General features: G+C 46.3%; 2 pseudogenes; one reads left to right on the forward strand and one right to left on the reverse strand.

The window, feature by feature from the left end:
• The first annotated feature begins 24,707 nt into the window (after nucleotides 1–24,707).
• LOC123431428 lies at nucleotides 24,708–25,385 on the forward strand (annotated as a pseudogene).
• A 22,093-nt stretch (nucleotides 25,386–47,478) lies between these two features.
• On the reverse strand, nucleotides 47,479–51,275 carry LOC123425212 (annotated as a pseudogene).
• Nucleotides 51,276–72,089: the final 20,814 nt, after the last annotated feature.

Here is a 72,089-nt window from a genome sequence, read left to right on the forward strand (position 1 = left end):
AACAGGAAATAGTGGAGCATGATGTGCAAAGCCACACTCAAGATGAAGTTGTTCCCAATACACATGTACAAGTCTCAGAGATGACAGCTGAGGACAAGCTCGAAACTATTTTTCCTTTTCCTCAGAAAGAAATTCCACTGGGTGTAGATTTGATCACGACGACGACCGACGGAAAGGTAAAATCAAACGACAATAAAAATCCTATTTGTAAGATTTATCTTGTGATCTGGTTAATTACGATAGCATTTTTTATCTCAATGTTATTTGGGAGATTTAACAGGTAAAATCAAGCAGCGACAGATCAGAAGATGAAGAGAAACAACAAGGAGTAACAGCTAATGAGGTGACCTTCCATAACCAACTTATCGTCATATAACTTGTCTAAACAAAATATACTACAAAAACTCACCATGTTTCATACCCTGGTATTACAAGAACAGGAAATACTAGAGCATGGTTTGCAAAGCGACCCTCAAGATGAGATTGCTTGTGATACAGATGTACAAGTCTCAAAGATGACAGCTGAGGACAAGCTCGAAACTATTTTTCCTCAGAAAGAAATACCACTAGATGCAGAGTTGATCACGACAATGACTGACGGACAGGTAAAATCAAACGACAATAAAAATCATAGGATCCAGTTAATTACGATAACATTTTTTATCTCAATGTTATGCAGAAAAAATGCCACTACTACTGCAGAACAACAAGAAGAAACAGAACAGGTGGAAACCAAAAATAGGGGGGAGGTTGTCAGTACAACAGAACTAATTGGTGTAACAGAACAGCAGCTTTCGGACCACACAAAAATAGTAGGAGATATCCCCCAGGCACGAATGACTATGAAGTTTTATTGTTACTTACTTCTTTTCTTCAACAAACACACCAACTTTATTTTATTTAAAAAAATGGTATCCAGTAATGAAAAACAATTCCTTCTAATTACTATTTAGTTTTATCAGATGTAATAAACAAAAAGCGGAATACCGATGTTGTTGTACACATACTGCAGTGACAACACTTACAAAAGAAAAATGAACTGCAGGTACTGCACGAGCAGGAGATGCATCAGGCAACGCCGGTCGAAGCCGGGTCACACGAAGTATGTGAGTTACACCAAGGCTACACAGAATTTGAAGTTGCTCCTGATGCGGAGATACATTGCTGTGAGATGGCAGTTGATGACAAGGTTGTGGAACCTGTTTTAAGTCAACAAGAAATAAGAGTGCAAACAGAGAGAAACGCAACAACGACCAACGGACAGGTAAAATAAATAGAAAAAGTTGCATAACTAGTATAAGATGTTGTAAATTAGAAATGAAGTTACATTGTTATTTACATTTAATAAATAAAAAGGCGCAGCTCATGTCAAGGTTAGTGTAGAGGTCAACGAAACCAGCCAAGAATTACAGTTCCTAGTAAATTTCTTTTAAAAGAAATATAATTAGTGCACAACGAAGAAATACAGTCCCTAATAATTTATTTTTAGTTTGAACAGCAGCTCGGAACAAATGATAGTACTGACGTCTTAGACGTAGGCGAACAATCAGAAGAGGTCAACAAGCATATCACTACAAAAACATTCGCACTTCGATATAGATGTATCTATCACTATTATTTAAAATTAACTCTTTCTTTGAACAGCCGCATAATAAAGAAGAGCAACAAACAACAGGATATCAGGACGCGACACCGGCGACAACAACCAAAGATGTGGTATTCCTCAAGCTGATTTAATAAAAATTAAATATCCATTGATATTTACAATTTTTTGGTTCACAAAAACAGGAAGAAGGAACGGTCGTCGCGGAACAGCAAGGCAACATTCCTTTCACGGGAGACAAACAATGAGATTTGGAAGAAACAGAAGAAGTAAGTTCACTGGAGAAAGATGAAGAAGTAAGATTACAAGGCGAAGCTCTTCTCAAAATTACTGAAGAGGTCAATAAAACGAACCAAACAACAGGACAACAGGACACGGCACCGGTGACAACATCACAAGAGGTGGTATTCCACAAGCTGATTATACATAATTAAATATTACAGTTTTACTTTGATTTAATCACACATGTAGTTGATAACACAGAAAGTGGATGAAGAAGAGCCCACGCATGTACAATCTTGAGAGTGTTCTCGACAAAAACGAGAATGCAGTCGAAAGTGCGCAGGACAAATCTTCAGGGCTTACAGAGATGACAGATGCACAAGTTGAGGCAGCTCATGACACAGCAAGATAGGAAAGTGACGAAAAAGACAAGGTAGAACAACTCTAAGAGGATTAAACAAAGTATCAACTTCTACGATGCCAATTAAACCTGTAATCCTGTCCTCTTCACGCAGCAGAGACATGGAGCCCATGAAAGAATTCATCGAAAAAATATTCAACGCTCTATGTCGCAGGGAATGGACGGACGAAGAAAAGTATGTTACTTCCACATAATAATTTATTTCAATGTTTTTTACCTATTAACTAATATATCCTTTATCTGTATCCCTCTATGTATATATATACATATACATGTATATATGTTGCAGAAATGGTGATTTCATAATAACCTGTGATGTGATTACCAACATCGGAAATGCTGCCAGAAGCTTCCAAGTTGGTAATGCGGTGCACATTACAATCATTGAGCCTGTGCTACTGATGCTACAAAATGAATTCAAGGGCTCATGGAGGAACATCCTAACGCTACACCACACTGTAAGTAAAAACCACGACACAATTTCATGTTTTAAGTAAAAAATGAATATCAACCTGTGCACATGTGTACTGACAAAATTCTTTATATGTACGCACTACAAAACAAACAGCATTCAATACACAAAGCTGATGACAAAGATCCCTTGAACTTTAGAGACTACGATGACAATAAAATTAAAGAAAAAGTTATACCCAGGAAGCTTAGGAGGTTTTTTGGTATCAAAGAGGGAGAGGATCTCGAAGATTATGATATGGTAAACCGAACAAACTATCATATCTGAGAATGACTACAAATGTTTACGTTTATGTTACAAATGTTTATGTTTCAATATTTTCCTTTTTGCAGTTTCTTTTGCCTACTGCTATAGGGGGGTTCGTAAATCAGGGGACTGTCGGCCACTTTGTGACCATATCAGTAAATATGAAAAAACAGCGCTTCGAGTTGCTTGACTCTATAAAGGATTTTAGCGAGGCAAAACAATTCTTCAGTGTTGTAGCAAGAAAATTCAAGAATATTTGGAGAGAAATAGGCTCAAAGATTCAACTTTCTCCAAGTAACAATGACCATTTCAAGGAGTTCGATGTGCATGTGCCACTTCAGGGACCAGACACGTAAACACTACTAACATCCTTGTTCTTTATGTTTAATATACTGCCTCCATCCCATAACAAGTGACTGACTTTATTACAAAGTTGAGCCACTTTCGAGTCACTTATTTTGGGATGGAGGATGGAGTAACAATTAATTCTTGCGGTCCTAAAAATAGCTCCTTGTTGAGAGAGTTTTACATCAAAATATATAAATTATTTTGATACCAAGGGGAGAGCAATAGTAACGAATAATTGTCGCAACTTGCAGGCCGGACTATGCGTTCTACATGTACATGAACGTCAAGCACTATTCCGAAGAAGGAACAACCATCTCACTGAGTGAAGAACAAGTCCCTGAGTTGAGGAAGAGAATTCTGTATCATTTATTGAGCGAGCACATCGGCAATGCAAACTTATTATTGCTAAACTGTACGAGAGGTTCGTCTTTAAAAAAAACTAATTCTGTTCTGAGATGTAGTTTTTACAAGCAAAGGATGACAATTCTTGTCTGTTTGTTTTTGTGAGATAGATATGCTGAAACATAAGGTTGTAATCGAAGACGAAGAAATGAAAGAAGTACAATGCGGCATGACTCAAGTAGAAATTCCTTAATTTCCCGAGGAAATTGATACGTGCGCTCGAGATACACAAGCCACTGAAGTGTTGGACAGTGAAGATGAATGCAAGGACGACAATCAACATTTGCAGTGGGAGCATGAACGCAAGGATCCTCCTATAAAATCAGATCATCCTCCCGACCCAAGCAAGGAGACTAGAAAGATGTCTGAACCTGAACAGAGGATAATTGAACAGCGCAAACGCGACGCTGCGATTTCTGTTCGTAGAGAAGCAAGCAAAGGTGAGAATAGAAAACTGGAGAAAAACCCAGCAGTAAGCAGCACATCATGCACACGCGAGTCTTTGGAGTTCTTACTTCCAAAAACGCTAGCCCCTGAAGAAGAAAAGGCACTATTTCTTGGGAGCCTGTCACTTGATGAAGTACACAGTTACAATGAACTTGTAGTTCGAGGAGGCATGGATTTTCAAGATTTCAAAACAGCGTTTACCATGGAAAAAGAGGATAATTTTAACAAGGAAGTGGATGTCTGCCCGTCAAAGTTGCAGTTGGATTCCCCATATATGTCGACACGTGAGTCATCTGAGATCACGCCGGCAAACATAATATCTATCAAGAGGCCGTTAAAGCGGTCAACCAGCCTCTACGGCGTAACATGCATCCCAACATTTGAGCATCAACACTTCATTCACATGGACAAAGCCAAAGGTCTTCATGACTATCTAATGAGCGATGAAGGCCAGAAGGAATGCAAAAAGTAAGTAGCCTATGTGACCTTAAAAAATAAAAACAAGCAAACCTATGTAAGGAGTGTGACTCTAATTTTTTGTGTAAACGTTTTTGCTATTGCAGTGAAAACTTGTATAAAAGCGCATTTCGTGAAGATTGTATTACTGGAGAAATCATGCTGGACCAGCTCCAGAAAGGAGGAAAGGGTCAAATGGAGAAGACCATGTGTAATGCATTATTCGAAGAATGGACAGAACAGCAACAGTACAATACAAGCGATAAAGCTATACTGACAGCAAAATTTGCTAATGTCCGTAGAACCCTGTTCCATGAAGGCACTTCAATTACACGAACGCTAGAAAAAATGTTTGGCTAAACGAACACTTCTTTTTTCTTGAAGCTCGTACTCGGCCTCGAATATAAAGATGGAGGACTAAAATAATTCAACGAGGATGATTCGCTACAGCAGTTTGAAGCAAGCGTGAAAGGAATAAACCTTCTAGACAAGAAGCTGGTAATACCACCTGACATAAGTTATTGTTCTCCTTAAGCTCGCATGTTCACATGACATTTTGATTCTCCTTGTGTGACTCAATGCAGATCATGATACCTCATAACACCGCTTCACACCACACGTTGTATGTCCTTAACAAGTATGAGAATAGACTTGACATTCTGGACTCACTAGATTACATGAGGTGTACTAACAAGACATGGAAGAACATCATAGAAGCTGTAAAGAACTAGTATGTGTGTCTTAAGACTTGTTATCTCTCTGTTGGTAACACGGTATCATTACTTTCCTTGGCATCGAGAGAAAAACGAAATCACAGTTTGAAAGGATGTATGTACTGCTGAGGAGGCATTACGGGGAAGCAGCACTAAAAGCCCATGATGAACCAAATTGGGGACAATTGGCAGCCAGGCCTAGAAGAGTTAGCACACCAAAACAAAGGGATAATCAATGTGGACAATTCATGACGCAATTTGCAAAATACTGGAACGACCAATCACTAGCGAAGGACGATGACGAACTCCATGTAAGTTAACAATATAATTTTTTTAATTACTTCGAGGATCAAAGTTTGCATCAAAAGTAGTAAGTATTCGGATATCATGACTGCGGTATAATAAGGTGGATGATGAATGGAAACCAGAGTTCTTATTCACAGCGATATTCGGTAAAACTAATCAAATAAAGTGGCACCAGCTGCCTGCAGCAATCCAAGAATTCGAGCCAATGAATTCAAATCTTTTTTCTCGCAAACAAGGTGAGGTGACTTTTCGGGAGTAGTGCACGCTGACAATCTATGACCAGACAATTTGGCATAAATTTTCTAGCATAGAAACAATGACCATTAATTTTTTGTTGCTCTGTCAGAGACGATGAGCAAGCATAAGGGCAAACAACAAAGGAGCGTGACGTATCCAAAGCATGAAGCACCACGCTTTGAGCTCACAGATGACGCAATCAAGCTCCTGCGACTAATCATGAGCGACAAATGGCAAAATGAATTCAAAAAGTGACCTATTTTACCCATCAATGCTGAATAATACCTTAAGATACTTTTCATATTCCGCTCCGCATCAATAATACTTTTTATTTTTTACACATCAAAAATATATATAAGCGGAGGCATGGACAATCAGAATCAATTTTAACTGGAACGCATCTGAAGGCAGCATTTGGACCAACACAAGGACTTCATAGAGCTCGCATTGAAAAGAGGATGCTGAATGAAATAGCATATATCTGGGAGAGCAGTCATCCTTCACAAGATAGTGATGAAGATAGACTAATATTAGGCCCGTGTTTTGCAGAGGTAAATTTTAAAAAAGCATGCACATCCTTCTAAATTTGCAAGTCTCTGGTCGATAACAATTTATTTTATTTTTGGTGCAGCATATACTGAAAATAGAAAATCACAGTCAAGGTGTTGCTAAGTTTAAAATGGAATTGATTAACCAGAAGGAACAATTGATTCCCCTGTACCTGAGCGAAAAACAGCAAAAGAAGTTCTTAACGACAAATATGGTAAAAAGCGTTCTTTACAAGACGCAATCAAAATATGTGTTTCATCAAATTCATTCATATAGTGTGTTGAGTAACAAAAAAAATCTTCTTTGTTCGCAGATATTCTTAATAATGGAGAAGAGTGGCCATTACGCCGTATATATGCTTGACAAATACACGAATAAAGTCCACGTCATTGATCCTGATGAAGTACCACGCAAAGAAATTGATGAAGCAAACAATCTGGACTTTTCCAGTTTGAGCGAGGCGGAAGCAATTAAGGCCATGGACGTTATTGATGCAAAAAAGAATAAAAGGATTAGAGATTCTAATCTCTTCCACATCCACAGATCGAAAGTTGTAAGTATCCTAAATACAAAAATATGCAATTCATAAAATTTCAACTTGTTGTTTTCTACAAACACCCCCCATAGGGTAAGGGTAATTGGCAAGTAAATATTTTGAAGGTACCTATGTTGTAAGTATCCTAACTAGAAAAAAAATTTAACTCTTGTTGCAGTTACCTAGGTTTAAAGTGGTTCACCAACTGGTACATGACAGAGAAATGGAAAGCAAGGGGAAGGGTAAGGGTAATTGGCAAGTAAATATTTTGGAAGACATGCCAATGGTTAACAAGGGTGAATCAGCGTATGTTGCTCTGAAGCTTGCATTCCTGTACAATGGCATAAAATTCGTCGAAGACATAGATGATTTTGATGTAAGTTTTCCCTCACACTGCTAAGACAAAACATAAAAAACTGGAAATTCTTTTACTTGCGCACTAGTACCAAGATACATATTATTTAATTATTCTTGGTGAATTTTCGTAGGATGATCTGGAAATATGGAAGGCGGAAACACTATACATGCTACTACTCAGTGAGGTAAATGAAGTGAAACGTGGTGCGATGGGTCAAGAGATTCTAAAGGTTTTACATATGGATGACGAGTAATGCTTGTGAAATGGCATGGTGAAACTGTCACCTTCTTTGCTTTCCAGTGTAAACTTGTTAACGTGTAACTGAAAGCATGTATATGAAGGCCACGTCCATCTGAATATGTATACGAAGACTCGTGAATCGTTAGTCTAGAAAATTCAGACACTTGGCTGTGTTGATGAAGATTCAGCGAGAATCTTCATCTGAAATATTCACACACATACCTAAAAAGACTGATGAAATCATGTGTCTAGAAAGTTCATACACATGTCTCTATCCACTCATAGACTGTACGTGTAGGAGATTATAGGCTGCATGACCAACACACCCATGGTTTACACAGGGAAGTCTACATAGGCATGACAATACAGTTTGTGCAGCCACGGGAGTGCAGCACGAAGAGGCACGGGAGGAAAGGCTCCACATCCACGGGATTGAAGCCTGTGCAGGCAGGGAGGCACGACAGTATGGCCTCGAGATCCACGACACTCCACGCCCTACGGGCACGGGATGACATCGTCTATAGCCACGGGAGTGAAGCCGGCAGAGGCACGTAGTTGAATCCTATAGAGGCATGGTACAACCACGGGAGTGCAGCACGAAGAGGCACGGGAGGAAAGGCTCCACAGCCACGGGATTGAAGCCCCAGGGAGGCACGACAGTATGGCCTCGAGATCCACGGCACTCCATGCCCTACGGGCACGGGATGACAGCGTCTATAGCCACGGGAGTGAAGCCGACAGAGGCACATAGTTGAATATTATAGAGGCACAGTACAACCACGGGAGTGCAGCACAGAGAGGCACGGGTGGACAGGCTCCACAGCCACGGGATTGAAGCCCCAGGGAGGCACGGCTGTATGGCCTCGAGATCCACGACACTCCAGCGTCTATAGCCACGGGAGTGAAGCCGGCAGAGGCACGTAGTTGAATCCTATAGAGGCACGGTACATCCACGGGAGTGCGACACGAAGAGGCACGGGAGGAAAGGCTCCACAGCCACGGGATTGAAGCCCCAGGGAGGCACGACAGTATGGCCTCGAGATCCACGGCACTCCAATGTCTATAGCCACGGGAGTGAAGCCGGTAGAGGCACGTAGTTGAATCCTATAGAGGCATGGTACAGCCAGGGGAGTGTAGCACGAAGAGGCACGGGAGTAAAGGGTCCACATCCACGGGATTGAAGCCCCAGGGAGGCACGGCAGTATGGCCTCGAGATCCACAGCACTCCAGCATCTATAGCCACGGGAGTGAAGCCGGCAGAGGCACGTAGTTGAATCCTATAGAGGCACGGTACAACCACGGGAGTGCAGAACGAAGAGGCACGGGAGTAAAGGCTCCACATCCACGGGATTGAAGCCCGAGGGAGGCACGACAGTATGGCCTCGAGATCCACGGCACTCCAGCATCTATAGCCACGAGAGTGAAGCCGGCAGAGGCATGTAGTTGAATCCTATAGAGGCACAGTACAGCCACGGGAGTGCAACACGAAGAGGCACGGGAGGAAAGGCTCCACATCCACGGGATTGAAGCCCCAGGGGGGCACGACAGTATGGCCTCGAGATCCACGGCACTCCAGGCCCTACAGGCACAGGATGACAGCGTCTATAGCCACGGGAGTGAAGCCGGTAGAGGCACGTAGTTGAATCCTATAGAGGCACGGTACAGCCACGGGAGTGCAGCACGAAGAGGCACGGGAGGAAAGGCTCCACAGCCACAGGATTGAAGCCCCAGGGAGGCACGACAGTATGGCCTCGAGATCCACGGCACTCCAGGCCCTACGGGCACGGGATGACAGCGTCTATAGCCACGGGAGTGAACCGGGTAGAGGCACTGGCATGCAAGCTCCAGAGCCACGGTATTCACACTGTAAAGGCACGTGATTGAAGCCACGTAGTGAATGTTCAACCGGAATATTTTGAAGTTTCCAGGCTGATTCTTGACGCAACCGGAATATTTCAAAGTTTCCACGGTATTCTAAAACCTCAGCATTCGTTTCGGTGGCCCCAAGTACAACTATCTCTACACTGTAAAAATAATATCCGACTAACCCGCTGTACAACACTCAGTTTTCCTCTGTCGCCCTCTGTTCGATTACAGTCGTGATGAAACAGTGAAACTCACTCTGCGATTCTCAAGTTATCTCTCCATTTCCGCAGTAATTGTTTTGCATTGTTTGTTCCATCTTGGAGATTTTTGATTCTTCGTGCTGCAAATCGATAGATCTACGCTATTATGATTAAAATTTTGCGGTTATGTCATACAGATCCGCTAGATCCTCGGGGGAAGGTTTCCGCTCCATCGATTTTCGACATCAACAAGCTACTTCGAGTAGGAGAAAGCTCTACAACCGACAGTGAGTACGACGTCGAAGACCTATGAGACAAATAAATTGCATTATTGTGGGCGCGGAGGTTAAAGGTGAAGGTTAGAGAAAACCTAGTAGCTCTGTGTCTAAAAACGGTGTGAGCGGAGGTTAAAGGGGAATGTGGATGAGGCGTTGTGCTGTATTCCTTACTGATAATCCTATGGTGAGAGTGGCTGTGGGGGCGTGGATGGCATTTATAGATTGTTGTTTGTTGAAGTTGCCAGAATTAGAAAGGAGATCCGAGCCTCTGGACGGAAAATTGTCGTATTATTAGATACAGTTGTGTGTAATACAGTGCAACTGGCTAATATTATACATAAGTAGCCGGGCATACTTTTTTGCATTGGCAACAAATTGAACACTAGTTTCCTGTTATAATTGATGCATGATCTAGCTAATATTATACATGACTTGCACATTGCTTTTCCAGCTCTTTGCATGTGAACATCTCTTTTACTCGAACATGCTTGTGTTGATAATTTCGTGTATACCAAAGTTGACATGAAACTTCTTGTACATTGTCTATATATTTTTTGCAGTAGAATTATGAGTTGCAGAACATGTAAGAATGTGAATTGTGCTGGAGTAGAAACTGGCGTTCAATGCACTACAGTAGCACTTCAGCTGCCGCTGTGTTATGAGACATGCGCTGTAAGTAGAAAAGATGTGCATAATCAACGAAATGATTGTGTTTTTCAAAGCATACCTTTTACCAAAATGGTGGACTACTGCATGAAGCATTTTTTAGTAGTCTCAAAAACCCTACTGATTGAAGAATTTTTTAACTGATTGAAGAATTCCTACTTGCTGATTGAAGCATTTTTTTTGCAGTATCTGCCATGCTACTGTAGGAAGCATGTTGTTTCGTTGGTGAACCAATGGAAGCAACGAGCACTGGAAGAGGAGGGCGAAATTAAGAACCCCGTGCTTCTGACAAATGAAGATCTCTCTTATGAAGTAAACATGACTGATGAAACTCTCAGGTCTAAAATTCATGGACCTGGCTAGAGAAAGTTAATGAGTGATTATGAGCTTCGACAACAAGATATCATCATCATGAAGTTAGATGGCGAAGGTCTCTGCATTCGAATTCATCTGAGGTTGAGTGAATGCCGAGGAGGTCTCAGAGCACAACTGAAACCATCAGTTGGTATGGTTTTCATCTACCCGTAGAACAACTACTGATTTGTGTTATCATTTTTCTTTTGGCAATGTACCCCTGTTTCAATTAATAGTAATGATGCTACCTCTTTGTTTAAATTATATATACACAAAACTATTCAGACAACTATTCAAAGGTACTTGACCTTTTAAATTAACTATTAACAACACTAACTGAATCCAAAGATTATGTCTCACTATAATTGCCACTATTACTTCAAGCAAACTCGCATAACAAGTTTTTATTTATTTAGCTCTGGATGAACTTAGTGCTTCGGAGAAAGAATATGTCAACAAGATAGACCATACACCAGGGTTAGAACTGTCTTACAGAAAAATGGGACACCTTGTTTACTACCTCTTCAACGCCCATGACTTGCCAACAATACCATTTGTCCACTGTGTGAACGTCACAAATATGAAGACTCGCAGGCTAGTAAGTATTTATTTATTTATTTTGACATACTTCTAATTTTAACTACTCCCTCCGTCTTAAAATAAGTGTCTCAACTTTGTACTAGCTCTAGTACAAAGTTGCATTAAGCTTGAGACAGTTATTTTGGGACGGAGGGAGTACTTATTAATTTGTTTTGTGTGCGTGCTAAAAATTTGGTCCTTCTCCATCATAACAATCTGCAGAGAATTCCGTCAGTTGAAAGACAATGAATGCCAGATTCGTGTACCTTCCACCAAGAGGCGCCGTAAGCCTTGTACAGAACTCTAATGAAATCGATGTTAAGACTACTTACTCGATAAGAGCTGACGGTACAATGGAAGTGACGGGCTTTTTGTTGGAAATATGCCCTAGAGGCAATAATAAAATGGTCATTATCATATTTCCTTGTTCATGATAATCGTCTATTGTTCATGCTATAATTGTATTAACAGGAAACAGTAATACATGTGTGAATAAATAGATCACAAAGTGTCCCTAGCAAGCCTCTAGTTGGCTAGCTCGTTAGTCAATAGATGATCATGGTTTCCTGATCATGGGCATTAGATGTCATTGATAACGGGATCACATCATTAGGAGAATGATGTGATGGACAAGACCCAATCCTAAGCATAGCAATAGATCGTATTGTTCGTATGCTAAAGCTTTTCTAATGTCAAGTATCTTTTCCTTCGACCGTGAGATCGTGCAACTCCCGGATACCGTAGGAGTGCTTTGGGTGTATCAAACGTCACAACGTAACTGGTTGACTATAAAGGTGCACTACGGGTACCTCCGAAAGTGTCTGTTGGGTTGGTATGAATCGAGATCGGGATTTGTCACTCCGTGTGACGGAGAGGTATCTCTGGGCCCACTCGGTAGAACATCATCATGAGCTCAATGTGACTAAGGAGTTAGTCACACGATGACGTGCTACGGAACAAGTAAAAAGACTTACCGGTAACGATATTGAACAAGGTATTGGTATACCAACGATCGAATCTCGGGCAAGTTCTATACCGACAGACAAAGGGAATCGTATACGGGATTGATTGAATCCTTGACACCGTGGTTCATCCGACGAGATCATCGTGGAGCAAGTGGGAGCCACCATGGGTATCCATACCCCACTGATGGTTATTGGCCAGAGAGGTGTCTCGGTCATGTCTGCCTGTCTCCCGAACCCGTAGGGTCTACACACTTAAGGTTCGATGACGCTAGGGTTATAGGGAATTGTTATACGAGGTTACCGAAAGTTGTTCGGAGTCCGGGATGAGATCCGGGACATCACGAGGAGCTCCGGAATGGTCCGAAGGTAAAGATTGATATATAGGACGGATGGTTTCGGATACCAGAAGTGTTTCGGGCATCACCGGTGACGTACCGGGACCATCGGAGGTGGCCCCGGGGGACCACCGAAGGGGGGCAACGACCCCGAGAGGTAAGATGGGCCAAATGGGGGTGGGAACCAACCCCTAGGTGGGATGGTGCGCCTCCCCACTCAGCCCAATGCGCAGGGGAGAGAAAAGGTGGGGGGGCAAACCCTAAGCGAGGTGGGCCTAAGGCCCACCAGGTGGTGCACCACCCTCTCCTCCCCCCTCTGGCCGCCGCACCTCCCATCTGGGGGGCTTCTGCACCACCTAGGGTGGGAACCCTAGGGGTGGGACCCCCTCTCCCCTTCCCCTATATATAGTGGGCACTTTTGGCCATTGGAGATTAGACTTTTGCCTCTCTCTCGGCGCAGCCCTGCCCTTCTTCTTCCTCCTCTCTGCTGGTGCTTGGCGAAGCCCTGCCGGGAGACCTGGTCTCTCCATCGACATCACGCCGTCGTGCTTCTGGAGTTCTTCCCCAACCTCTCCCTCCTCCTTGCTGGATCAAGGTGCGGGAGACGTCACCGGGCTGCACGTGTGTTGAACGCGGAGGTGCCGTAGTTCGGCACTAGATCGGAACCGCTGCGAGTACGACTCCATCAACCGCGTTCTAGCAACGCTTCCGCTTAGCGATCTTCAAAGGTATGAAGATGCTCTTACCCCTCTCTCGTTGCTGGTCTCTCCATAGGAAGATCTGAATATGCGTAGGAAAATTTTGAATTTATGCTACGTTACCCAACAGTGGCATCCGAGCCAGGTTTTCTATGCGTAGATTCTATGCACGAGTAGAACACAAAAGTTGTGGGCGATAATTTTTCAACTTGCTTGCCGCTACTAGTCTTATTCTTTTCCGGCGGTATTGTGGGATGAAGCGGCCCGGATCGACTTTACACGTACGCTTACGTGAGACTGGTTCCACCGACAGACATGCACACCGTGCATAAAGGTGGCTAGCGGGTGTCTGTCTCTCCTACTCTAGTCGGATTGGATTTGATGAAAAGGGTCCTTATGAAGGGTAAATAGCTTTGGCATATCATCGTTGTGGCTGTCACGTTGGTAAGAAGGCGTTCTTGCTAGAAACCCAAATCAGCCACGTAAAACTTGCAACAACAATTAGAGGACGTCTAACTTGTTTTTGCAGGGTTTGACATGTGATGTGATCTGGCCAAAGTTTTGATGTTGCATGTATTATGTATGAGATGATCATGTTATTGTAATAGGTTTCACGACTTGCATATCGATGAGTATGACAACTGGCAGGAGCCATAGGAGTTGTCTTAATTTATTGTATGAGATGTAACACCATGTGCTTACTACTTTTACTTCATTGCTAACGGTTAGCTATAGTAGTAGTGATAGTAGTAGTTGGCGTGACGACTTCGCGGAGACACGATGATGGAGATCATGGTGTCACGCCGGTGACGATGATGATCATGCGATGCCTGAAGATGGAGATCGAAAGAGCAAAGATGATAATGGCCATATCATGTCACTATATGATTGCATTGTGATGTTTATAATGTTTTACATCTTATTGCTTAGAACGACGGTAGCATAATAATATGATCCCTCTTAAAATTTCGAGAACGTATTCCCCTAAGTGTGCACCGTTACGAAGGTTCGTTGTCTCGAAGCACCACGTGATGATCGGGTGAGATAGATTCTAACGTTCGCATACAACGGGTGTAAGCCAGATTTACACACGTGAAACACCTAGGTTGACTCGACGAGCTTAGCATGTACAGACATGACCTCGAATACAAGAGACCGAAAGGTCGAACATGAGTCGTATGGTTGAATACGATCAACATGAAGTTGCTCACCATGGTGACTAGTCCGTCTCACGTGATGATCGGACACGGGTTAGTCAACATGGATCATATATCACTTAGATGACTAGAGGGATGTCGATTTAAGTGGGAGTTCATACTTAATTTGATTAAATGAACTTAATTGTCATGAACTTAGTCTAAAGTTGTCTTTATAAGTATTGTAGATGGCCAACGTCAACCTCAATTTCAACGCATTCCTAGAGAAAACAAGCTGAAAGATGATGGTAGCAACTATGCGGACTAGGTTCGCAACTTGAAGCTCATCCTTGAAGCAGCTAAAAAGGCTTATGTCCTTGATGCGCCGCTAGCTGACCCTCCCGCTCCCGCAGCAGCCCAGGACATTCTGAACGTCTGGCAAACACGGAGTGATGACTACTCTCTGGTTAGGTGTGGCATGTTATACAGTTTAGAAACGGGGCTCCAAAGGCGTTTTGAGCAACACGGGGCATATGAGATGTTCTAGGAGCTGAAGCTAGTTTTTCAATCTCATGCCCGTGTCGAGAGATATGAAGTCTCCGAAAAGTTCTTTAGCTGTAAGATAGAGGAGAACAGTTCTGTCAGTGAGCACATACTCAAAATGTCTGGGTTACACGGTCGTCTGACTTCACTTGGAGTCGAACTTCCGGATGATGCTATAATTGACAGAATCCTCGAGTCTCTCCCACCAAGCTACAAAGGCTTTGTGCTTAACTACAACATGCAAGGGATGGAGAAGACCATTCCCGAGTTGTACTCGATGCTCAAGTTTGCAGAAGTAGAAATCAAGAAAGAGCATCAAGTGTTGATGGTCAACAAGACCACTAGTTTCAAGAAAGACAAGGGTAAGAAGAACTTCAAGAGAGACGGCAAAGCTGTTGCCGCGCCCGGTAAGCCAGATGCCGGGAAGAAGAAAAAGAATGGACCCAAGCCTGAGACTGAGTGCTTCTATTGCAAGGGAAAGGGTCACTAGAAGTGGAACTGCCCCAAATACTTAGCGGACAAGAAGGCCGTCAATGTTAAAGGTATATATGATATACATGTTATTGATGTGTACCTTACCAGCGCTCGTAGTAGCTCCTGGGTATTTGATACCGGTGCTGTTGCTCACATTTGCAACTCAAAGCAGGAACTGCGGAATAAGCGGAGACTGGCCAAGGATGAGGTGACGATGCGCGTCGGGAATGGTTCAAAGGTCGATGTGATCGCCGTCGGCACGCTACCTCTACATCTACCGTCGGGATTAGTTTTAAACCTTATAATTGTTATTTAGTACCAGCTTTAAGCATGGACATTGTATGAGGGTCTTTCTTAATGCGAGACGGCTACTCATTTAAGTCAGAGAATAATGGTTGTTCTATTTATACCAGTGATATGTTTTATGGTCATGCTCCACTGGTGAATGGTTTATTCTTGATGAATCTCGATCGTGATGTTACACATATTCATAGTGTGAGTACCAAAAGATGTAAAGTTGATACTGATAATCCCACATTCTTGTGGCACTGCCGCCTTGGTCATATCGGTGTTAAGCGCATGAAGAAGCTCCATACTGATGGACTATTAGAGTCTCTTGATTTTGAATCATTTGCCACATGCGAACCGTGCCTCATGGGCAAGATGACTAAGACTCCATTCTCAGGACTAATGGAAAGAGCAACCGATTTATTGGAAATAATACATACTGATGTGTGTGGTCCAATGAACGTTGAAGCTTGCGGTGGCTATCGTTATGTTCTCACTCTCACCGATGATTTGAGTAGGTATGGGTATATCTACTTGATGAAGCACAAATCTGAGATGTTTGAAAAGTTCAAGGAATTTTAGAGTGAGGTTGAGAATCAACGTGACAGAAAAATTAAGTGTCTACGATCTGATCGTGGAGGAGAATATTTGAGTCACGAGTTTGGGACACACCTAAGGAAGTGTGGAATCGTTTCACAACTAACGCCGCCTGGCACACCGCAACGCAACAGAGTGTCTGAACGTCGTAATCGCACTTTATTAGATATGGTACGGTCTATGATGTCTCTTATCGACTTACCGCTATCATTTTGGGGATACGCATTAGAAATTGCAGCATTCACTTTAAATAGGGCACCGTCTAAATCCGTTGAGACGACACCGTATGAACTATGGTTTGGTAAGAAACATAAGTTGTCGTTTCTTAAAGTTTGGGGCTGCGATGCTTATGTGAACAAACTTCAACCAGAAAAGCTCGAACCCAAAGCGGAGAAATGTGTATTCATAGGATACCGTAAGGAAACTATTGGGTATACCTTCTATCTTAGATCCGAAGGTAAAACCTTTGTTGCCAAGAACGGATCCTTTCTAGAGAAAGAGTTTCTCTCGAAAGAAGTAAGTGGGAGGAAGGTAGAACTTGATGAGGTAATTACACCCCCTCTCGAACAGGATAGTAGCGCAATGTGGGAAGTTGTTCCTATGGCGCCTACACCAACTGAAGAGGAAGTTAATGATGATGATCATGAAGCTTCGGATCAAGTTTTTACTGAAGCGCGAAGGTCCACAAGGGCACGCTCCGCACCAGAGTGGTACGGCAACCCTGTGATGGAAGTCATGTTGTTAGACAATGGTGAACCTTCGAACTATGAAGAAGCGATGGCAGGCCCGAATTCCAACAAATGGCTTGAGGCTATGAAATCCGAGATAGGATCCATGTATGAGAACAAAGTATGGACTTTGGTGGACTTGCCCGATGACCGGCGAGCCATAGAAAATAAATGGATCTTCAAGAAGAAGACTGATGCAAACGGTAATGTAACCGTTTACAAAGCTCGACTTGTCGCAAACGGTTTTCGACAAATTCAAGGAGTTGACTACGAAGAGACTTTCTCTCCCGTAGCGAAGCTGAAATCAGTCCGAATCATGTTAGCAATTGCCACCTTTTATGATTATGAAATTTGGCAAATGGACGTCAAAACAGCGTTCCTTGACGGGAACCTTAAGTAAGAGTTGTATATGATGCAACCAGAAGGTTTTGTCGACCCTAAGGGTGCTAACAAAGTGTGCAAGCTCCAGCGCTCCATCTATGGGCTGGTGCAAGCATCTCAGAGTTGGAACATTCGCTTTAATGAGGTGATTAAAGCGTTTGGGTTCATACAGGTTTACCGAGAAGCCTGTCTGTACAAGAAAGTGAGTGGGAGCTCTGTAGCTTTCCTCATACTGTATGTGGATGACATATTATTGATGGGGAATAATATAGAGATGTTGGAGAGCATAAAGGCCTATTTGAACAAGAGTTTTTCAATGAAGGACCTTGGAGAAGCTGCATACATATTAGGCATCAAGATCTACAGAGATAGATCAAAACGCCTCATAGGTCTTTCGCAAAGTACATACCTTGACAAGATATTGAAGAAGTTCAATATGGAAAACTCAAAGAAAGGGTTCTTGCCAGTTTTGCAAGGTGTGAGATTGAGTAAGACTCAGTCGCCGACCACGGCAGCAGAGAGAGAGAAGATGAGTTCTGTCCCCTACGCATCAGCCGTGGGCTCTCTAATGTATGCCATGCTGTGTACCAGACCTGATATAAACCTTGCCATAAGCTTGGTAGGGAGGTACCAAAGTGATCCCGGTATGGAACACTGGACAGCGGTCAAGAATATCCTTAAGTACCTGAAAAGGACTAAGGAAATGTTTCTCGTTTATGGAGGTGACGAAGAGCTCGTCGTAAAGGGTTACGTCGACGCTAGCTTCGACACAGATCCGGATGACTCTAAGTCACAAACCGGATACGTATATGTGTTGAATGGTGGGGAAGTGAGCTGGTGCAGCAGCAAGCAAGAAGTCGTGGCAGCATCTACATGTGAAGCGGAGTACATGGCTGCTTCAGAAGCAGCTCATGAAGGAATTTGGATGAAGGAGCTCATCACCCACCTTGGAGTGGTTCCAAGTGCGTCGGGTCCAATAACACTCTTCTGTGATAACACTGGGGCCATTGCCATAGCCAAGGAGCCCAGGTTTCACCGGAAGACGAATCACATCAAACGCCGGTACAACTCCATCCAGGACCATGTCCACAGTGGAGTGATAGATATTTGTAAAGTACACACGGATCTGAATATTACAGACCCGTTGACTAAACCTCTTCCACGAGCAAAACATGATCAACACCATAATGCTATGGGTGTTGGATACATCACAATGTAACTAGATTATTGACTCTAGTGCAAGTGGGAGACTGTTGGAAATATGCCCTAGAGGCAATAATAAAATGGTCATTATCATATTTCCTTGTTCATGATAATCGTCTATTGTTCATGCTATAATTTTATTAACAGGAAACAGTAATACATGTGTGAATAAATAGATCACAAAGTGTCCCTAGCAAGCCTCTAGTTGGCTAGCTCGTTAGTCAATAGATGATCATGGTTTCCTGATCATGGGCATTAGATGTCATTGATAACGGGATCACATCATTAGGAGAATTATGTGATGGACAAGACCCAATCCTAAGCATAGCAATAGATCGTATTGTTCGTATGCTAAAGCTTTTCTAATGTCAAGTATCTTTTCCTTAGATCGTGAGATTGTGCAACTCCCGGATACTGTAGGAGTGCTTTGGGTGTATCAAACGTCACAACGTAATTGGGTGACTATAAAGGTGCACTACAGGTACCTCCGAAAGTGTCTGTTGGGTTGGTACGAATCGAGATCGGGATTTGTCACTCCGTGTGACGGAGAGGTATCTCCGGGCCCACTCGGTAGAACATCATCATGAGCTCAATGTGAGTAAGGAGTTAGTCACATGATGACGTGCTACAGAATGAGTAAAGAGACTTACCGGTAACGAGATTGAACAAGGTATTACTATACCGACAATTGAATCTCGGGCAAGTTCTATACCGACAGACAAAGGGAATCGTATACGGGATTGATTGAATCCTTGACATCGTGGTTCATCCGATGAGATCATCATGGAGCAAGTGGGAGCCACCATGGGTATCCAGACCCCGCTGATGGTTATTGGCCAGAGAGGTGTCTCGGGCATGTCTGCCTGTCTCCCGAACCCGTAGGGTCTACACACTTAAGGTGCGATGACGCTAGGGTTATAGGGAATTGTTATACGAGGTTACCTAAAGTTGTTCGGAGTCCCGCATGAGATCCTGGATGTTACGAGGAGCTCTGGAATGGTCCGGAGGTAAAGATTGATATATAGGACGGATGGTTTCGGATACCAGAAGTGTTTCGGGGATCACCGGTAACGTACCGGGACCACCGGGATCACCGGAGGTGGCCCCGGGGGACCACCGAAGGGGAGCAACGACCCCGGGAGGTAAGATGGGCCAAGTGGGGGTGGGAACCAGCCCCTAGGTGGGCTGGTGCGCCTCCCCACTCAGCCCAATGCGCAGGGGAGAGAAAAGGGGGGGCAAACCCTAAGCCAGGTGGGCCTAAGGCCCACGAGGTGGTGCGCCACCCCCTCCTCCCCCCTCTGGCCGCCGCACTTCCCATCTGGGGGGGGCTGCCGCACCACTTAGGGTGGGAACCCTAGGGGTGGCACCCCCTCTCCCCTTCCCCTATATATAGTGGGCACTTTTGGCCATTGGAGATTAGACTTTTGCCTCTCTCTCAGCGCAGCCCTGCCCTTCTTCCTCCTCCCCTCTGCCGGTGCTTGGCGAAGCCTTGCCGGGAGACCTCGTCTCTCCATCGACATCACGCTGTCATGCTGCTGGAGTTCTTCCCCAACCTCTCCCTCCTCCTTGCTGGATCAAGGTGCGGGAGACGTCACCGGGCTGCACGTGTGTTGAACGCGGAGGTGCTATAGTTTGGCACTAGATCGGAATCGCTGCGAGTACGACTCCATCAACCGCGTTCTAGCAACGCTTCCGCTTAGCGATCTTCAAAGGTATGAAGATGCTCTTACCCCTCTCTCGTTGCTGGTCTCTCCATAGGAAGATCTGAATATGCGTAGAATTTTTTTGAATTTATGCTACGTTACCCAACACTTTTCGGGGTTTGCAGAAGAGTCAAAGTTGAAGGTTGGCTCTATAGTGCTTATGACGATTGAAAAGCACTGGCCCAGAATGCGAGATATGAGCTTACTGCGCCTTACAATTAATGATCTCTCTTGAAATAGTGTTCTCGTAGTGTCTTACTGAGCACACTGCATGGTGTGTTTTGTTTTATAATTATATGACAGTAGGTGGTTGTATATACTAAATATATTATCATGTCCAGCTAGACAGTGGTCTGAATTGAGAGTTAAGAAAGATCTAATGTTTATTACCTTCATCACTTTAGTACATATAACTGTGGTGAATTACAAATGTTCATTTCGGTTGTTTCCTGTGCATTTGAGGGATGCTTCGACACCATCTCGTGGACTGTAGTATAAAAATTATGTGTAGAGTTTGATCTCGACAACTAATCTCATAAGTGTACACCAACTCATTGTGTTGAACGTTATTGCTTCTGCCAAGAGACAGAGTAGTGCTCATTGTTCTTCTGCTATGCATGTGTACACAGACTTATAATATTATAGTACACGGCCGTGTGTGGCTTTGCTACACATGGACCGTGCCTGAACTGCCAGCGCACTCACGACAACGGTGTGACATCGCAACGACCGGCAACACACAAGGGCACGCACGTGGCCCTTCCTATTGAACAAGCCTGTCCGAATGCCCCCGTTGAGTTTTGTAGAAGAAAGCCGAACAACCAGCACACCCACGAAAACGGTGTGTGACATCGCAACGATCGGCAACAAACAAGGGCACGCCTGTGGCCCTTCCCATTGAACAGGCGTGCCCCAATGCCCCCCGTTTAGTTTTGGTGACTAAAGACGAACAGGTAGCGCACTTAAGGCAACGGTTGTGACATCGCAACGATCGACAACACACAGGGTCACGCGCGTGGCAACACATGGGGGCCCGGTACGCACGTGGAAACACACAGGTTCACGCGCATGGCAACACATGGGGGCCCAGCATGCACGTGGCAACTCACAGTGGCACGCGCGTGGTAACACACTGCATGGATCTGCACGCAGTGAAGAGTGAAGACCTAACCGTCTGTCCAGATCCACATCGCACAGAGCGCGCTGTGAAAAGTGAAGACCTAGCCATCTGTCCGATCCACACCGCGAACCAACCAATTGGGACGTAGATGGATATCCAGCCCGGTGCTCCGAGCACCAAGATGGCGAGGCTCGGGCCACCGGCGACGCCCTGCTCTGGTCCGGACCGCATCAGCGACCTCCCGCACTGCATCCTCGGTGAGATCATCTCCGGTCTCTCCACTAAGGAGGGCATCCGCACTCAAATCCTCTCAACTCGGTGGCGCCCTCTTTGGCGCACCGCACCTCTCAATCTGGACTGTCGTGATATCCCTTTCTCTGGATTTTTTAGTGCCTTCGATAAAGCAGATCACGAGATCATTTGTAGTTTCGTGTCCACACCGGAGGAGCTCCACCGCATAACATACACTGGAACTGCTTTTAATGAATACACTATTGTTGAATTTGATGGGAACATTCCAGAGGCCATCTTCTCCCGCCATGAGAGCACAGTTCACAGCCTATGCATCCCGTCGTTGTACCTCCAGTGCAGACCCTCAACCGTCGACGCCTGGCTCGAGTCCCCCAGATCGAACAATCTCCAGGTGCTTGAGTTTTACTACATGTTACCACGACAGTTGGTACAAGGTGACTTAATACCAATCTCATCACCTTCGGTTTTCCCATCGCCACCGGCATTGAACCCCTAGATTTCCTCTTCTCTCCACACCATCACCTTTGCTCACTGCACGTTACCAGAAAATTATGTACGTTCGCTTAAACTACCATTGGTCAGGAGACTCTCGGTTGTGGATGTCGATATATCTAAAGTCTCATTACAAAGCATAATCGAGTGTAGCATTTGCCCTGCACTCGAATGCCCGATGCTTATTTGGACATTCCAGAGATATTGCATTAGAATAAAGTCATGTAACCTTATAACCATTGGCATCTATGCTTTTCGTGGCAAACTAGTTATAGAGGATGCCTGCTCACTACAGCGGTTGATTTGTGGTCATCGTAGGAGTAATTTGCACATAGATATCATCTCTGCATCTAGACTGGATGTCTTGGGCAAAATATATGATATTTTTGATGAATCCAGCATTGCATGAGACCGTATAGTTGTTCAGGTACTGACTTTGCACGATATTTTCAGTTGGATTCATTTGAATAAAGCAAGTTCCATGTAATCCAATCTTTACTCTATATTAATATTATGTTTTATTTTTCATGAAGTTTTTTCCGACAGTTTGCTCATCCATCTGTGAAGACGTTGCTTATCAATATGTGAAGACGTTGCTTATCAATATGGATTATAATGTCGGCACAGCCGTTGCCTTGGTGCAATGCTTCAGAAGCTTGGAAAACTTGTATATCGAGGTGATTATTCTCACGCACAATGAAAAAACATAACATGCATTGTGTACTACTCCATTCGTGTAAAAGTTCTTGTCTTAGGTCTGTAAGTCATGTACAAATATGTGTGTATTACCCACATCCGTGTCTAAAAAAATAGTAAGCTTTCATCGGAACATAGTTTATTATAATTAATGATTTATTTGTTGTTTCAACAGAATTTTTCATTGTAGACCTTCAGCATAATAAATCTTTGTTCCTATTTAGGGAGGAGTCTCTGACGATGAAAGCCTTACAAACGCTCGTTCTTTTGAGCACCATTACGATGTTCGTTTGAAGTCAGTGAAGCTTTTAGGCTATAAACAATGCTAGAAAAGCATTCAATTTGCAACATTTTTTATCCTCAACGCAAGGCAGTTGGAGACTATCAGGCTTAAGTTTCTTTCTCATGGAGACTTCACGGAAGGATTTTACAAACAGCAACTACAGGTTCTTCAGTGGGACAAAAAGGTTTCTAAACATGCTTGCCTTAGGTTGTCGCCAAGTTGCGACCACAAGCCCCTGGATCTAAGAGAAGCACGTGGTGAGCACCTGGATTCAACAGATCCATTCACTTGTAAGTGATGAAAAACAGCGTTGGGTCTAGATGTTGCATGTATCTTTTGCTCGGTTTATAAGGTGAAACGTTGCCTGTATCTTTTGTTGTCTGGGTACTGAAACGTTGCTTGTATCTTTTGCTCGGTCTGTAAGCTGGTTAACAACATTTTTATTGTGTTCAAACAATGCTTGTACTTTTTTTGCTCGAAACTGTAACCTTGTTAACAACATTGTTATTGTGTTGTTTACCCACGAAGAAGCTCGCAGCTTCCAAAACCAAACTACCTACTCTCCTTTTATCTTGGTGAAACAACATTTTACATTCTCCAGCTATGTGTAGTAAACAAAAACATTCTACTCTCTCCTGAGTTATCTCGCAGAGGATAACGACCAGTAGAGCTCTGTGAGGTAGATTGTGTACAATTTTGTTTTATATATGAAACAACCGTGGCCCAACTGTGGAGGTGCGTGTGCAAATTCGTGCTTCTGCCTAATAATAATTCTGTGTTCCTGTTTTCCGTCATGCACGTTGCTGCCTAAATCCAATGATTTCATATTTCCCTCGTCTGAAGGCATGCTTCTTGTTAGTGCACCAGCCGTATGTTCACCCGTGGATCTGCTCCTTACACACCCATGCATATTCAATTGAACCGTGCTTCCTATTTCCTTACACCTACACGCTCACTCGTGTGTTTATTGCATACATAGCCGTGCGTGTGACCCCTCACCTCCTCCCTCCCTACTTAAGGCTAGTAACATTTGGCCATGGACGTTAAGGCGAGTTGACGGAAGAATTTCCATGGAAACTTTACAATTAATAAATTCGCACAGATTAAAAAAGTCCCATCAGAATTCGAGCGGTTGCGTCACAAACCCACGATCTGCACGAACACATCTGAAGAGAAATCGTGCACTCATCGGTTATAACCATGCGACCCTATAAATTGAGGTCTTCTCGCATGGTGGCATGGAACCTCGTCCACATACAGTCAAGAACGCCGGTGTGCCCGCTGATCGATTTCCACAAAAACTCTTCTGCGGGCTATGGGGTTCATCAGAGAACTCAACGAGGTTCGGGCTCACGTCACCACCAAGCTGCACGTAATCCACACCAACGACTTGCGGAAGGTGGAGGCCATCATCGATCAGTACGAGCAGCACCTCCAAATACAACGCAACAAGATCGTCGGAGTTGATGTGGAGTACACCTACGAGGCAGCGCACAAGCAGAAGGCCGCCCTCATCCAGCTGTCCGTCGGCAAAACCCAGCCGGTGCTGCTATTCCAACTGAGCGCCACCCAACAGAGGTGCACGGTGTTCGACAACTTCCTTCTTGACCAAAGGTACACTTTTGCTGGCTTTTCCATCGATCAGGATATCGAGAAGCTGCATCGCGTGGGCCTGCATATCGCGCACTTTGTCGACATCCAGAAGGAATGGAGGGTGCCCGGAAGCACCAAGCATATGAACTCGCTTAGTGAAGTCTCCAACATGCTCATTGATGACTACTACATGAGCATGAAGTAGAAGCTTACAAACGAAGATCACAAGCGCTGGGCGTGCATGCCCTTGTCCATGAAGCATGTCCAGTACGCAGCAAAGGATGCTTACGCTGCATACGAGATATGGAGTTGCATCACCGTCACTCAGGATGGACTTCGCTATGCAATGCTGGAGAAGTCCAAGAAGCATGGCAGGACCTGGGGAGATGACGGCTGGTGAAGATTTGGATGGGTTGCTTTCTAGTTATATTAGATTGCTGATCACATTTGCTTTAGATTACATCAAGTAGGTTGTTTGCTTTTTCAAAACACAGATTTGCTTGTCGTTGTAGTTGCCGTTGTAATCATGCATTTGCTTATGGATTAAACAAGTTCATTTCAGTTTTATGGTACAACAAAGTATGAACAAGTTAAAACGTATTAAGAGTTAATATGTCATTTTCAGTTATAGTTTTTGCGAATTTTTCGGGCCACAACTTCATTGCCAAAAGATACTGCTCCCCACCTTCATTGCAAACATTTCCGCTGAATTGTACACCATTGGACAGTCGTGCCCGTGTAACGTCCTCATTTGGATGACACGTTCACACACAGAGTCATGGCTGTACAGCCAAAATAAGCACACCTTATCATTAAGAAAACACACAGGCCTTCATGGCAGTGGTCTTGCGTGTTTTTTTTGTGGAAGTTGGAGAGAAAATGGTATAATGTGGTCGACATATTTTCTCTGTGGTTGATTCGTAGTGTAGCGGAAGGCGGTTTGTCCAAGTAACGTAGTGGGTGTTGCAGTTTCTGTACGTGGAAACCGCCCAGTGGGAGTGGCAGTGGTACACTCCTCGGTTCCTCAACCGCGAGTTGTTTTTTCCATGGCCTAATTTAATTGCTGCCACACCTATCGAGTCAAATGGCAGTGCTATTCTGAATTTAAGTGCCGCAGTTGTAGCTTTTGTAGGTGGTAATCATGGCAGATAGACCAAGTTGTAGTCCAGAATGTACATGATGTGAAAGCAAAAACAGCCCTGTAATGAGATAACTTCATATATCATTGTTATTTTTGAGGCACCAATTGTGCTAACTCTAGAGGCACGGGAGTGCCTCCCTTTTTTCTTGGAGAAGCACGGTTGTGCTTCAGCCATAGGCACGATGTTTCCATCGGGAGATGCACGGCCTTGCGGGACACGGACCCGGCGAGAGGCACGTTTTTTCATTCACAGCCTCTATGTCAATCACGTGTAACCCATCTGTTCACCCTACAAATGTCACCGGTGACATGTTGCTTGTAGAGGCACGGCTCTGGTGTTACTGGAGAGACTCAATGTGAAAACAGTATATGAGTTTCAGAGGTGCACTATTAGAGGCACTCCGATTATTAGAGGCACGTCTATACGGGTAGAAAATGCACGTCACCTGAGCCATGGTCAAAATGTTTTCTGTCGCTCTGCATGTTCTCGCCTAACATCAATGAGAGGCACGGTTGTGCCTCCGCCAGAGGCACGGTTTTGTTATCGGGGGATGCACGGCCAAGCGGTACAGGCACCCGCCTAGATGCACGGTTTTTAGTCTAGCTAAGAAGCGATGCAAAAGTTGATCGATTTGTTTGTGCAACCATTGCAAGCGCCACCCTTCACACAGTTTTCCTGTAGATATCAGCAACTACAAGTGAGAGCAACTCCTTATCGGCCACGACTCCCTTGTTGATTGTGAAGAGCACAACCGAGTCTATTGTCAATTCAGCTGCATTTGTCAAAGCAGAAAACCCGGATATTGCCAACCTTCCATCTTTCTACAAGCACTACGTGCCAGGGAATTCGACGAAACTAGAAAGTTCAACAAGTCTGATGCTGCCCTTTAGAGGAAAATATCCAACCTTCATCCTTAGAGCACGGGCAACAGTAGCAGGTATTTTCTGTACAAAAATAAATCGTTGTAAGTTGTGAAATTGCATCAAGGGGAATGACATTTGGAGAAAGAACAAGTGACTAACCAAACGGTCTTTGTGAACATTGCTAAAATTTAGACAGTGCACGAAGGCAATCAGAGGGGTGTCTTTAGGACTTAAAACGAGGCTGGTCGCGTACACCATTTCAGTATATGAAAGTTTTATGCCTCGGGTGTAGAGAGTCTTGTCTAGGTAGTTTCTCTGGGATATACTCAGGTCTTCAAGAGCTGAAACAATAAAATCAACTATAAGTCAACGTGTCTGACTTTAGAAAAAAATGTCGACAGAACAATAAAAATAAATATTCAGTCCTACAATCTTCGTCGAGATTCAGATGGCATGTTCTTTTTATAGGCGAGTGTAACATACCAACAGAAGGATTGAGAACGGCTTTCTGACTCCCACGAGCTTCATTCAACTCCATTTCAATGTGAAAGAAGAAATCTTCGCCTTGCAAATCCAGTTTAATAATATCACCGTAACAAAGATCATAGTCGTGAATCATCTTTTCCCACCCAGGACCATGAAACTTGGACCTGTCAGCGCTATCAGCAAACTTAATATTGTATGACAACTCCTCGTCGGTGCCAAACACAAGGTTAGATCCATCAATTTCGAAACCCTCATCTAAAGCTTCATCTTGCCAAAATGAAATCAAAGAGAGGACCTGCTTCCGGTAATAGCAAGGAACATACTGCCAAATAAGAAGAAAAAATAAGTATGAATCATATAGCATAACAACCATGCAAAAAAGCTACTAACAAGAATGATTTTGTGTCACTATTTATATCTCTTATGTAAGAACAGTAGAGACAAAGCCACGAAACAAAATGTTCTTGTTATCGACACCGAAAGATTACCACGCACGACTCATAACAACGAGGCAAAGGGACAATCATGAATGAGTGGTCAACAGCTGATTCACCAGCATCACAATCGAGGTTCCAGCAAACATTGCAGTTCATCGCTGTATGCGAATACAAAACAATTTTTAAGACTGAGATGGAGAAGATTTATGGCAAATATGTGTAAATAAAACAATATATAAGACTGAGTTGCAACAGAATTGGAAAAAAAATTATATAGATATTTGACAACATGTGTATCCATTTATGACAAGACTATGCATTAGTGATATATAGTCAATTTAATCTGAAAAGAGGACATAGTTATGTACATCCTTTGATGTTAATGTTTATATGTAAAAAATTTACACATCTACCACTAGTTGCAGAGATTGGATATTTAAAACAGGTAACATATACAGGAATCCCACGTACGCTAGCTAATTCACACTGCAAAAAAGAGTGGAGATCTAAGTAAGACATACGAACCGTAGACAGAAACAGGGGAACGCGCTAAACTCAAAGAACCAGATCTGATGATAAAGCGGAAGAGCAAATAACTCTGTTTAGGAGATATAGAGAGGCTCGCATTGACGGAGTAATTATTGGAGCAAAGGTGGTGTTGGTGGTAAGTACATGCTTTCCGACGTTTGGTGGTGGAGTGGGACCATGTGAAAACTTCTTGCGAAGGCTCACCTACTGACATGTGGGCCAGCTTGCTGACGAATCCACATGTCGATCAGCTTCACAATGGCAGGGTGCGAAATGGCGTATGGGTCCTGAACCTGCTTCGATATTGTATTATGGAGTGGTTGTGCGGGTCCCACCACAATCACTTTCCCCATTAATTCGCCCCGAGCTTCCTGCTTCTATTCTTCTCTCCTCCTATCTCCTTGCCCTCAAAGATCCCAATCGAATCCTCGCGAAAAGGTGATTCCCTAACAAAAATCTTTCCATAACTTCGTTCCTTGTAGTATTCTCCTCCGATTCATCCAATTTTTTTTGTTAAATGTTCTTTTTTTGCTACAATTGTTACATCTTAGATTATTTACTTCTTAGAGAAACCCTAGCTCGCAAAGAGCGAAGTATAGGGGCACCCTCTCCTTCGAACCAACTAGCCGAAAGGCACGCCTCTGAGGCCTTCTGCAGCGCACACTTTTTTGGTGCGGAAAGCCATGCATTGTTATATCTTGTTTGGAAAATTTAGCTTATAATGTTAACAAAATGTGTTTTAGTGAAGTATCGAGTAGGATTTATTTTGGCAATTATCTTATAAATATAGGAATGCACAAAATCTTGCTTGGGTGAGTATCGAATAATTAGTGCGTATTGAATAGTCATTCTCTGAAGTGCAGGATGACACTGTTCATTTATGCTGAGGTTTCTGCTGAGTCGGCGGTGAAGCGTGAACGCGAATTTACTGATGAAAAAATGAACGACTGGGTGGAAGAGATTGATGCATTGAATGCGGCTTGTAGAGCCTTTTCAGACTACTATTTTTATAAGGACGTTGGGAAAAGAATAATCGACAAAAAGGAGCACGAGATCACCAAGCTGAAGAAGAGGGAAAAAGATTGTCGACGTGATCTTGCAATACAAGTTTCTCTCTATGCAACAAGGGAAGAACATGAACATTTTAACATTGACAACCATGGGCAGGTCATTGATTGGTTAGTAAAGCAACATTTTTCGCCACAGCCGAAGCAGGCTTCTCGTTGGGCATGGGTCAAAGAAAGAAATGATGTCATTTGCTGCAATCCTCGACCTAATGACAATTAGGCTATGTAATTTTTGTCATTTGGCACTACAATATCATGTATCCATCAGCTTGTTATCTAATCTTTATCATTTGAACTATGTAATCTTCATCATTTGAACTATGTAATCTTCATCATTTGAACTATGTAATCTTCATCATTTGGCACTACAATGTCATGTATCCATCAGCCTGTTATCTAATCTTTATCATTTGAACTCTGTAATCTGGATCATTTGAACTATGTAATCTTCATCATTCAATGTCATCTATCCATCAGGTTGTTATCTAATCTTTATCATTTGAACTATGTAATCTGGATCATTTGAACTATGTAATCCTCATCACTTGAACTATGTAATCTTCATCATTTGAACTATGTAATCTTTATCATTCGTAAGTGCAGTGGAGTGCAGCCCCTTTAGGCACGGTAGTGCAGTCCCTATAGGCACGGGAGCGCAGCCCCTATAGGCACTGGAGTGCAGCCTCTAACAGGCATGGCACTGCGGCCACTAAAAGGCACGGGAGCGCAGCCCCTATAAGCACGGGAGCGCAGCCCCTAGAGGCACGGGAGCCACAACCCCTATAAGCACTTGAGTGCAGCCCCTGTAGGCACGGCAGTGCAGCTGCTAAAAGGCACGAGAGTGCAGTCCCTGTAGGCACGGGAGTGCAACCCCTATAGGCACTAGAGTGCAGCCTCTAACAGGCACGACACTGCGACCACTAAAAGGCACGGGAGCGCAACCCCTATAAGCACGGGAGCGCAGCCCCTAGAGGCACGGGAGCCACAACCCCTATAAGCATTGGAGTGCAGGCCCTGTAGGCACGGCAGTGCAGCTGCTAAAAGGCACGGGAGTGCAGCCCCTGTAGGCACGGCACCTCGGCCACTAAAATGCACGGGAGTGCAGCCCCTATAGGCATGGGAGCGCAGCCCCTAGAGGCACGGGAGCCACAACCCCTATAAGCACTGGAGTGCAGGCCCTGTAGGCACGGCAGTGCAGCCGCTAAAAGGCACGGGAGTGCAGCCCCTGTAGGCACGGGAGCACAACCCCTATAGGCATTGGAGTGCAGCTTCTAACACGCATGACACTGCGACCACTAAAAGGCACGGGAGTGCAGCCCCTATAGGCACGGGAGCGCAGCCCCTAGACGCACAGGAGCGCAACCCCTATAAGCACTGGAGTGCAGCCCCTCGGGACTCTGAACCGTCAGTAGTGGGGTAGTGGGGTGCGTGGAGCGATGGAGTGGTAGTGAGGGTGTGTGGAGGGGTGGGGGTGGGGTTGCCACATTTAAGTAGGTTAACTGTAACTCTGTGTAAATGCGTGGAGATGCAGTTTCTGTTTCGTGTGACTGCTCGTGTACATGACCCTTTAAAAAATGCATCTATGCGCCGCCACCCTCGTCGCCGTGGTGTGAACGCCGCGTGTCACCCGTCTGGCTCGCCGACCAAAAGCAATTCCCGTTATTTAAGCCTATGTGTTTCCTCTCCGCCCCTCCACCCGAGCCCTTCCTTTCTTCTATATCTAAGATTTCGTTTCCTCTCCGGCCACCCCCCCGAGTGTCGTCATGGTCCGCCGTAAGATCACCACCTACGCCATGCTCACTCGTGAGCGTCGGATGCAGATTGAGGCGGATATCCAATCTAGGCGCGCTGCCCGGATCACTGCCAGCTTGCCCCCGGACTCGCCGGAGCATGAGGAGGATGAGAAGAATCAGACGAAACAGTCCAAGGAAGACGAGGAAGAAAGGAAACTACCAGAAGACAAGGAGGAGGCGCAGGAGTAGACGAAAGACGAGGAGGAGGAGCAGGAGCAGACGAAAGACGAGGAGGAGGAGCAGGAGCAGACGGAAGACGAGGAGGAGGAGCAGCCACAAGATGAGGAAGAGGACGAAATGGAGGAGTCACTCATAGTAGTCGAGATGATTGTGGAGCAAAATGCCATCATGGAGTCCATACAGGATGAGGCTGAAGTGGAGGCCAACCGGCGAGTTATACGGCAGATGCAGGCGGAGGAGGACGCTCTATTCGACGTACCTCACGCGGAAATGGCGGTAGACGAGACCGAACTAGAGGAGGAGCAGGATCAGACGGAAGACGAGGAGGAGGAGCAGACGGAAGATGATGAAGATAAGGAGGAGGAGCAGACAGAAGACAACGAGGAGGAGCAGGAGCAGACGGAAGATGTTGTTGATGAGGAGGAGCAGACAGAAGGCGAGGAGGAGGAGCAGACGGAAGACGATGAGGAGAAGGAGCAGACAGAAGACGACGACGAGGAGCAGACGGAAGACGAGGAAGGAGGGCACCTGCTAGATCTAATGGAGGAGGAGGAGCAGACATAAGGCAAGGAGGAGGAGCAGACGGAAGACGATGAGGGGAAGGAGCAGACAGAAGACGACGATGAGGAGGAGACGAAAGACGATGACGATGAGGATCTAATGGACGAAGATGAGGAGGACCAGATGGAAGACGATGAGGACTTGCAGCAGGCCATCATGGAGTCCATCTAGGATGAAGCCGAAGTGGAGGCCAACATGCAACTTATACGGCAGATGCAGGCGGACGAGGACACTTTATTCCAGGTACTTGACGCGGAAATGGCGGCAGACGAGTCCGAAGTGGAGGAGGAGCTAGTGCCGGAGGAGGTAGTTAACAACTCCGATGAGGAGTAGCTATGTAGTACCTTTTCTATGTTTGCATGCTTTTGTATGAATTATGGACGTAAGAATGTAAGCATCAACACGGCCGGTGCCTTGAAGTTAATATGGATAGTTTTTTTGCCACGAACTTTGGTGATGTAAAACAAAAACCACGGATGTGTACATGGTAGGTCCACGGCTGTGCATCCCTTCGCGTACTCGGCGCCGCCGGGATCGACAGCTTCCCAGAACTCCGCTCCCTCCATCGCGACCTCCATGTTCATGGCCCATAGTGCGTAGTCCTCTTGATCCAGCCGGGGGAACTGCGACACCCCCACTGTCGGTGATGGTTGCTGTGTATCCCTTGCAACGGCGCCAGAAATACTTGTGTCGACGGCACTATAAATCCTTCAGCTGTGGCTACGCCTTAATGGACTTCCTAGGCAAGTATGCAAAGGATTCCCCCCGTGGCCTTGGAGTCTTGTGTTGGTGTTCCCTCGAAGCGGAAAGGGTGATGTAGCACAGCGACGGTAAGTATTTCCCTCAGTTTGAGAACCAAGGTATCAATCCGGTGGAAGAGTATCTCAAGATCCTGCACAAACACAAAAATCTTGCACCCAACGCTATGAAGGGGTTGTCAATCCCTTATAGATTGTTTGCCAAGTGAGAACTGAAAGCAACAAAGTAACAAAGCAAAGTAAAAGCGGAGTTGTAAACGATGGATGTGAATAGACCCAGGGGCCGTAGTGTTTACTAGTGGCTTCTCTCATGAAAGCAAATAGACGGAGGGTGAACAAATTACTGTCGAGCAATTGATAGAACTGTGCAGAGTCGTGACGATATCTATGCAATGATTATTTCTATAGGCATCACGTCCGAAACAGGTAGACCGATACTTTCTGCATCTACTACTATTACTCCACACATCGACCGCTATCCAGCATGCATCTAGTGTATTAAGTCCAAAAGAACAGAGTAACACCTTAAGAAAGATGACATGATGTAGAGGGATAATCTCAAACCAATGATAAAAACCCCATCTTTTTACCCTTGATGGCAACTGCTTGATGTGTGCCTTGCTGCCCCTACTGTCACTGGGAAAGGTCACCACATGGCAGAACCCAAAACCAAGCACTTCTCCCATTTCAAGAATCATAGATCTAGTTGGCCAAACAAAACCCAAGACTCGGAGAGACTTACAAGGATATCAAATCATGCATATAAGAAATCAGCAAAGACTCAAATATGTATCATAGATAATCTGATCACAAGTCCACAATTCATCGGATCTCGACAAACACACCGCCAAAGAAGATTACATCGGATAGATCTCCATGAAGATCACGGAAAACTTTGTATTGAAGATCCAAGAGAGAGAAGGAGCCATCTAGCTACTAACTACGGACCCGTAGGTCTGAAGTGAACTACTCACGAGTCATTGGAGGGGCGATGATGGTGATGAAGAAGCCCTCCACCTCCAAAGTCCCCTTCGATAGGGCACCGGGAAGGGTCTCCAGATGAGATCTCGCGGAAACGGAAGCTTGCAACGGCGGAGAAGTATTTTCGAGGCTCCCCTGATTTTTTGCGGAATATTTGAGAATTTATAGGCCAAAGATCTAGGTCAGGGGGCGGCCAGGGAGGCCACAAGCCTGCCCACCGCCGCCTCCCCCCTAGTGGCGGAGTGGGGGCTTGTACGCTCCCTGGAGTCCTCCTGGCTTGGCCCAAAAGCCCCCTGGACTTCTTCCGTTCGGGAAAAAAATCATTTCGGGGTTTTTCTTCCGTTTGGACTCCGTTCCAAAATCAGATCTAAAAAGAGTCAAAAACACGGAAAAACAGGAATTGGCACTTGGCACTGAATTAATAACTTAGTCCCGAAAAGATATAAAAGGGTACATAAAACAACCATAGAAGACAAGATAACAGCGTGAAACCATCAAAAATTATAGATACATTTGAGACGTATCAGTCGGCATCGGTGCTCCCGCTCCCGCCACAATGATCTCCTTGCCCGGGTTCGACATGATCCTTCGATTGCTTTCCGAAGATCACGCCAATAAACCAAGCTCTAGATACCAATTGTTGACAGAGGTCCCAACGTCACACCGATCTGTCGTGTACTTTCCGATGGAACGACCAACTAGGCTGGAGACATAAGTAGCAATAGTTAACAAGCAGGCTAGCACCCTGGTGGATGGATCTTTCAAATCTAGCTAGCTAGCGGGTGTAAGACAATATACGCCGAGTTAGCCAACAGGCTCGTATCGAGCCTGGGTGATTTTATTGCTTTGATTTTGGTGATCTTACAATGTAGGCTACAACAATATATAAAGAAGCAATCTAGCCTATCATACAATACGACTCGATGATTGATTCCAGTCCGTACCGGACACAGACTCGTGGTTAATTCCAACATAATCTTCATCACTTGAACTATGTAATCTTCATCATTTGAACTATGTAATGTTTATCATTCATAACAAGTACACGAAGTACACAAAATAAAGATAACACAACAGCCACTGGAGTGCAGCGACTAACAGGCACGGGAGTGCAGCCCCTATAGGCCCGGGAGTGCAGCCTCTATAGGCACGGCAGTGCAGCCGCTAACAGGCAAGGGAGTGCAGCCCCTATAGGCACGGGAGTCCAGCCCCTACAGGCACGGAGCCACAACCCCTATAGGCACGGGAGGACAGCCTCTACAGCCACGGGAGTGCAGCCACTACCAGGCACGACAGTGCATCCCTTATAGGCACGGGAGTGCAACCGCTAACAGGAATGAGAGTGCAGCCCCTATAGGCACGGGAGGACAACCTCTACAGCCACAGGAGTGCAGCCGCTAATAGGCACGAGAGTGCATCCCTTATAGGCACGGGAGTCCTGCCCCTACAGGCACGGAGCCACAACCCCTATAGGCACGGGAGGACAGCCTCTACAGCCACGGAAGTGCAGCCACTAACATGCACATCAGTGCATCCCTTATAGGCACGGGAGTGCAAACGCTAATAGGCACGGGAGTGCAGCCCCTATAGGCACGGGAGGACAACCTCTACAGCCTCGGCAGTGCAGCCGCTAACAGGCACAGAAGTGCATCCCTTATAGGCACGGGAGTCCTGCCCCTACAGGCACGGAGCCACAACCCCTATAGGCACGGGAGGACAACCTCTACAGCCACGGGAGTGTAGCCACTAACAGGCACGGCAGTGCAGCCCTTATAGGCACTGGAATGCAGGCGCTAACAAGCACGGGAGTGCAGCCCCTATAGGCATGGGAGGATAGCTTGTACAGAAAGGGCAGTGTAGGCGCTAACAGGCACGGGAGCGCATCCCCTATAGGCACGGTAGTCCAGCCCCTACAGGCACGGAGCCACAACCCCTGTAGGCACGGGAGGACAGCCTGTACAGCCACATGTGTGCAGCCACTAACAGGCACGGGAGTGCATCCCTTATAGGCACGGGAGGGCACCTGTAGTGCCCCAAGTGTGTAATTGCCATATTTGGAAATCTTTTGCATGTGGGTCCACCTTGTCTTGGATATGATGATGTCATTTTGTGTCATGATTTTACGTGTATCCCTTACTACTTCCTTCCCTTGCATGCATGCATAACATATCATGTCATGCCCATGTCTTGTGTTGTTGCAATATGGTCATAGCATTTCATGTGGTGGTTGTGATCTTGTGGTTAGGTACCTTGTGATGCATGTGATCTTGTTGGGTGTGATGAGGTGCTGCTATGATAGTACTAAGTGTAGTGGGGCTTGTCATATTTTCAAAACCCCTCCTTTTACTTGCAAACTCTTTTCTCTCTTTATTCTCAAGTTCAAAATTCCACCTTTATATCCCTGTTTTTAAAATGTCCTTGTTTTGGCATATTTTGTGGTGGTTGTGAAGTGGTGTATCTTCTGTTTTAGATCCATATTTGAAAGGTGCAAATATTCCCAAAACAGATAATGTAAATGCTGTTTTGAAATATTTAGTTGCCCCAAATAATTCTTTTCTATTTTATATAAATGGGTCATAATTCCCTTATGACCAGGGGGTATTTTGTTTTATTTTAAACCCCCTCAGTTTTGCCCTGGTTTTAGTTCTTTCTCTAGTTTGTTTAAATTAGAACCCCCCCTCAGGGTTTCTTTCTCTCTACCTGGCGCCAACTTGGGCCACAAACCCTCCTCCCGTGGCCCAACTTCCTTCTCTCTCGCACCAGAAGCCCACCCCGCTCCTCCTTCTTCTTTCTCTAACGCCGTCGCCTGCCTGTCTGCTTTCCGTTGGAGCTATAGAGAGAGAGGACTCGGGAGGCATGACGGCGCCGTCCCGTCGAGGCCCCATAAGTACCTTGGCGTCCGTGCCCTTTCCCTAGGGTTCCACGCCTCCCTCTCCACGCCGCCACTATCTTCCCCATCTCTCTTCTCCCCTCCCGGTAAGTCTCTGCAAACTAGGATAGCAGAGAGAGAGAGAGATGACCACCGCCGTCGATCCCCTGCCTCCCGTCGTCTCCGGCACCGGCGGCCATGTCCAGGGGCACGGGAGATCGCCCCGCGCTCCATTCCCGCCATCGTTGAGGTCGAGGAGCGACCTCAACGACGGCCAGGACCTCGTCATCGCCTCGGACCAGGAGCTCTTCTTCCTCTTCTTCGGTCCGGCAACAGTAGTTCGTCTTCTTCCTCTTCATCGCCTCGTCGCTGTGGGGTCCTCTCCTTCCTTCCCCAAGGTGATGTGCCTTCCCCCTTCCTACTTTCCCCGTAGATAGGTCGGATCCGAGGTAGAGCTCGTCGTGTTCCTCTCTGGTGCTGTTCGTCAGAGCATAGCGAGGTAGTGTGTGTGAAGTAGCGTGGTGCGGCTTGCGTTCTGTCGATGTGTGGTAGTAGTAGGATCAGGAGCTCGTCTCCCTGGCATGTCGAAGCCGTTGCGGCAGCATGGCGTGTCTCCTTCCTCCCTGTCGCCATGGTCTTCGGCGAGCAAGGTAGATCAGGGCAGCGGCTCATGGATAAGTGCGTGCATCTTCTCTGTATGTGTGGTGTGTAGAGATGTAGCAGTAGCAGGGGAGCTCTCCCCTTCGTGTTGCATCGACGTGGTGGAGGGTCTCTTCCCGTAGCATAGCAGTAGCAGCCGTTCTGCTGCGGCCGTCTCCCTGTCGCCGGTGCACCTCTGCGTGCCAGGCAGAGCACCAGGTGCTTGGGCCAAGTTACTTGGGTTCAGTCCCCTGTTCTGTCAAGTATCATATCGTAGCGCAGTGGTAACAGCAGGTGTTTGTCTTCGAGAGGGTGTGGGTTCGAATCCCAGCTTTCCCTCCTTTTTAATTCCTATTTCTCGGCATAGTAGCATGCAATAGCTGCAATTGCTCTATAACCTGTTCTTTTCCCTTGTTGCTGTCGACCTAGAGGCTGCAGTAGAGTGGTGATGCTGTTGGGTGTGTTAGCAGGGGATCCAGGGTTCGAATCCTTCCCCTGTCCTTTTTATTTTTGTTGCAATTCAGATCTGTTTGCTATGTTTTGCTTGCAAAGTTGCTGCACATGCTTGGTCTCTTGTGGGTATTTTTATTCACTCACTTCAGCTTGTGTTCCTAATGTTTGGTGCTACCAATAGTAGAGTGCATGAGTAGATTAAACTTGGTAGAAATCTATGTGTAGGTTGCTTGCTTAGGTGTGTGTGTGTGCATACACATGGTGATGATCACATGTGTGAGTGTGTGTGGTGCTTCCCCTTGTAGAGAGGCATGTGTAGGGGTGCATGTTGCATTCTTGCTTGTGTTACTAGATCTGTGGCAGATTGTGTGTGTGTGTGTGTTGCACACATATGTAGTGGTGCTGGTGTATGTATGTATGTGTGTGTATGTATTATATGCAGATGTTAGTATTCTTTTGTTTTGCTAGTATGAGTAGGTGTGTGGGGTTGAGATGATGTGTGTGTAGGTAGTGCACACACATGTGGCACCTAGTAAGTTTATGTAAGTGTTGCTTCCATGTTACTTGCATGATAGTTTTCCCCCCTCATGTTGTTCTTGGGGTTTTAGAGCTTGTGATGAGATTGTGGTGTTGATATGTATGTGAGGAAAACGGCCCCAGTTGCAACTTGTGCACCTCCTCATGTTAAATATGAGAGAGGGCATGATGTGTGTGTGTGTGGGTGATATAGTGAGAGAATTTTATGTGTTGTTGATGTGCTTGACACCAACATGGGGTCCAAACCCTCATGTCCATATTGTCCTTGTGCACATGAGCATAGCTATGTGATAGTTGTTCTAGTGAGAGTTGCATGAATGCTGCACTATTCACTATGTTGGATTCTATGTAGTTTTTCCTTCCTAGTTTGAGCTCACTTGCTCCAAGCAAGTTCATATGTTTTATATATGGTTTTGGGGTAGAAAGATCCCAGGAATCCAATGATGAAATCATTTTTTCCATTGGAGCATTTTCTAAAGATTACATATTTGCATTTTCTTCTATGTTTAGAGCTTGGTCCCATGAGTTGTGATGTGCTCTTGTATTTATTTCTTGGTTGTGGTAGTAGAGGGTGACCCCCTCTACCACATGTTGGTTTCCATTAATGATTTGGAATCCATGTGTGCAAGTTGTGCCCATCCAAAGTAGGCATGTGGCTGAAATTCCAGATTAGTGAGAATCTGTTTATATTTTCTTCTCATGTTGATGAGGTTGTGCTGGTCATTGTGTTGTGATATAGCCTTAGATTTCAACTACGAAGTTGGACCTGATATGTTTGTCAAGCTCCCTGTAAAAGTTCATGTCATTTCGAGTCCTGTAGATATAGTTTTGGCTGCTGTCAAAATGCTTCAGAGCATAGACAGAAAGTGAGAATCTGGAATTTTCACTAAGTCCCTGAAAACTGATGTTTTTGGGCAAGTTTACAGCCTTGTAACTTTCTGTGTTTAATTCCTTTTTGTGTGATTCTTGATTGTTCTGGTAGTATTATTGGCTAGCTACAGCCACATATATTATTTGTCATAGTTGGGTGGCTGTAGGTGCTTTGCATGTAGCTCGCAAAGTGCTATGATGCAGTTTATGGCAGATTGTGTAGTTTTGTCATTTTGATGTTTGTGAGTACTTAGTTGATGTTGTGATGTTCTTCCTTGCTCAACCCCATCCATGATGGTTTGTTTTATGTCTTGGCAATATGGGAATACCAGATTTGTGCCATTTGAGTGTATGGTGATGATTTTGACACGTAGGGCTTCATATCTTGTTTCGTTGATTCCCGTTGATCCGTAGCTCCGTTTGTAATGTTCTTTATATGGATTTGTATCTTTTTCACGAGACACACCTGATCATGTCATTCTAATGCATGTCAAAATATATTAGAATGCAGTTCTGTGCAGGAACATGTTTTAGCTTCTTTTGCTTGTGCTAGTGATAGAAATAGTGATGCATGCTCATATTCATCTCATGCATCATGTGCTTGTTGCATCTTGAGGTTCTATTGTTCATTGGATGCTATTATTATGTTGGGTAGCACCGGGATCGGAGAACGAGTACGTGGATTCGGGAGAGTACGTGCAGGACGAACAAGAACCATTCCAAGCTGAGGATATCACAGACAAGATGATATGACCTTGATTCCATCTCTAGACTTGTTATGTTAGTTTGCGTTTCCATGTCATATTGCTCGCTGCCTACCACTGAATTAAATTGCCTCCTGATATGCCATGAAACCAAACACTATCCCTTCCTAGCAAAACTTGAATGGCTAAGTAGGCTTTGCTCAGCTACTAATGTTAGCGTTGCTAGATGCAGGTGCTTTGTCTCATGTGATAACATGAGCTTGATATCATTATCTTAAATCCTGTTATTTAATTAATGCACCTATATACTTGGTAAATAACGGAAGGCCTAGCCTTTTGCCGGGTGATTTTTTCCGTTATTGCCGCCTTAGTTACCGGCTACCGGTGTTTGATTCCATATTGATCGCTCCTAACACGTTCGGGGTTGTTATGGGGACCCCCTCGATAAATCTCGTAGTGTTAAGACTTGTCCGGCAGGACCCAACATTGGTGTTAATTTGCTAATCACATAATAATAATCTGTATAGGGAATGATCACCCCGAGGATCTTTAATCAACAACCCGGGCCAGTGCTCCTCATGAGTGTTTGTCCAATCTGGTCTGCGTGCAGGGCCACCACAAGGAAACTTGAGGTTTGATACCTGTAGCTAGTTCCATCCGGCGTGTCCTGAGACTGAGATACGTGGCTCTTATCAGGGTCGTCGACATGTCGGGAGGTCCTGCTGGTCTTGTCTTACCTTAGCGATATATCTTGCGTATAGGAATCCCGGTGAAGCTTTGGTTCCCCCAGAGTTGAGGTTTTCCTCTAAGAAATCCGACGAGATCACGAGATTCGTGAAAGAGGTTTCCTTTGCGGCCCGTGTACGTTTGTGATGGACTAGTTGGAGCACCCCTGCTGGGTTTAATCTTTCGAAAAGCTGTGCCCGCGATTATGTGGCAACTTGGAATATTTTGTTAACATTCGGTATTAGATAACTCAAACAAAAGTTAATAAAATTGCCAACCGTGTTCGTAACCGCGACTGTCCCCTCGAAGATCTCTCTTCGACCGGGAACACGGTGGGGTTATGATTGACGTAGGTAGGTGTTAAGGATCACTTAGTGATCAGGTATTCTCAACCGCTAGTATAGTCCACCTTCATAAATGCTATACGTAAGTTAGCCACCAAATCAAGCTTAGGATGCTGCAACCTTAAACACTTCACCTTATCCTATCTAATAACTTGACTAGTTCTGGCACCAAGGTCTTAGATTGCTGAGTTCCCGTGGCTCACGGATTCCTCCACAATACCATCAGGTTCAGGTACACCAGAGACAGATGATCCCGACGGCACGCAGCTAGCATGGCAGTGCGATGAGGAGACAGACCGCCTGTACGTGAACTATCCAGAAGATTGAGGCATGGTCGTGATCCTCGGCCAGTAGGCAGCTTAGCATAGTCATTTTCTCTTGTTTGTAGTCCGTAGCGGAACTACTTTGATTGTATGCATGATGTACTCTGATATATTTATAAGAAGACAATTAATCCCTGATTGTCTCTTTATTATTATTTTGTATGTGCTGTGTTCCCTGTTTGCGAGACGCTTAGATGCGCTCCTTTCCAATTCGGGGCCTCGATCCCCAGATCGGAAAGGACCGCATCTTGGTCCTTACAGCACATGTACAGCCACGGGAGTGCAGCCATCAAACGAAAACCACGGATGTACTCCAGATAGACGCACGGCTGGCTGCGAGGTAGGAGCACTTTAGATAAGTAAACTGGTCACATTAGATAAGTAAACTGGTCACATTAGATAACTTTGATCCACGAAGCACATTAGATAAGTAAACTGGTCACATTAGATAACTCATTAGTTCCTACGAACACACATGTGTTTCATGTTTGAAAAAAATAAACTAAAAATAAGAAAGAAATCAGGAACATTACAAACTTCAAAAGACCATGTTGATAAAAACATAGTTTACACACACTCCATTCAAACAAGGCTCAGAACATCTGTCATTACATTTAACAAGAAGAAAACAGGAGGTAGCTCGTAGTTCACTAATTTATAAACCTTACAAATAGATAGATAATTAGTCATAAAAGAGATAAAGTGTTGTCTTTCCTCAAACAGACCAACTTCCACCAGGTTTGGCAGCACCGGCATCGACAGAGAGGCACTGTCTCAGGAAGTGGCAGGTCGAATGATCTGAGTCTTTGTACGACCAAACCAATCAGGCTTGCAAGGCTTCAGCTCCACAACTTTGGTAGCCATCATAACTGCATAATTGTTGGAGGTTGCACCTTGCTTGAAATTTTTTCCATGCACAACATTCACAAAGAACAAGTTGTCAAACTTGACAACAACCTCATCTTTGATGTAATGGTCTGCTACCTTAAATGACCAATCGCCAAGATAGTCATGAAGTGCATAAGCAACACAGAATGATGCTGAGAACAAGCTGCGGCACACTGAGAATACAACAACATTGTCAACCAGACCGTATTCCAGGCCTAGCTGCTCCTTCGTTGAAAGGGCAATCTCTAAGACCTTTGGTGCTCGATCATACAACTACGAAAATGATAAAAAATAAAGAAATTATTAACTTGACAAATAGATAATGAAGAAGACAATTAAACAATCGTTTTTAAGCACACAAACAGTTAAACATATGAACAAAAAAAGTAGTAATTAATAGTATGTAAGTTTTAAACACATAAACAGTATTATTACAGAAAGCTATTAATAGTATGTAGTACCAAGAAAGCTATTACAAACTTGAGTGGCGAAAACGAAATAAAAAATCAACTTACAGCACGAGTGTCATCATCAACTTCATCACAATCCACCCTGGGCCTCTTGGCCTACGACAGACATATTAAGATTTAAATTATAATATGAAAACATAAGCATATTAGTACAGTAATTGTAAAGCAAATTTCCAACCTTAACCAGATCCCCTTCTTTCTTTGATGACGCAGAACCAAATGTGTCCATCTACAAGAATTGAGAACCTAAAATAAATCAGATATAGAAAAATAACAACGTCTATTTGATTGATAACTGTTCCAACAAATCAGATCTACAAAAAATATCATGAACTAAAGGGATGCTTTCTCTAATTGAAGGCGTAACAACTACACAGGAAAACAACACAGAGATAAAAAAGAAAAAAAACCATGAACAAATGGTTATTTCTGGGTTTCAGTCAGAAAAATGAAACTAGTGTACAACAAATGAATAACCACATGAAATTTATCGCACAGAGAATCATATTAATGATATAGAAACTGAAGATTTACACCACTGGCGCATGAAACCTTTCATAAAAAATGTGTAAAAAAATGACAATAAATACAAAGGAAGATGAAACCACCGCATACCTCAATGAAGTGACGGAACAAAACAACCCAATGAATAAAAAAAGGGATCAGACCCAGTCGAAATATCTTGCAGACCAAGTGAGTAATAAAAGAGTATGAGTGGAGACGCCGAGCAAAGAGATTGGGAATGGAGATGAGGAGAACATGAGGAAAGGAGAAACAGTTGGAATTACAAGGGACTCTGAACCGTTGGTAGTGTGGCAGTGGGGTGTGTGGAGCGGTGGAGTGGTAGTGGGGGTGTGTCTGTGTGGAGGGGGGGGGGTTCCCACATTTAAGTAGGTTAACAGTAACTCTCTTCAGTGACTTACTGCACGTGCCTTTGGGTGTATGACATGTGGGCCAATCACCTGTTGGGCCCACTTGTCATAGACCCAAAGTCAGGTGCACTAAGTCACTGAAGCTTAGTCCGTGTAAATGCGTGGAGAGGCAGTTTTTGTTTCGTGTGACTGTTCGTGTACACGGCCCTTTAAAAAATGCATCTATGCGCCGCCGCCCTCATCGCCATGGTGTGAACGCCGTGTGTCACCCGTCTGGCTCTCTGACTGAAAGCAAGTCCCGTTATTTTAGCCTGCCTGTTTCCTCTCCGCCCCTTCACCCGAGTTATTCCTTTCTTTTAGATCTAAGATTTCGTTTCCTCTCTAGCCCTCCCCCCGAGCGTCGTCATGGTCCGCCGTAAGATCACCACTGCTGAGCGACTTTCGATCAAAATCTAGGCGCGCCGCCTGGTTCGCTCGCGGCTTGCCTCCGAACTCGCCGGAGCACGAGGATGATGACAAGGGTCAGAATGAAGACGAGGAAGAAAGGCAACTACCAGAATACAAGGAGGAGGAGCAGGAGCAGACGGAAGACAAAGAGGAGGAGCAGGAGCACACACAAGACGAGGACGAGGAGCAGACAGAAGACGAGGAAGGAGGGCACCTGCCGGATCTAATGGAGGAAGATGAGATGGAGGAGCAGACGGAAGACGAGGAGGAGTAGCAGAAAGAAGACGAGGAAGAGGACGAAATGGAGGAGTCATGCACCGTAGTCGAGATGATTGTGGAGCAACATGCCATCATGGAGTCCATCCAGGATGAGGCTGAAGTGGAGGCGAACCGGCGAGTTATACGGCAAATGCAGGCGGAGGTGGACGCTCTATTCGACGTACCTGACGCGGAAATGGCGGCAGACGAGTCCGAAGTGGAGGTGGAACCGATGCCAGAGGAGGTAGTTAACAACTCCGATGAGGAGTAGCTACATAGTACTTTTTTTTGGTTTCCATGCTTTCGTATGAATTATGCGACGTAAAAATGTAAGCATCAGCTCGGTCGGTCGCTTGAAGTTAATATGAATCACTGACCCAATGTCTCCAATTTAGGTGCATATCCAATGATTAACTGCGGGCCTCTGCTAATGAAGTGCAGGAACATCTTGGATAATGAGTTCAAATTCCCCATAGCAGATGTCAATGCTTACTTCGGTGATGTAAAACAAAAACCACGGATGTGTACATGGTAGGTCCACCGCTGTGCATATGCTGGGCACAAAAACGGGAGCGTATAATTCAGGCCATGCATATGTTCAGGGTAGATCCACGGATTGATACACGCTAGGTCCACGGGTCTGCATGTGCTGGGCGTAAAAACGTAGGTTTGGTTTTTTTGACAGGAACAATGAAAAATACGGTGGTATACTAAAAAGATGCACGGGTAAGCACGCCGTAGGTCCACGGATGCTCCTCGGTACGATTACTTACGAACAAAGTGCACGGATGCATACGCGGTATGTCCACGTACTTTGGTCCACGTAGCACATTAGTATTATTTCTTGATTGTGTTCTCTGTAAATTTTTCATGACAAACAGTGAGCCTAACAAGATGCAATTGTGTGTATGTGGCAGGGCCACGGCTATGGATATGCTAGAGGCAAACACGGATGTTTGCATTTTTTGCAGGTAAATTTGGTGATGTAAAACGAAAATCACGGATGTACACCGCTAGACGCACGGGTGTTTGCGTTTCGGGTCCACGGATTTTCGTTTTAGGTGCGCGTACGTGGTAGGTCCATGAATGTGTAAACCACGGATCTACACTAGGAAGACACAAGTGTGTGTACGTGGTAGGTTCACGTCTGCGCATGTGCTAGACGTATGGGTGTGTATGTTTTAGGTCCACGTGTATTTTCGCGTTAGATCCACTTATTTTCGATGATGTAAAACAAAAACCACATATGTACGTACACCGGTAGACGCACGGGCGCGTACGTTTGTCGTCCGCAGATGTGTTCGTGGTAAATCCACTGGTGTGCACGTAGACAATCCACGGATCGTGAACTATAGATCCACGTATCCGTCTGATTTAGGTCCACGGATCTTCATATCGCATAGGTCCACGGATCTGCCATAAGGAAAGACGAAACTCTCGCCATCCTTGTCTGGTACGAGGCTAAAAAACATATAAACATATATAAACAAAATACGAATTAACATAACTTCATTTCGATTAAGATATAGTTCGATGAAAAACAAAATAAACGACATACATATATAAGGGCACACTATATATACCCTACAAACAAAAAAGACGAACCCTATACTAGTTTCGCCGCCACGCCAGTCACCGCCTTGCCACCTGTTCCGTTGCATCGGCTAATCCTCGTCACTGTCGGATGCAGGCGGCGCTTCCTCCTGTGCCGGAGGCTCCTGCTCATCATCGCTGTTGGATGCAGCCGCCTGATCCTATGGCGGTTGATCAGCCACCTCCAGCGGCAGGGGAGCCGCATGTTCTTGCGCTGCCGGAGGCGGTGGTCGCGGCCTCGACCCAATGGACGCGAAGTACATCCACCGACGCCCCTCGGGCATGACGCCCGGGATGAACCAGCGATCCCAGAGATCGCTGGTGAGCGCAAACCCCGGGTCCAACCTGAGATCGAGCGGCAGGATTCTGCGCCTCCGCATGATCTCGCGCCAACGCTCGTGGCCATCTGCCGGAACCTGTGGTACAGGCACCCGGCTCTCGCTAAGGTTCCACCGCTCTGGAGCACAACGCTTGGCCATGGAACTGAGAGGTTGTTCTCCCAGAGGTACCGTGTGTGGTCCTCGTTCACTATCCGGCGCCGGTTAGGGCTCTCCGGACCTCCGTCGCCGTCGCGGGCAGCGAGGTTTCGCTTCGGCATTGTTCCAAGTTTTTTTTGGCTAGGGGAGTTGGGTGAACGAGTGGAGAGGTCGACTGATCGAGTGGGGAAGAAGGTGGCGGTGGTTCCTATTTAATAGGACCCGTCAGAACAGCACAATCATTGCAGCTGTCGCTGCCCTGTGGGCCAGCGGGAGACGAGTCGTTCGAGCGTTGGGACCGGTCAAACTAGACTAGAAGTGATGGTGGAGTGGACAGGTTGCGTCGCAACCTCCCAACGGGCAGTGGTAGACTCCTCGGTTCCTCATCCGTGAGTGGGTTTTTCCATGGCCTCATTTAATTGCTGCTGCACCTATCGCGTCAAATGGCAGTGCTATTTTGAATTTAGGTGCCGCAGTTGTAGGTTTTGTAGGTGGTAATCATGGTAGGTAGATCAAGTTGGACTACCATGATGTGAAGGTTCATGATGTGAATACAAAAACAGCCCTGCAATGAGATAAGTGCCTAAAATCATTGTTATTTGGAGAAAAAGAAGTGCAGTGCATCCCAATGAGATAAACAGCCCTGCACTGTGAATGCAGTGCCTCTCATTGATCCTCTCGCGCATTACAGAAAAACGAAAAAAGAAATATGTTTTCTGCTCTCCCTTTTTTCGTCGCGAGGCACGGCTGTTTTTTCATCACGAGGCACGGCTGTGCTTCTTCCAGAAGCACGGAATTGCTATCGGGAGATGCACGGCCGTCCGGTAGAGGCACGATTTTTTCTTCACTAACTCTATGTATGTGGCACGTAACCCATCTATTGACCATACAATGTCACGTCTGACATGTCACTTCTACAGGCACGGCCGTGATTCTAGTGGAGAGGCACTCCATGCGAAAATAGTACACGAGTGGAGAGGCACTCCGATCGTTATACAAAAATGTTTCCCTCCGCGAGGCACGGCTATGCTTCTTCCAGAAGCACGGAATTGCTCTCGGGAAATGCACGGTCGTCCGGTAGAGGCACAATTTTTTCTTCACTGACTCTATGTATGTACACGAGTGGAGAGGCACTCCGATCGTTATACAAAAATGTTTCCCTCCGCGAGAGGCACGTCGATACGTGCAGAAAACGCATGCCCTTGACCCTTGTTCAAAATGTTTTCTATCACTCCGCCTGTTCAAAAACAATACCGGAACATAAAAATGTCAGAGGTGCAACGCCATCAGGACAAAAATAGTTATAATTTCACATGCACGGCCATCCTTTCAGACTTTAAATATCAGAGGCACTATCATAAGGCCACGAGAGGAACGTTTTACAAGCGCACAGCTGTGCCTCAAAACAGAGTTACAGAACTTACAACTCCACAAGAAAAAATAAATCCTGCTACAACGGATGAAACTGTTTTTTGAAGAAAACAAATCTTCTCTCCCCAAATATCAGCATCGCTATTCTCCTATTAAAAACAATACACGAAAGAAAACAAAAATTAGAATAATTCGTCGTGGGTACATTTCTTCAAGTATTAGGAAGCAACATTCTACGGTCCAAAATAGCGTACATTATATTATTTCTGTTCAGAACCTCCTTTTACCTTTCAATTCTTCACTCGTATTGTTCGCCGGTAGAAAACAGTCTCCATTCCGTTCTTTCTTTTCTCAATGTAGGATCTGCACATGTTGTTGCTTCAACCAAGTTTGGTTACTGACATTTTGTGTGCCTCGTCTGTGTGACACTAGATTCTACAGTGCTTACAGGACTTTGCTTTCTATGCTCTGTTGTGAGTGTGGTAGTTGGTGTTGTCAGTGGCGTTGTTCGCGTTGATGATGGTGTTAACAGTCTTGGCCCCGGGATAAGAGTGCATTCTCCTTCTCTGTTTGATATTCTCGATGCTGTCGTTGGTGTTGTCGGCCATTTCATTGATCTTGCCTTTTTCTCCTCCCGTGCTTTCATCTTCTCCTATTGAATCCTATTTCTTTCAATCACTTCTGGGTTAGTAGGACAACTAGATTTCGTATGCCCCTTTGAATTGCAACGGCTGCAACTGGGTCTACCTCTTTTTATGTTCTTCTCAGAGCCAGCTTTGATTCGGTCCCCTTTTTCCTTCCCTTCGAGCGAGCCAAAGGTGGATTTTTCAGACTTGCATCACATGGATTTTTGCCCGTGTCTGTTTCATCAGCAAGTGCAGTCATGACTTTATTTTCATTTCTTGCATACACTCAAGTAGCACATTGTATGCCTTGTCCTTTCTGCAAGCATGTGAACATATATCGGACAACTCTGCATACACGAGACCGAATCTCATAGTTTCATCTTCTTGTGCGGTCATCTTGTCACCTTGACTTGTAGCCAGTAGTCTCAAGCTATCTGACCAATTCTTGGTCCATCTGGGGATGATAAAGGATTTTGGAAGGTATTCAACCATGCATGTCTGGTCCATAACCTTAAGTACGTGGCAGCACTGAATGCCATCCCTAGTCATCTTCTTGCAGCTGCACGTGTATATTTCCTTATACTCATCCACATCTACCCTGAACTCAGACCTATCAAATTCCTCACCTGGGTACGGTTTCCTGTCTTTATCTTGCGATGAGATCCTTTTTAAAAGGTATTGCCTACCTTTTGCCAGGTCGTGACACTTGTAGTATGTACGGTTGCACAGCTCTAGCTGAAATTTCCTGAAAATTTCATTAGTGTATATTTCACTTGCTTCTGTTTCTATTGGGAAACCTGTCTCTCGTGAAGGTACCTTCTCTTCTGTCTGGTGCCTTTTCTTGTCAAGCGTAGCAAGGCAATTTTGCTGGATGATGTTGTACGCACCAACAAACATCTTTATGGTATCCTTGTGCTTCACATAATTTTTCCACATTGAGTTTGTGCTCCCACTACGTGTGGTCGTCGATGAGAATGGATAAAAGTAGTCCTTGAAGTAGGCTGGTACCCAGAATGTACGAAGGTCCCACAACGCATTTAGATGCCTATTTCCTTTTGCTTTATATTTTGAAATCGCTCTTTTCCACGAGCCTTCAAATTCATCTGCATTTAGTAAGTTTTTGATTATTAGATGTAACTCATCAGACATCCCTGGATGTTGCGCAAACACTGTTGCATTGTTCTTCTTCATGTTCTTCCGTATATGCCACAAACAGAACCTGTGCCTGGTATATGGAAGTGCTTGCTCTATCGCCGCCTTCATCGCCTTGTCCTGGTCTGTTATTATGAACTTTGGTTCCTTTCCTCCCATTGCCTCAACAAATGTACTTAGGAGCCATTTGAATGACCCTATCGTCTCATCCTTTAAGAGACCTATTCCAAAAAGGACGGACAACCCATGGTTGTCAACCCCGATTATTGGTGCAAACGGTAATCTGTATATGTTCGTAGAAAATGTCGTGTCAAAAGACACGAAATCTCCGTACATGCCATAATTCATCTTGCACAATGAGTCTGTCCAGAACAGGCTTTGAACCACATTGTTTCCATCGATTTCTTCGACATGATGAAACCCTGCCCTCTTCCTCTACATTTCCGCAAACAGATTCATCGTGTCCTCGATATATGTGTTTCTCTGGCCAGCTCTGTCCTGGCATGCAATGTTGCTTATGTCAATAGTGTCAAACATAATTTCCCACCTCATTCTACCCATGGAAGTGAAATCTGCATGATTTTTCTTTGCTCTAGCCTTGCCTTCTGCAGGACCTGGATAAAAAATTTCTCCTAGGGCCTCATGTTCTTATAGCACCTCATAAATTTCAGCATCCAATCACACGAGTGTAGCACATGGTTGTGTTCTAGGCGAACATTCCTTAAGTACCGTACTCCCCTCTCTGTATCTCTTTTTGCTATTATTTCAACAGGACAGCCTATCCTAATCAAGCAATTGCTCCTTCTGTGCTTCACAAGTCTCTCGGTCATTTTATTCACACCTTCCTTTGTGTAATGGAACACTTGCTTGTCAACCTCCATTTCGGGGCCTGCTCTTCTGATGGTTGATCGCTTCACCGAAAAAACAACCTTTCTGGCAAATGTGCACAAGAAAAAGAAGGCATCGTCCCTTGTTTTGAAATGCAACCCATCCTCTGGTTCACGTGCTTGCGTTACTTCCTCGATCGATGGGTATGCGCTTCCTTTGAACATGTCATCCATTTCTTTCTCTTCTTGCGTTGCCTTCCCGACATCGATGCTGTCTAACGTGTCTCCATTGGGGTCGTCATCGTTGTCACTTGAGATATCATCCCTTTCATGACCAGGAATTAGCTCGTTTCTAACAAAGTTGCTGCAGCTCGCTTGCTTGTCAGCTGCGGGGGCGCCACCACTGCTAGATGTCCACTCGATCACTACTTCTCGAACGTTGTTGCCTCCTTCTATTCTATCATCTTCAGGAATGCTGTTGTTATTTGATTCTCTGGTACCCGTAAACCCAACGACTTGCACTCCTTCCACCTCAACATTTTTGCTGTCGCAATAACTGTCCCTCTATACTACTTGCTCATGTGCAGGTTCTTTTCCCTTAAGGGTGGCTAAAGGAATCATGCAGTTATTGGACTCATCTGTCGTGCTCCCTGTGAAGTCCTGCACATGAAGGTTGCAAAAAAATTAGATATCAGAGGCACCTGAGACATTTATATCTTATTTTATCGTTTTAAAAGCTTTAAAACATATGTATAATAATGTGGCAGGATTTAACAGTAAGTTTTTGGTAGGAACATACGTGATGTAAACCAGAAGCACTAAATCCACGTGCATGTGCATGTAAAAGGCACAACCATGCTTTTCTTTGCACTATATGATCAAAAGAGGCACGGCCGTGCTTCTGCTTTCACTCTACAATCTAAAGCATGATTTACATACAGAGAACATGGTCGTGTCGTCACCTTTCTTTCCTCATGTCTGCACTCCTCAGCACATCTTGGCGACATCCTCCGTGCATTGGATATTTCGTTGACAATCTTGAAAGCCATCGGAGATCCTCTGGAAGGACCTCTGATGATGAACGCCAATGGGGATCCTTTGAAAGGACCTTGCCTCATCATCTTTAAATTGTCACCAGTATATCCAATCTGTTGAAGCCTTTGTTCCTGCCATGGATTGGCGTGACCCCTGTTATTTCCTCGCAAGCCTATGGCACACGAAAACACAGCTAAATTTTATTGATTAAATTCGAATAACAAAAGTCTTTGACATAATTCTTGCTTGATCAACGGTGCTATAACCTCTCCTTTATTCTCATGCCGCAGATTAGTAAAGATTCTTCCTCCAATTGATGAGATACTGCTTCTTTGGGCCACATCCAATGTTCCGACACCACGACCGTCAGGAAAAACCACTCCATCAGATCGACTGCTCTCCGCGACCTTTAAGCATTAACAAATAGGTGCATATGAAGTGTTATTTGTGTCTCATGATTTGTGAAACAAGAATACCGAGTTTTAAAAAAAATCACCATTACCTCGACTGACAGATTGGTATTGTCGTGGGTATAAGTCTGACAGTAGAAGTATGGGGTACGAAAGGATGGGCAGAGCCTTAGCTACGGCGAGGATGTATGAGTTCAGGCCCCTCTACGGTGGAGATAAAATACCTACGTCTCAGTGCTCTTGGGAGCTTTGTGTCGAGTGGATTATAGGATTACAGCAAGTGCCAACCCTTGCACCGATGGGGAAGGGTGGCTTATATAGAGTGCGCTGCCCTTCATAATGGCCCGGTGAACAGGGGTGGAATAGTGGCGAGTTAATGCTTATGTTACAGGTAACGTAAGCTTTAAATGCTAATAATGGTGAATGAAAACGTATGACCGTTGCCCTCCTGGGAGGTTACGATGTACAGAGTGGATTCCAGTCGGTACGTTAGATACGCTCCGAGTGGATCGTCGCCGACTGGATGATGGGGGCGTCCTTAGTTCAGTCGGAACTGTCTAAGGGCCTTGTCTTCTATGAAAGGTAGTCCTTGGGTAGGACCTATAGGGCGGACCTATGACCCTATCCTGGGACTATAACCCCATCATTAGTCCCCGAATGGATCGGGGTTGGAACGATGAAGTGATGTCTGGAGTATGGAACCGACTGGTATTGAGGTGACTTTAGCGTTGTTTGCCTGATCCATTTTATCCTTTTAACCAGTGATCCGAGTGAATATACCATTGAGACGAACCGTCAGGGACCGAGTGCTTCCGCGGAATCTTTCGACGTGACTGGTCAAACTGACAGCGCCGGATTTTCCGGGATCCTCAAATTTTGGTTGCCGCGTGCTCAGCGGGGATGACGACATCGCCATCGAGTAGGTTTTGCCTCCTCGATTACCGCGCCATTATCTTCTCCACTAATCTTGCAGCGGCCGGTTGGGGGGATAAGATCCTGGGTCCACCTGTAAGTGACCCAGTCGGAAGCCTATTTAAGCCTCCCCGGCGGGATTTCCTGTTGCGCTGCTCATTCTCCTCCCATTAATCTCGCTCCTCCCGCAGCTCTCTCCACACCTCAAGCCACCTCCTTCCCCTCCTCCTCTGCAGATCCATCGCCCTCGCCATGACGAAGGGGCAGACTAGCAAGCTCGAGGCACAGAAGAAGAAGAAAAAGAAGGGGGGAGCCTCCACTCAGCGGCGGCAGCGGGCGCTGCCGGCGGGCTAGATCCAGGGGGACTTCCTCCCCTCCTCGGTGACGGAGAACGACATCCTGGAGCTGGTGGAGCACGGCATGGTCGCCAACAAGTCCTGGAGGTTGCCGGAAGGCGAGACGGAGCCGGTGCCGAAGGAGGGGGAGCGCGTTCTGCTGCTCAGCCACGTGGCCAGAGGCTTCTCCTTGCCTCCCCATCCTTTCTTCTGAGGTATCATGAATTACTTCGGGGCGCAGCTGCATCACTTTCCTCCAAACGCAATAGCTCACCTTTCTGCATTCGTCACCCTCTGCGAGTGCTTCATTGGATGTCCTCCCCACTGGGGGCTCTTTAAGTATGTCTTCTCCGCTAGATCCCAAACTGTTAAAAAGCTTAGCCAGTCGGATAATAAGACACACATCCTCCAGCTCTGCGGGGGTTTAGGCTTCGAGAAGAAAACAAAGAGTAGCTATCCCTCCCTCCAGCTATCCAAGTCAGTTAGGAACTGGCAATCGTCCTGGTTCTATTGCCAGGACATTGCTTGTTCGAACGCTTCGAGTGGGTTGCCACCTTTCAGTTTAGACCGTCCGGGCCCTCCTAGGAAGCTTGCGCTCTCTAAGGGAGAAAGAACCCAGATCCAGCCTTTGGTCGACGCGCTGATAGCCGTCGTCCGGAGGGGAGTCACCGACATGGACCTGCTGGAGACTTTTCTGGGTCGGCGCATCCAGCCGCTGCAGGCCCGAGACCACGCCATGTGGCATTACGCGGGGCCTTCGGATTCCACTCGGTCTCATCCACAGGACGTGAGCGGGGATACTGTGAGCTTGTGGGTCCGCAGCATTACAGGCACGTGTGATAACCCCATGGGAGCCCGGCGTGTGAAGCCCTTCCGCGCCGAAAATCCTCCTCCGAATGAGGTGAGTTCATGTTGTCGAGTGCTTTTAACCTTCTCAGCTTTATTGCTTTTCTTGTCTCGCTGACTGACGTTGCCGACTGTGTTTTGTCCAGGAGTGGACGAACTGGCATTCGCAGTCTCGAACGGGAATCCAGCCGAGGAAGAGGAGGGTAGCCAGGAGGGCAGCGCGGATAGCGCCGAGTACGTCTCCGACAGTGGGAAGACGGAGGAGGAGACGGAAGAGGAGGAGGAGGAGAGTGGAGAGGAGAGCTCGCCACCCTCACCGCCAGAGCACCGTACCAAGTGCCGTCATGACCCCGCTGCTCCGCCGGCTCCTCCCGCGGCCCCGAGTGCTCCTCCAGCTTCTCCTATGGCTCAGAGTGCTCGGAGTGTGAAGAGAACGAGGGGTGCTTCTGCCGAGCCCGCGAACCAGCCGTCCAAGGTGGCTAAACCTAGTGGGCCTAAACCTCGGAAAGCCTTGCCCCGGATGAGGATCGTTGTTCCGGTCGCCTCAGCGTGAGTATCTTTACTCTTTCATCTTCCTTCAGTATCCGATTGAACTCCTCTTTTTGGGAACTCATGTTTATCCGTCGAGTGGATTTCACTCAACAGAGCTGCTACCTCTGCCACCTCTCTGCCGCGCCAGGACGATGATCCCATGGACACGGATAACGCCGCCACGTCCCAGCAAGGTACGTTGTCACGACTCCGAGAGCTATATTACTGTTTCGCGAGTGCTGTCTTTGATCTTGACCTTTTTTTGTAATTTTATTTTGTTCAGTCGGGCTTCCTTCGGAGGTGATCCATCTGGACGACGACGACCAAAGGAGGTCGGAGCCAGCTTTGGCGCCTGTCCTTGGGGTTATCCCATCTGCTGCCAATCCCACCATGAACGTGCCGCCTACTGAGACGGTGTCGCCGACTGAGACGGTGGCCCTCACGGCAGAACCGACTGGAGCAGAGCTCGGGATGCCCAGGGAGTCTTCTGCCACGCCGGGTCCGTCGGCTGTTCAATATGACGCCCGACGCCTCCCGGAAGACCAGGTAGGAGCCGCCAAGGACGCTATGGTGCAGGTGGAGCTGATGGTGGGCGACGCCAAGGGAGCGTATGACTCCATCGCGTCTTTGTACAAGAAGAGCTTGGAGCTTCGGGACGATATCCGAGTAAGTGCTCTAGTAAGTGTTTACATTCCTCTTGGTACCCACTGGGGGTTTCAGCGATATACTCGGATACAGTAGGATGATTTTGAAGTGGGTTCACTCCGAGTGAACCCAGTGGGTGTAGTCCCCGAGACTTCTGCCAAGTGCTTGCACCGACAGTTGTCTTTATATGTATTTTCCGTAATATGAACAGATCAGAGCTGATCTGCCCGAATGGTACCAGTGGGGGCACTCCGAGTGCACCCACTGGGTGTAGTCCCCGAGAGTAGTGTTGCTCGGGTCGAGTAATAGTAATCTCATAGTGTTGTTGGTTTGCTATGGAGCTCAATAGGGCCGACCTGTTCGAGCTTCATACCAGTGGGGTCACTCTCAGTGAACCCACTGGATGTAGTCCCCGAGACCGCTGTCGATTGCTTGCATCGGCAGGGGTCTGAAGAATTTTGAGCTTTGATTGTTTTGCCATATACGTGGAGACTTTTTTCCTTGTTGAATGTGGCTGATCCTCCCTTTGTGTCTCTTTGACAGAAGACTTGTGAAATGGGATCGGCTTATAATGCTCTGAAGGCTGAGAAGACCCAACTTGCTGCGGACTTGGGGGTAGCTGTGAATGACCTGGCTGGCATGAAGAAGGCTCTCCCTGAACGAGAGAAATCTTTGGAGGAGTCTCGGGAGACCAACAAGGCATTGCTAGCCGAAGTAGAAAAAATGAAGAGGGAGAGATCCGAATGGATGGGCCAGCTGAAGGTAATGAACACTCGGTGCATAGCGCAGGAGAGCTACGTCGGCGACTGGGCAAGGAAGATGGTCGCACTGCTTGGTGGTAAGTTGTTGCCGAGTGCTTCTTGACTTTGGAGTTCACTATGCGCTTATTTTCTGCTTGTCTTTTCTTTGCAGACTTCTGTTGGGACGTTGAGGCTGAAACAGCCGAAATTGAACGGTCGCTTGTTCCAAATGTTCCACTCGGCGCTGAAGCTAACCGGGACATGTTCCGAGTGCATTCTCGCCTTAACAGGGTGGACCCTTTCATTGGTCGCCTGAGAAGAGTTGTCAGCCGAATCGACAAGTAGCTGTGGCCTGAAGATGACTCCCGGAACGAGATAGAGGGGCTGATGACTCGACTGGAGGACGTCCCAAGCAGAGTGCAGGCATGGAAGAAGTCTGCCGCTCGGTGTGGTGCGGACGTGGCGCTGTGTATGGTCCGAGTGCACTGCAAGGAAGCCCGCGAAGACAAGATGAAGACGTTGCAGGTCGCCAACACCAAGAAGCTTCGATTCGAAGATTTCATGGAGACCTTCCTCGACACAACCACTCGGATTGCAGACGGAATCGACCTTGACACCTTTGTGGAGCCTGCCAGTCCCGGCGACGCTTGAAAAAACTTTATGGTGAACGCACATTTACCTCGGTATGCCGAGTGGAATCTGTATTAAACTTTGGCCACTGTTGTTGGCCGTTACATTCGTGGTTCGGTGTGTATAAACTTGATTCACACCGAGCCGACTGATCGTAGATCCAACTTGAATTCGAATCGGATCTTTTGCTCTTCTTTCGCTGATTTTTTTTACACGATTTTGGCTCGTGGTTTTTGTTTGGCGTCCCTTGGTGAAGCCAATGGAAAACATGCGGAGCATGTAGTTGTCAGTTGTCTTCACATCCACATGAGCCTCAATGAGGGTCTGCAAAGCCTCCGAGTGTATCTTGAGTGCCCACTCGGAGGAAGCTTTTTACTTAGGCGACCCTGGTTCGTAGCTAAGTCTCCGAGTGTGACTTTTGGTGCACACTCGGAGCGAGTTTTTACTTAGGCAACTCTGGGTCGCGGCTAAGTCCCCGAGTTGACTGTTAGTGCGCACTCGGAGCGAGTTGTTACTCATGTAGTTGTCAGTTGTCTTCACATCCACATGAGCCTCGATGAGGGTCTGCTAAGCCTCCGAGTGTATCTCGAGTATACACTCAGAGGAAGCTTTTTACTTAGGCGACTCTGAGTCGCAGCTAAGTCCCCGAGTGTGACTTTTCGTGCACATTCGGAGTGAGTTTGTACTTAGGCGACTCTAGGTCGCAGTTAAGTCTCCGAGTGTGACTTTTAGTGAACACTCGGAGCGAGTTCTTACTCATGTAGTTGTCAGTTGTCTTCACGTCCACATGAGCCTCAGTGAGGGTCTGCTAAGCCTCCGAGTGTATCTCGAGTATACACTCGGAGGAAGCTTTTTTACTTAGGCGACTCTGAGTCGCAGCTAAGTCCCCGAGTGTGACTTTTCGTGCACACTCGGAGCGAGTTCGTACGTAGGCGACTCTGGGTCGCAGCTAAGTCTCCGAGTGTGACTTTTAGTGCACACTCGGAGCGATTTTTTACTGAGGCGACTCTGGGTCACAGCTAAGTCCCCGAGTGTGACTTTTAGTCCACACTCGGAGCGAGTTTGTACTTAGGCGACTCTGGGTCGCAGCTAAGTCTCCGAGTGTGACTTTTCGTGCACACTCGGAGCGAATTGTTACTTAGGCGACTCTGGGTCGCAGCTAAGTCCCCGAGTGTGACTTTTCGTGCACACTCGGAGCGAGTTGTTACTTAGGCGACTCTAGGCCGCAGCTAAGTCTCCGAGTGTGACTCTTAGTGCACACTCGGAACAAGTTTGTACTTAGACGACTCTGGGTCGCAGCTAAGTCTCCGAGTGTGACTTTTAGTGCACACTCGGAGCGAGTTTGTACTTAGGCGACTCTGGGTCGCAGCTAAGTTCCCGAGTTTGACTTTTAGTGCACACTCGGAGTTAGTTTTTTAGACTGGAGTCTGCAAACGCGGAAGAATTTTGAATCGGCAAGAAATCAATCTGCTTTGTATTACTTCAATGATACTTGTTCTTTACATTGTCTCCGTCGGCGGTTATGTGTAGAAGCGCTTCAGTAGATCGCCATTCCATGCTCGCGGCTCGTCCGTTTCCCTGTCGAGGTTGTAGAGTCGATATGCTCCGTTGTTCAGCACCTTAGAGATGATGAATGGTCCTTCCCAGGCGGGAGCCAACTTGTGTGGTCTCTGCTGATCCACTCGGAGCACCAGGTCGCCTGCTTGGAATGTGCGGCTCCTGACGTGCCGCGTGTGAAATCGCCGCAGATCTTGTTAATAAATTGATGAACGGATCAGTACCATCTCGCGCTCTTCTTCTAGAAGATCCACTCCGTCTTGCCTGGCTTGCTCTACTTTGGCTTCGGAGAAGAGTTCGACTCGTGGATAGTTGTGAAACAAGTCACTCGAAGGACTGCCTCTGCTCCATAAACGAGGAAAAACGGGGATCGCCCTGTCGATCTATTCGGAGTTGTGCGGAGGCCCCGCAACACCGAAGGCAGCTCGGTGACCCATGCGCCGGCGGCATGTCCAACTTCTCGCAGGAGTCGAGGCTTCAACCCTTGAAGAATAAGTCCATTCGCCCGCTCTTCTTGCCCGTTTGTTTGGGGGTGCGCCACGGATGCAAAATCCACTCGAATACCTTGGCCTGTGCAAAAACCTTTGAACCTGTCCGAGTCAAAGTTTGTGCCATTGTCGGTGATTATGTTGTGCGGAACCCCGTATCTGGCGATGATGTCTCTGATAAATTTGATGGTCGTAAGGGCATCAAGCTTCTTGATGGGCTTGGCTTCAATCCACTTGGTAAACTTGTCGACTGCTATGAGCAGATGAGTGAATCCTGCTTGTCCTGTTCTGAATGGTCCGACTGTATCTAATCCCCACACGGCGAATGGCCAAGCAAGAGGAATTGTCTTCAGCGTAGACATTGGCTTGTGGGACTTGTTTGAATAGAACTGACAACCATCGCAACGGTCGACCATATCTTTTGCCATTTCATTCGCCTGCAACCAGAGGAAACAAGCTCTGAATGCTTTGGCGACGATTGCCCTTGAGGAGGCATGATGGCCGCAGGTTCCCGAGTGGATTTCTTCCAAGATTAACTGCCGCTCCTCAGGAGAGATACACCGCTGAAGGACGCCTGAAACACTTTCCCTGTACAAGTGGTCATCAATGACGGTGAAGGACTTCGACCTCCGAACGATCTGCCTAGCTTGGACTTCGTCTTCTGGTAACTCTTGCCTCAGGATGTACGCAATGAACGGCACAGTCCATTCTGGAATGACAGCTAGAATCTCCATGATCAAATCAACCATAACAGGGACCTCGACTTCAGTCTGATCTGTTGAGCTCTTCGGTTGTACTGGTTCCTCTGTAAAAGGGTCTTCTTTTATTGAGGGGAGGTGTAGGTGCTCGAGGCAGACATCACTCGGGACCGGTCTCCGAGTGGATTTAAGTTTTGCCAATTCATCTGCTGCTTGGTTTTTCAGTCGGGGAACATGGTGAAGTTCCAGACCTTCGAACTTCTTCTCGAGCTTCCTTACTGCGTTGCAGTATGCAGTTATGGTGGGGTTCCTTACATCCCATTCCTTCATTACTTGATTAACCACTAGATCTGAGTCGCCATAGACCATCAGGCGACGGACGCCGAGTGTGATGGCCATGCACAACCCGTAAAGGAGAGCTTCGTACTCTGCTTCGTTGTTGGAAGAATCAAAATGGATCTGCAACACATACTTGAGTTTATCAGCTTTTGGGGATATGAGCACTACGCCGGCGCCGGAGCCATTCAACATCTTGGACCCATCGAAGAACATGGTCCAATGAGACGAGTAGATGTGAGTTGGTTGCTGTTGTTCTAACCATTCTGCTATGAAGTGAGCAAGAGCTTGAGACTTTATAGCTTTCTTGGCTTCGAACTTGATGTCGCAGTATAGCATCTCCATTGCCCACTTTGCCACTCGGCCTGATGCGTCCCGATTGTGGAGAATTTTCGACAACGGAGCATCAGATATGACAGATACCGAGTGGTCTTGGAAATAATGAGCCACCTTCTTTGCAGTCATGTAGATCCCATAAATAAGCTTCTGATAATGGGGATACCTCTGCTTGGAAGGAGTCAGGACTTTGGAAACATAATATACTGGCCGCTGAACCTTGTACGCTTTGCCTTCTTCTTCGCGTTCGACTGTCAGAACAGTGCTGACGACTTGATTTGTAGCCGCGATGTATAGAACAACGGGTTCTTTACTGAGCGGGGCAGTAAGAACCGGCTGGGTGGAAACCAGGGCTTTGAGGTCGTCGAATGCGATTTGGGCTTCGTCTGTCCACTCGAAGGTATCTGACTTCTTCATGAGTCGGTACAGAGGTAATGCCTTCTCGCCGAGTCGAGCGATAAACCTGCTCAAAGCCGCTAGACAACCTGTGAGCTTTTGAAAATCATGCACTCTTACCGATCGCTCCATTCGAACAATGGTCCCGATCTTTTCGGGGTTGACATCGATCCCTCGTTCGGAAACGAAGAAACCGAGTAACTTCCTGTTGGGGAACGTCGCATGGGAAACAAAAATTTTCCTACACGCACGAAGACCTATCATGGTGATGTCCATCTACGAGAGGGGATGAGTGATCTACGTACCCTTGTAGACCGTACAGCAGAAGCGTTAGTGAACGCGGTTGATGTAGTGGAACGTCCTCACGTCCCTCGATCCGCCCCGCGAACAATCCCGCGATCAGTCCCACGATCTAGTACCAAACGGACGACACCTCCGTGTTCAGCACACGTACAGCTCGACGATGATCTCGGCCTTCTTGATCCAGCAAGAGAGACAGAGAGGTAGAAGATTTCTCCGGCAGCGTGACGGTGCTCCGGAGGTTGGTGATGACCTTGTCTCAGCAGGGCTCCGCCCGAGCTCCGTAGAAACGCGATCTAGAGGAAAAACCGTGGAGGTATGTGGTCGGGCTGCCGTGGAAAAGTCGTCTCAAATCAGCCCTAAAACCTCCGTATATATAGGTGGGAGGGAGGGGACCTTGCCTTGGGGCTCAAGGAGCCCCAAGGGGGTCGGCCGAGTCCAAGGGGGAAGGCTCCCCCCCAAACCGAGTTGGACTTGGTTTGGTGGGTGGGAGTCCTTCCTTCCCTTCCCACCTCCCTTTTTTTTCTTTTCTCTTTGATTTTCTTTCCTAGGCGCATAGGGCCCTTTTGGGCTGCCCCACCAGCCCACTAAGGGCTGGTGTGCCACCCTCAAGGCCTATGGGCTTCCCCGGGGTGGGTTGCCTCCCCCGGTGAACTCCCGGAACCCATTCGTCATTCCCGGTACATTCCCGGTAACTCCGAAAACCTTCCGGTAATCAAATGAGGTCATCCTATATATCAATCTTCGTTTCCGGACCATTCCGGAAACCCTCGTGACGTCCGTGATCTCATCCGGGAATCCGAAAAACATTCGGTAACCAACCATATAACTCAAATACGCATAAAACAACGTCGAACCTTAAGTGTGCAGACCCTGCGGTTCGAGAACTATGTAGACATGACCCGAGAGACTCCTCGGTCAATATCCAATAGCGGGACCTGGATGCCCATATTGGATCCTACACATTCTACGAAGATCTTATCATTTGAACCTCAGTGCCAAGGATTCATATAATCCTGTATATCATTCCCATTGTCCTTCGGTATGTTACTTGCCCGAGATTCGATCGTCAGTATCCGCATACCTATTTCAATCTCGTTTACCGGCAAGTCTCTTTACTCGTTCTGTAATACAAGATCCCGCAACTTACACCAAGTCACATTGCTTGCAAGGCTTGTGTGTGATGTTGTTTTACCGAGTGGGCCCCGAGATACCTCTCCGTCACACGGAGTGACAAATCCCAGTCTTGATCCATACTAACTCAACTAACACCTTCGGAGATACTTGTAGAGCATCTTTATAGTCACCCAGTTACGTTGCGACGTTTGATACACACAAAGCATTCCTCCGGTGTCAGTGAGTTATATGATCTCATGGTCATAGGAATAAATACTTGACACGCAGAAAACAGTAGCAACAAAATGACACGATCAACATGCTACGTCTATTAGTTTGGGTCTAGTCCATCACGTGATTCTCCTAATGACGTGATCAGGTTATCAAGCAACAACACCTTGTTCATAGTCAGAAGACAGTGACTATCTTTGGTCAACTGGCTAGCCAACTAGAGGCTTGCTAGGGACGGTGTTTTGTCTATGTATCCACACATGTAAATGAGTCTTCATTCAATACAATTATAGCATGGATAATAAACGATTATCTTGACACAGGAATTATAATAATAACTATATTTATTATTGCCTCTAGGGCATAACTCCAACAGTCTCCCACTTGCACTAGAGTCAATAATCTAGCCCTCACATCATCATGCGAATTACATTGTAATAAATCTAACACCCATACAGTTCTGGTGTTGATCATGCTTTGGCCGTGGAAGAGGTTTAGTCAGCGGGTCTGCTACATTCAGATCCGTGTGCACTTTGCATATATTTACATCCTCTCCCTCGACGTAGTCGCGGATGAGGTTGAAGCGTCGTTTAATGTGTCTGGTCTTCTTATGAAACCGTGGTTCCTTTGCTAAGGCAATGGCACCCGTGTTGTCACAGAACAAGGTTATTGGATTCAGTGCGCTTGGCACCACTCCAAGATCCGTCATGAACTGCTTCATCCAGACACCCTCCTTAGCCGCCTCCGAGGCAGCCATGTACTCCGCTTCACATGTAGAATCTGCTACGACGCTTTGCTTGGAACTGCACCAGCTTACCGCACCCCCATTAAGAATAAATACGTATCCAGTTTGCGACTTAGAGTCGTCCGGATCTGTGTCAAAGCTTGCATCGACGTAACCTTTTACGGTGAGCTCTTCGTCACCTCCATACACGAGAAACATCTCCTTAGTCCTTTTCAGGTATTTCAGGATATTCTTGACCGCTGTCCAGTGATCCACTCCTGGATTACTCTGGAACCTAGCTGCCATACTTATGGTCAGGCTAACATCCGGTCTAGTGCACAACATTGCATACATGATAGAACCTATGGCTGAAGCATAGGGGACGGAGCGCATATGCTCTCTATCTTCATCAGTTGCTGGGAACTGAGTCTTACTCAATCTCGTACCTTGTAAAACTGGCAAGAACCCTTTCTTTGACTGTTCCATTTTGAACCTCTTCAAAACTTTATCAAGGTATGTGCTTTGTGAAAGTCCTATCAGGCGCTTTGATCTATCCCTATAGATCTTAATGCCTAGAATGTAAGCAGCTTCTCCTAGGTCCTTCATAGAGAAACTTTTATTCAAGTAATCCTTTATGCTCTCCAAAAATTCCACGTTGTTTCCAATCAGCAATATGTCATCCACATATAATATTAGAAACGCCACAGAGCTCCCACTCACTTTCTTGTAAATACAAGATTCTCCAACCACTTGTATAAACCCAAATGCTTTGATCACTTCATCAAAGCGTTTGTTCCAACTCCGAGATGCTTGCACCAGTCCATAAATGGATCGTTGGAGCTTGCACACCTTGTTAGCATTCTTAGGATCGACAAAACCTTCGGGTTGCATCATATACAATTCTTCCTTAAGGAAACCATTAAGGAATGCTGTTTTGACATCCATCTGCCAGATTTCATAATCGAAAAATGCAGCTATTGCTAACATGATTCTGACGGACTTAAGCATCGCTATGGGTGAGAATGTCTCATCGTAGTCAACTCCTTGAAGTTATGAAAAACCCTTTGCCACAAGTCGAGCTTTATAAACGGTCACATTGCCGTCAGCGTCCGTCTTCCTCTTAAAGATCCATTTGTTCTGAATAGCCTTGCGGCCTTCAGGCAGTACCTCCAAAGTCCACACTTTGTTCTCATACATGGATCCTATCTCGGACTTCATGGCTTCTAGCCATTTGTTGGAATCTGGGCCCACCATTGCTTCTTCATAATTTGCAGGTTCATTGTTGTCTAACAACATGATTGACAAGACGGGATTACCGTACCACTCTGGAGCAGCACGTGGTCTCGTCGACCTGCGTGGTTCGACAGAAACTTGAACCGGAGTTTCATGATCATCATCATTAACTTCCTCCTCAACCGGCGTCGCAACGACAGAGGTTTCCCCTTGCCCTGCGCCACCATCCAGAGGGATGAGAGGTTCGATAACCTCGTCAAGTTCTATCTTCCTCTCACTCAATTCTCTCGAGAGAAACTCCTTCTCGAGAAAATCTCCGTTTTTAACAACAAATACTTTGCCCTCGGATTTGAGATAGAAGGTGTACCCAACTGTCTCCTTTGGGTAACCTATGAAGACGCACTTTTCCGCTTTGGGTTCCAGCTTTTCAGGCTGAAGCTTTTTGACATAAGCATCACATCCCCAAACTTTAAGAAACGACAACTTTGGCCTTTTGCCATACCACAGTTTGTATGGTGTCGTCCCAAAGGATTTTGATGGTGCCCTATTTAAAGTGAATGCAGCTGTTTCTAATGCATAACCCCAAAACGATAACGGCAAATCGGTAAGAGACATCATAGATCACACCATCTCTAATAAAGTACGATTACGACGTTTGGACACACCATTACGCTGTGGTGTTCCAGGCGGTGTTAACTGTGAAACAATTCCACATTGTCTTAAGTGAGCACCAAACTCGAAACTCAGATATTCACCCCCACGATCAGACGGTAGGAATTTGATCTTCTTGTTACGATAATTTTCAACTTCACTCTGAAATTGCTTGAACTTTTCAAATGTTTCAGACTTGTGCTTCATCAAGTAGACATAACCATATCTACTCAAATCGTCAGTGAAGGTGAGAAAATAGCGATATCCGCCGCGTGCCTCCACGCTCATCGGACCACACACATCGGTATGTATGATTTCCAACAAGTCACTTGCACACTCCATTGTTCCGGAGAACGGAGTCTTAGTCATCTTGCCCATGAGGCATGGTTCGCACGTGTCAAGTGAATCAAAGTCAAGTGACTCCAAAAGTCCATCAGCATGGAGTTTCTTCATGCGCTTTACACCAATATGACCTAAGCGGCAGTGCCACAAAAATATGGCGCTATCATTGTTAACTCTAACTCTTTTGGTCTCAATGTTATGTATATGTGTATTGCTATCAAGATTCAATATGAACAATCCTCTCACATTAGGTGCATGACCATAAAAGATGTTACTCATAGAAATAGAACAACCATTATTCTCTGACTTAAAAGAGTAACCGTCTCGCAATAAACAAGATCCAGATATAATGTTCATGCTCAACGCAGGCACTAAATAACAATGATTTAAGTTCATCACTAATCCTGATGGTAACTGAAGTGAAACTGTGCCGACGGAGATTGCATCAACCTTGGAACCATTTCCTACGCGCATCGTCACTTCATCTTTCGCCAGCCTTCTTCTATTTCGCAGTTCCTGTTTCGAGTTGCAAATATGAGCAACAGAACCGGTATCGGATACCCAGGCACTACTACGAGAGCCGGTTCAGTACACATCAATAACATGTATATCAAATATACCTGATTTTTCTTTGGCCGCCTTCTTATCTGCCAGATACTTGGGGCAATTGCGCTTCCAGTGACCCATACCCTTGCAATAGTAACACTCCGTTTCAGGCTTAGGTCCAGCTTTGGGTTTCTTCGTCGGATTGGCAACAGGCTTGCTGCTCTTCTTTGAATCACCCTTCTTGCCTTTGCCGTTTCTCTTGAAACTAGTGGTCTTATTCACCATCAACACTTGATGTTCTTTATGGAGTTCAGACTCTGCGACTTTCAGCATCGCAAACAACTCGCCAGGTGACTTGTTCATCCCTTGCATGTTGTAGTTCAACACAAAGCCTTTATAGCTTGGCGGTAGTGATTGAAGGATTCTGTCAGTGATAGCCTCTTGCGGGAGTTCAATCCCCAGCTCAGCTAGACGGTTTGAGTACCCAGACATTTTGAGCACATGTTCACTGACACACGAGTTCTCCTCCATCTTGCAAGCATAGAATTTATCGGAGGTCTCATACCTCTCGATCCGGTCGTTCTTCTGAAAGATAAACTTCAACTCCTGGAACATCTCAAATGCTCCATGACGCTCAAAGCAACGTTGAAGTCCCGGTTCTAAGCCATACAAGACTGCACATTGAACTACTGAGTAGTCCTCCTTACGTGCTAACCAAGCGTTCTTAACATCCTGATCAGCCGTAGCGGGTGGTTCATCTCCTAGCGCAGCATTAAGGACATAATCCTTCTTCCCAGCTTGTAAGATTAGCTTAAGATTACGAGCCCAGTCTACAAAGTTGCTTCCATCATCTTTCAACTTAGCTTTCTCTAGGAACGTATTAAAATTCAGGGTGACAGTCGCGTGAGCCATGATCTACAACACAAATATATTCAAAGTGGACTTAGACTATGTTCAAGATAATTAGAGTTTAACTTAATCAAATTATTCGCTAAACTCCCACTCAAAAAGTACATCTCTCTAGTCATTTGAGTGGTTCATGATCCACTTACACTAGCTCAAGTCCGATCATCACGTGAGTTGAGTATAGTTTCAGTCGTAAGCATCCCTATGCTAATAGTATCATCTATATGATTCATGATCGACCTTTCGGTCTCATGTGTTCCGAGGCCATGTGTGCACATGCTAGGCTCGTCAAGCTTAACCCGAGTGTTCCGCGTGCGCAACTGTTTTGCACCCGTTGTATATGAACGTTGAGTCTATCACACCCGATCATCACGTGGTGTCTCGAAACGATGAACTGTAGCAACGGTGCACAGTCGGGGAGAACACAATTTCGTCTTGAAATTTTAGTGAGAGATCACCTCATAATGCTACCGTCGTTCTAAGCAAAATAAGGTGCATAAAAGGATTAACATCACATGCAATTCATAAGTGACATGATATGGCCATCATCACGTGCTTCTTGATCTCCATCACCAAAGCACCGGCACGATCTTCTTGTCACCGGCGCCACACCATGATCTCCATCAATGTGTTGCCGTGCTACTCATGCTATTACTACTAAAGCTACATCCTAGCAAAATAGTAAACGCATCTGCAAGCACAAACGTTAGTATAAAGACAACCCTATGGCTCCTGCCGGTTGCCGTACCATCGACGTGCAAGTCGATATTTTCTATTACAACATGATCATCTCATACAGCCAATATATCACATCACATCGTTGGCCATATCACATCACAAGCATATCCTGCAAAAACAAGTTAGACGTCCTCTAATTTTGTTGTTGCTTGTTTTACGTGGTGACCATGGGTATCTAGTAGGATCGCATCTTACTTACGCAAACACCACAACGGAGATATATGAGTTGCTATTTAACCTCATCCAAGGACCTCCTCGGTCAAATACGATTCAAATAAAGTTGGAGAAACCGACACTTTCCAGTCATCTTTGAGCAATGGGGTTACTCGTAGCGATGAAACCAGTCTGTCGTAAGCGTACGAGTAATGTCGGTCCAAGCCGCTTCAATCCAACAATACCGCGGAATCAAGAAAAGACTAAGGAGGGCAGCAAAACGCACATCACCGCCCACAAAAACTTTTGTGTTCTACTCGAGAAGACATCTACGCATGAACCTAGCTCATGATGCCACTGTTGGGGAACGTCGCATGGGAAACAAAAATTTTCCTACGTGCACGAAGACCTATCATGGTGATGTCCATCTACGAGAGGGGATGAGTGATCTACGTACCGTTGTAGACCGTACAGCAGAAGCGTTAGTGAACGCGGTTGATGTAGTGGAACTTCCTCACGTCCCTCGATCCGCCCCGCGAACAATCCCGCGATCAGTCCCACGATCTAGTACCGAACGGACGGCACCTCCGCGTTCAGCACAAGTACAACTCGACGATGATCTCGGCCTTATTGATCCAGCAAGAGAGACGGAGAGGTAGAAGAGTTCTCCGGCAGCGTGACGGCGCTTCGGAGGTTGGTGATGACCTTGTCTCAGCAGGGCTCCGCCCGAGCTCCGCAGAAACGCGATCTAGAGGAAAAACCGTGTAGGTATGTGGTCGGGCTGCCGTGGAAAAGTCGTCTCAAATCAGCCATAAAACCTCCGTATATATAGGTGGGAGGGAGGGGACCTTGCCTTGGGGCTCAAGGAGCCCCAAGGGGGTCGGCCGAGTGCAAGGGGGAAGGCTCCCCCCCCGAAACCGAGTTGGACTTGGTTTGGTGGGTGGGAGTCCTTCCTTCCCTTCCCACCTCCCTTTTTTTTTATTTTCTCTTGAATTTTTTTTCCTAGGTGCATAGGGCCCTTTTGGGCTGCCCCACCAGCCCACTAAAGGCTGGTGTGCCACCCTCAAGGCTTATGGGCTTCCCCGGGGTGGGTTGCCCCCCTGTGAACTCCCGGAACCCATTCATCATTCCCGGTACATTCCCGGTAACTCCGAAAACCTTCCGGTAATCAAATGAGGTCATCCTATATATCAATCTTCGTTTCCGGACCATTCCGGAAACCCTCGTGATGTCCGTGATCTCATCCGGGACTCCGAACAACATTCGGTAACCAACCATATAACTCAAATACGCATAAAACAACGTCGAACCTTAAGTGTGCAGACCCTGCGGGTTCGAGAACTATGTAGACATGACCCGAGAGACTCCTCGGTCAATATCCAATAGCGGGTCCTGGATGCCCATATTGGATCCTACACATTCTACGAAGATCTTATCGTTTGAACCTCAGTGCCAAGGATTCATATAATCCCGTATATCATTCCCTTTGTCCTTCGGTATGTTACTTGCCCGAGATTCGATTGTCAGTATCCGCATACTGATTTCAATCTCGTTTACCGGCAAGTCTCTTTACTCGTTCTGTAATACAAGATTCCGCAACTTACACTAAGTCACATAGCTTGCAAGGCTTGTGTGTGATGTTGTATTACCGAGTGGGCCCCGATATACCTCTCCGTCACACGGAGTGACAAATCCCAGTCTTGATCCATACTAACTCAACTAACACCTTCGGAGATACCTGTAGAGCATCTTTGTAGTCACCCAGTTATGTTGCGACGTTAGATACACATAAAGCATTCCTCCGGTGTCAGTGAGTTATATGATCTCATGGTCATAGGAATAAATACTTGACACGCAGAAAACAGTAGCAACAAAATGACACGATAAACATGCTACGTCTATTAGTTTGGGTCTAGTCCATCACGTGATTCTCCTAATGACGTGATCCAGTTATCAAGCAACAACACCTTGTTCATAATCAGAAGACACTGACTATCTTTGATCAACTGGCTAGCCAACTAGAGGCTTGCTAGGGACGGTGTTTTGTCTATGTATCCACACATGTAAATGAGTCTTCATTCAATACAATTATAGCATGGATAATAAACGATTATCTTGATACAGGAATTATAATAATAACTATATTTATTATTGCCTCTAGGGCATAATTCCAACACTTCCTGCTGGGAACACCGAATGAACACTTGGCTGGGTTGACCTTGATATCGTACCTATGTAGGTTGGCGAATGTTTCTGCCAAGTCAGTCAGCAGGTTGGAACCTTTGCGTGACTTGACGACGATATCATCCATATATGCCTCCACATTTCGACCGATCTGGTCTAGGAGGCATTTTTTGGATCATGTACATAAAAGTTGCTCCTGCATTCTTCAAACCGAATGGCATAGTGATGTAACAGAAACACCCGAATGGGGTGATGAAGGTTGTTTTGAATTCATCTCGACCATATAGACGGATCTGATGATAGCCCGAATAGGCATCAAGGAAGGATAAGCGCTCGCAACCCGCAGTCGAATCAACAATTTGATTAATGCGGGGGAGCGGGAAGGGATCTTTCGGACAGACCTTATTGAGATGCTTGAAATCGATGCACATACAGAGAGACTTGTCCTTCTTGGGCACCATGACAACATTAGCGAGCCACTGGGAGTGGTGTACCTCGTGAATGAAGTTGGCTGCCAAAAGTTTAGCCACCTCCTCTCCGATTGCTTTCCTGTTGTGCGCGGCGGACCGACGCAGGCATCCTCGGACAGGCCGAGCAGCAGGATCCACATGCAGTCGGTGCGCAGCCAACTCCGTGGGTACACCTGGCATGTCAGCAGGCTTCCATGAAAAAATGTCCCAGTTCTCATGGAGGAATTGGATGAGCTCGGCTTCCTATTTTGGATCAAGGGTGGTGGAGATGTTTGTCGGGGCGGCGGTGTCGTCCGTCGGATGGATGCTGACTTTCTTCGTGTCTCCCGCCGACTGGAATGCGGACTCGGAAGCTGGCTTCTTTGAACGCATCAGGTCAGCGGGGTCGGCGGTCTTCTTGCACTCATCCAGCTCGAGTATAGCCATGTGGTGATCAGCAATCCTCGGCCCCTGCTGCAAACACTCCTCGGCCCGCTGCCGATTGCGTGTGATAGTAATCACACCTTTGGGACCGGGCATCTTCAGCTTCAAATAGACGTAACATGGACGGGCCATGAAACGTGCATATGCCGGACGGCCCAGAATCGCATGGTATGCACTCTGGAAGTCTACCACCTCGAATGTCAGCTTCTCCTTGCGGAAGTTCTTGTCAGAGCCGAAGACGACATCCAACGCAATCTGGCCGAGTGATTTGGCCTTTCTTCCTGGGACGACTCCGTGGAACTGCATACTGCTCTCGCTAAGTTTGGACATCGGAATGCCCATTCCCTGGAGAGTGTCGGCGTACATGATATTCAAGTTGCTGCCGCCGTCCATGAGGACTTTGCGCAGCCTAACTCCTTCCACCACCGGGTCGACGACCAGAGCCTGCCTCCCTGGGGTGGGTACGTGTGTTGGGTGGTCTGACTGATCAAAGGTGATCGCAGTCTGTGACCACTTGAGGAACGTGGGAGTGGATGGGGTTGCCATGTTTACCTCCCTGTTGACTAGCTTCAGTCGACTTTTGCTTTCCACATCAGCAAAAATCATCAACGTTGCATGGACTTGGGGGAACGGATCCTCCTAGTCCTCATCCTCCTCCTCGGTGTCCTTCTCACTCGGCTGTCCTTCGCCGAATCCTTGGATCAGGAGGCGACACTGCCGAGTGGTATGCTTCGGCAATATGACATTTCCTTCTTCATCCGTTTTCGTGTGGATTGGACACGGTTGATCTAGGATGGAATTTCCTGATTGCCTCTTCTTGGGGGTGTACTGTGCCTTCCCCTTGCTTTGAACTTGGCATTTGTAACGGTCGTTGCCTCTGCCTGCGGAGTGGATTGAGCTTTCTGCTTATGCTTTCGATTGTTGTTCCCATCTCCATTGGCGACTGGTTTATGTTTGTCGCTACGTATGCGGACCTCCTCTTCGCCATTTGCATAGCGCGTGGCTATCTCCATCATATTGCTCATGGAGATGTCGCCTGTCTGACCGAACTTCAGGTACAAATCTTTGTACCGCACGCCTGCCTTGAAGGCGCAGACTGCTTGGTGCTCTGTGACGTTCTCCACTGTGTGGTAGAGGGTCGTCTAGCGCTGGATGAAACCACGCAAGGGCTCGTTCTGCTTCTGGACAGAGTGCTGGAGCTCTACGAGACCAGCAGGGCGTTTGCACGTACCCTCGAAGGTCCTGATGAAGACTCGGGCCAAATCTGGCCAACTGTAGATGCTTGACGGAGCTAACTGGTTCAGCCAGGCTCGCGCCGAACCGTCGAGCATTAGTGGGAGATGTTTCATGGCGACATGGTCATCTCCGCCACCGATCTGGACCGCCACTCTGTAGTCGTCCAACCAAGTTTCTGGTTTGGACTCTCCTGTGAATTTGCTGATTCCCGTCGCCAATCGGACGTTGGGAGGGATGTCAGCTGAGCGGATGGCCCGACTGAAGCACTCGGGGCCAGAGACAACAGTCATGCTTCCACTCGGACGGTCTCATCATGGTGGGCTCGACTTTTGTCGACCTTCTTTTGGGCGATGTACCCTCTTGCATCAGGCCTTGGATCATGCGCGTCACCACCCGAACGACGATCATCGTGATGCCGGGGCCCGTAAGGCCCACCCTGCGGAGGAGTACGTGAACGGGACGATCTTCGGGATGAGACCGAATGGGAAGCGGATTCCAACTCGGGTCCCTGGAACGGCTGCCCCCTCTGCGTCGCTAATGAAAGTCGGGACTGAAAACCGACCGATGCGTGTTTGCTTGAACAGAACTGTTGTGGATCCTGTTGTGCGACTGGGAGACTGCCGAATTTTGCTGCTGCGCCGTATGCAACAAGGCACCGATCTGCTCGATTCCTCTACCAGCCTCTGAATCAGTCGGCTGGAGAGAATCGGCTATC

Source organism: Hordeum vulgare, chromosome 2H (assembly GCF_904849725.1).
Source record: "Hordeum vulgare subsp. vulgare chromosome 2H, MorexV3_pseudomolecules_assembly, whole genome shotgun sequence".
NCBI classification, from domain to species: Eukaryota; Viridiplantae; Streptophyta; class Magnoliopsida; order Poales; family Poaceae; genus Hordeum; species Hordeum vulgare.